Here is a 70,192-nt window from a genome sequence, read left to right as displayed (position 1 = left end):
ATACCTAACAGAAATCATACTAATATTCAGAATTGGATACCTTTTCTCTTAATTTAATTTCAATAATATTAGTGGTAAACGACCTCTTGGGGATTTTAAAATCAAGAGAGTTTTTGATCAGTATCCTCCAGGGTTTCCCCGGCAGCTGTGGTGCAGTTGCGGGGCAGCGGCCACTAGGTGTCGCACGGAGACCGCTGATGTGCGGCCGCAGTGTGTACAGTGAACACCAGGTGGCTGGGAGCCTGGGATTAGCAGGCTTTGGGGGCCGGCAGTGGCGCTGTGTAGCTAAAGCAGCTTTACTGTATGCGCACTTCTGGTTGTGCTCGGGCCCACACAGACACTGATCAACAGCTGAGAGCAGCCAGCCACGATGCGCTGCAACTGTTTCAGCATAGTTTCCCTTTCCTGCCACTCAGCAGCACAGTGATCCGCTGCAGTGTGAACAGGACCATTTGTTGGCCAATAGAGGGGATGTGTGTGTGTGTGTGTAAACAGTCACCATTTTAACTGCCTCTCTCAATCTGCTGTAACTCCTCACACACAGCCACATTCTGCATGTTACAGACAAAAAAAAAAAAAAAACACAGTGGGGGAAATGATAATGAGCAGTGACAGCAGCTTGCAGCTGTCACATGTTTGGTAACTGTATATGTTTGCCTGCAGTTAGTAATCCATGCTGCTCTCCTGTGTTTCAGGAACAACAGCACATGTAGACAACACACGCATGATATGACCCAAGGCTGAGGTTAGAGGAAATGTCACCATGGCTATATCAACACCATCACCCACTGGACTCAGCCTGAAACAGGGGGCGGTAAAGGGGAGGCAGGGGGGGAGGTGGGACAAGAATCAGCAGTGAGCAAACAGGAGGAATGAGGAATGATCATGGATATAGCAGGAAGCTATGACACCTTCAAGGACTTCACTGGGCTTTTTTTTATCAGAGCAGTGCAGAGGTCAGCTGCTGCCCCCGTGTCTGCCTGTGCTCACTGTTCTGGCTCATTTTGATACCAAGGATCATCCAGTAGGCCAAGGCTGACATCTGTGCACAGACGGGACCAGATATGCAGCAGAGAAGAAGGAGAAGAAGAAAGACACATCAGCACAGATCAGAGACACGTCTGTGCCGCTTGGCTCATTCCTGTGAGTGCTGTGTATGCTCAGGCTGAGGGTTGGTAACCCCCAAATGAATAAGCTCTCTCTCCCCTGGGTGGGGAAACTGTGTTGTTGAGACCATCATCATGTACAATACGCGTGTGTCTCTTTTAGGTTTGGGCTGCGGTGGTACACATCAGCCATATTCTTATGTCACTGGGTTTTTCAAAGCACATAATCCTTCTTATATAAATGGTCCTGTTTTTTTATTTTATTTATTTATTTATTTTCACCCTGAATGAGACCTAGAGAGTACGTGAGAGATGAAGCAGCTGTATCTAAATAAAACAGGAAGAGTCAGTGATGCATGTTGGCATGCAGGGCTGACGACAACGCCACAACTTTCAGTGTGCCTCCACCAAGCCAGGGAGACTCAACACACCACCACAGCCTATTTGCATACAACCACAGTCAGGCTAAGGAACACAGGATACATAAACAGTTGTGGTGATGAGTCATATTTCATAGGAACAGCTTATCAAGGCCTGGGTAGTTCAATGCTTTCCTGCTCTATTTAATTTTCCCCGGGCACCACAACGTCAAACCAATTTTGCTCCACTGAGTAGACAGCGATGCAAGTTAACACACGTCTCGTCTCCATCAGAATTAACCACTCCACAGTCTCAGACATTGATGCGCACAAAAGTCCACTCATGTTTATTTCCAAGCAGGATTAGACTGTTGAGGTGTTTCATTTCCTACCATGTTTTAATTGCTACCATTGTTTCCACAGAGCTGTTGACCCAACATCTTCAACAGCAGCTATATTTATTTACTAGTGCATTAATGTTCATTTCACAAATTAACTCTGCTCTTACTAATAAGCCATTTAATTGTGGAGAAAAGAAAACCTGCAGGATGCTCGTTAATGTTTAAGACACCCAATACAAAACCGATTTATTAAAAAAAAATGTTTATTGACATCAGAAGCAATTTAAATTTCAACGATAAACAAGGCTTTTTTTTATTTTTGCTATTACAGTGGTACATAAAGATCAGTAAAACAACTGTGATACGTCAATTTTGATAATGTCATTGAAAATAAAAACACACAGGAAAAGGAAAATAAAAGAAGAAACACTCAGCTCTAACTCGTTTTCAGAACAGTTTTTTATGTGCTGTGCACCTCTAGCTAGGGTAAATACTGTAAGCCCACCCCTTTACACTGTACCAGGCAGGATAGTGGTCTAGGAACTACCACTAGAAAAATAAGACTGGCAGAAAGATACAGACACGATACTTGTGTAGTGTTAACTATACAAAAAGGAGAAAAAAACTGTACAGCATAAAAACAACTGATATACACAGCCTTTTTTGTTGGTTTTTTTTACCCCTTGAATACTAATGTATTTTCTTTCAGTAAGTGAAGTGTGTCCAAGGGGGTTAAATGCTTTATAAACAAGAAAATGACCACTATATATGTCGCTCGCAATCTACTCGTCATCATCATCATCGTCGTCTTCCTCCTCCTCCTCATCATCGTCATCGTCGTCGTCGTCATCGTCGTCCTTCTTCTCTACCTTGGGCGGGGCTTTCGCTGGTGCTCCGCCGCCTGTTTTGCCCTTAGCGCGATACGCTGCGACGTCCTGTCACAGAGGGGAGACGAGGTATGAAGCCAGTCTCCAATCATGCACTGGGGTCATTGGGAATAAAAGCTCAGACAGCAGTGAGCTGTGTTTGAATAGATCATCTCTTTACCTTCTCATACTTCTCCTTGAGTTTAGCGGCCTTCTTCTCAAAGGGCTGCTTGTCCTCTGAAGCGGTGCTGTTCCACATCTCGCCCAGCTTCTTGGCGACGTCACCAATGGTTAGTCCAGGGCTCTCGCCTTTCACCTTAGGGCGGAACTCGGAGCAGAAGATGAAGAAAGCAGATCTGGGGGGGGGGGGGGGGGGGGGGTACAAGAAAAAAAAGTTTGTCGTTTGCACAACATAATGCTGTATCTTAACATGAGTCTTTGTTTTGCAGATATTTTTCAGTTCTAAGTGGGTTTAAAAGTCATTGAGAGTCAACTTGCAATACTTACGGAGGTCTCTTGGGGGCATTAGGGTCCTTGAACTTCTTCTTCTTTCCCTTGGCTGGGATGTAGTTCATCATCTCCCTCTCGTAACGCGCCTTGTCCTGCTTGGCCAGGTCCTCAAATTTGCCCTTCTCCTTAGCAGACATGGTCTGAAAACAGAGAGGGAACTTCTTAATTCCTCAATCAATAGGAGGTGGCATATTGTTTATTGTCAGGAATTAAATTCCAGACTATACAAGTTTGTAAAACCATAATCATCGTCCATCCACCCATCATCTCTTACCCTCCATCGCTCAGAGCACTTCTTGGAGAACTCGGCAAAGTTCACCGAAGCTTCAGGGTGCTTCTTCTTGTGCTCCTCCCGACAGGTCTGGACAAAATAAGCGTAGGAGGACATCTTCCCCCTCGGCTTGGTCGGATCTTTCCCCATCCTTACGGTAGTATCTGAAAACACATGTTTCAAATTAGTTGTGCAACTGCATAAATATTGTATAATCATATTAACTGTATTCTTAGGGTCATTAATTTGCTATGCAATTGTGCTAAAATCAAAATCCTAAATGTTTTGTTAATCTAATAACGAAAATTGATTTCTGAAAAAAAAAATTTTTTAAATATATTTTATTTATTATAATTAATTATCTTTTTATTCTAAATTTAAATCATTCAAATCAAACAAAGCAGTTGAGTTGTGTTTACGTTCAATCCTCTGACCCGCCCATACTCACACCTACACAACCAGCCCGTCTTTTATTTCTCTCCATTGATCACTACTATTGATAGCACTACTTAGGTGACCCGCCCTCGCTGCTGTCAAACCGCACTAAGCCGGGGACCGCTAACGCAGTCCGCTAAAATAGAGACCGGCCAGTACAGACCGACCTGATCCGATCAAAAATACTTTTATTTATTGACGCAATCTGTGCTGGTGGCCTTCGGAATAAAAGTCAGTGATCCGTGGTCCGGCTCCCATTATGCTGCTTTGTAAATGACTTCACCGCGGATTCAAGGAGGATAAATCACACTAACATCTATAAATATATAATTCTTTGCAGCGACACACTTTTCCGGTCACTTTCGCATGTAAGTGCAAAAAGTTGTCCAAGTTCAGCAGCATAACATAAGCCACAGCCCTGTGTGGAGCTATAGTAGCGGACTTGGCTTTAAAAAGAACATGGCTCGTGTTTTTGGAAGAAAAAAATTAAATATATATTTATATATAAAATCATCAAACCTAATCTGCAATAAGAACATGCCTCTGGGAACCCCCCGTTTTATTATTGTGCATGTTTTCATCAAAGAAACAACTTTGACACAAAAAAGACACAATTACACATAAAGACGTATTTATTGAAAATATGTCACTAAAAACTGCAATCAGACATGATTTAACACTCCTCTCATATCACTCTTCCTTTTGCGTTAATCTGGAAAAAAATCCGTGCGATTTGAAAATATGTTAAAACTGATAATTTTTTCCTTTACATTCGCCCATTAAATGCTACTGTAACTCCCAAGTAAGCTGCGTCGACCGAAGTAGTAATGGCGCATAGGCTCTCGTTGAGGAAAAGGAGGTCAACAACGACGGCAATATTTCTTCTTCCATTTTGTGAGAATGCCTTCTTCATGAAAGAAAGTCCCCCTCAAATGTCTCCTCACGCCTCCCAGTTCGCTTTGCAACACGACAAATATGTTTAGAAAGCCGGCGATCTTGACAAAATATTTCCCCGATTGATTCCTATTGCACTAGCCGCCTTGTATAGTAATACATTGGGTCTGTGCTGTGTCTATGAGCGGGCTGTGCTACTGCCTTGGTTTCTATGAGCTCCTAATGGCCGCTCGTCTTCATCCACTAACATGGAGAATATGGCTCCTTCTCTTTGTGTCAGCGCACAGCCATTGCACTGCATGCAATAGAGGGCAGAGCGACCGCGGCGACCACTTCACTTCAAGCCCCGATTTAAACCCTTTACAAGTGTCGGAAAAATCCCACAAGGGCGTCGTTGGAACCACGGAAGGTTGAACTTTATTTTGCCGTCGTTACATGTTATAGTTACGGGTTTGTTTCTCGAGAAAACACGGTTAGAAAAAGTTGAAGTGAACTGCGCCTCTGTCACTGGCTTCCCATTCGCCTCGCTGCCTTGTTTCCTATGCGAATACAGTCAGCCATTACAGTAAAGCGCAGATCGTGAGGTAATTTTTTCACCGTCTTGTCGGTTGAATTGTGCCAAACAAACACACGTCCTAGTATATTTTGAAACAGTCTTTCTTTTTCTCGCTTTTCCAGAAATTTTTAATGTTACTCCCACCACCCGCACGCTCCCTGGTCTTCACATGACAGGCGTTCAGCTTCGCAGTGCACTGCAATGCCAATGGCTAGCTAACGGTGAGTCTTCTACCATTGTCGCTAACCGTGTTGTCCGCCAGACATTCCAGAATTTTTTCGCGATAACGACCGTTCGATTCGACTCCATTTTGTACCAACGACAGGACAGTAACTTACAAAATTATTCGTCTTTGACAAAATCGACAATTGTCGTCGAATTTCGTCAAGGTTAATATTCATTTCTCCCTTTTTTACTGAGCGTCTGTTCCACACTCCCAGGCAAAGTAATGTAACGTTACCTGCTTTGCGCCGGCTATTTCTTTTTTTTCTTGTTGTTGTTTTTTTTATCTATGGTTCCCCGCAATAAAATTCTTAGCAAGCGACAAAATGTATCTCAGTCGACCGTGGCAAACACACAAGTAGGATATTTTTGAGTGTTACCGTCGTTCTCAGCCTGACGGACACTTGGATGTTCGTGTGTGTGGTATACTTACCTAGGGACTATCGCTGGATCTCAATGCTCTGCAATGGCTGTGTATGAGGGAACACAGGCGATACGCAATGTCTTCAGTCTTCAGCTCTCTAACATTACTCTCGGCGGGGCTGCCACGCCATTGGCCAGCGCCTAGTCTGGCGGCGCTGCGATTGGTCCGAGGCTTTTCATTGTCCTAATAGAAGACGAGGTCCGATTGGCTGTCTTTTGTGAAACGTCACCGAAGTTTTCCGAGGCGCGTGGATACGAAAACATTTCAGTGCAGCATGCTGGAGCTGGTAGTAGTGTAGTGTGTTTGCCATAGTATTGAATTCACTACGTTGAGCACAGTGTACAGTAGGCAAGTTAAATGAATGAGACGACGCTTGTAGCCAGCGAGCGAAGCAGCTGTAAAATAACGTGCGATTGCGTTGCACGGGCCGTCCTCTCCCCTCCATCAAACACCTTGACAGTGGATTCTCTGCAATACACGTGAGCTTATTTGCAAATTATACCTGTTAAAATGCATAAGGAAAACATCGCGAATTCAAGTGCGCAAGGTATCAGAAGCGGCTGCTGGTTCCTTATCGCGTTTGATGTGGCATTTTAAAGGATCTGGCTCTGACTTTGAGAGGAAACAGGATGACAATTCAGCTAATGGTGTGACTTTTGATTGCTGTGTTTGTCTTTGATTTTAATTTCAATGCACTATTGAGAAAACGGAATCACGCATGGATATGGCACAGTGTTTATTTTAATTCTCTTGGACAAGTGGGCATAATAATCGTGTGTAGCAGGTACTCATTATGTGCCATAGCTGTGTTTACTTTTACTGCTGCAGACCCTATTAAGATCAGCAGAGACTATGCTATCACAAATGCATTAGATATGCGCACTAGACCTCTAGATATGTTCTTATTTTTATTCTCTCAGCACAATATGCTTATTTATTTATTTATATATTAATTGCCTATGTTCTATAGGCTTCATTTAGCTGATTGAATAATGATGGTGTGCCTCAGCCCAATTAAATCACAGACTTAGGGAGAGGAAAGGGCCACTCATTTAAAGCCAGTGTTACTAGATAAAGCAGTTTATGGTCAGAAAGAAGGCTATACAGGAAATTAAATTATTTATTAATGATGTGACAGTCTGAGGTGTTGCTATTGGTTATGGGTCTGTTGTTTTGCAATAATGTATTCAGACTTGCTAATTGCAGGTCCCATGGATCATTGCAGATGGCTTTTTATTCCCATCCCCAGACCCATTGTTGTGTTGTATGATATACTTTAAGAGACAGCACTGAAGAATCCATTAATTTTAATGCAACCAACTTTTGTCAGCCGTGTAATATAAACAGACCAGGGAAAGATATGCTCTTTCAGATGAATAGCAATACTGCTAATTATATGTTGTTCCACTGTATCTTTCTATCTGATAATTTAACACTGATTGATTGATACAACTTATCATATAAGGTTTTTCTAATTTTTGCACCCCTGCCTTTTAATTATGTGTCTGCTAGTAATCCAACAACAGTCAAACCCCACATTTAATTCAGCTGTTATTGAGTTGAATAATTTATCTTACTAGCTGTGTCAAAACGTGTCAGGAGGTCATATGATTGTGTCTGTCTGATCAATAACAGATATTGAAACATCTGGTCATGTAGGCATAAATTGTGCTGTGCACATTCATGCTATTCAAAGAACCCTAATGAGTTTCATGACCCTGTGACCTCGCTCTAGCGCCACCATCAGGTAAAGGTTAGAATTTATTCAATGAGTGTGTGTGTGTGTGTGTGTGTGTGCCTCCTGTTAGATTATATGCCTTTGTGTTATGTCCTGATTTGTAACTCACAGACATAAAACTTGTTATGTGGTGTGTATATGAGTAAAATGGAGTATAACTAAGTGTTACACCTGTTTCTAATAATAAATATTTTTATCCTTATGGAACTATTGTGCATAAAAATATGTTTCTGTTTTGATTCCTATCTCCAGTAGGTAAAATTTTGAGTTTTGTGACCTAGTCACCTGAGCTCTAGCGCCACCATTAGGAAAGACTTTTAGGGAAATGAGTGTCCTTTGTAGAAAATAGGCGTGACTGCTAAAATTTCAGGAAAATGATTTCAGACTGTGAAATGGGCCTTTCTCAGGATGACTTTCTTATTTTGCCCAAAGCATAGGTAATGTAATTATCTGTCATTAAAGGCTGGTCTGTGTGTTTAAATGTAGTAGTCAGGGTGTGGGTGCTAAAATAAGATAAATATAATAGAAAATGTCCATTTTCATTATGATTTTACAAAATGCAGTCACACACCCTCTGAAGATAATCTTGTAATCATATGTGCATAAGAAACAGTTAATTATTTCTATATACATTTGATAAGAAAATTAATATCTACAGTAATTAAAATGCCTCTGCTTAACAGCTTATAAAGAAACAAAGGAAAATGGCTGACACATAGTTTGTTCTTATCCTTGAATTAAGAATGGGAAGGGTGAACTGATTCCAAATGCCAATCACAAGCCAGACTCAGGCCACATGTCTGCCTGTGATGCTGCCTGTCTGTGTCTCATTTTGCACCAGGAGATGCCACGGCAGAAAGCTATAGCCTGCTCATGAGGCTTGGAGGCGGCCGGTTTATGCATTCTAATGAGCGCTCCCTGGGAAAAATATGCAAATTCATTTTGTCATCAAGAGGAAAATAGAGGACAGGAAAGCAGCAGATACAGGAGGGGCTTAAGGGAGGAGGGCACATGCAAGAGGCGGGATTGGGTGGAGGGAGATAATGTGTGTGTGCATGTTAGTGAATGTGTATGTGTGTGGGTAGGGGGATACAAGAGCAGGAGGTGTCAGAGCTGGGCTGTATTATAGAACCAGAGTGAGGGACATATGTAACCCCCATCCCTCCTCCCCAAACAACTCCACCCCTTTAATCATCCCAAAGCCACATATAGCAGTTGTACAAAAACAAATTAATAAATAATGTAAGGCTGCTATAGTCAGCTTTATAACAGACTGGATGAAGTAACAATTTCCAAAATGTAAAATAGAGGTTGGCCTAGGAGAAAATTAAATGGATAGTTGGATACATTTTTGTTTTTTTGTTTTGTTTTGTTTTTTAATGTCAGGTCTACCTTTTCTGATTTTAAGCCACCAATTTACATTCAAGCTATCATAGGGAATAGTAACTTGCAATAGGCAAAGCTGTTATTAAAGTGAAGTAAATTATCTAAAAAAGTTCCATATGAATCACTTCTACTATTAAAAATAATAATGTTAATAAAGTTGAAAATTAAGTAGGCTAATCTTGAAAATTGAACTTGTAGTCGATCCTGTGATTTTATTTTATTTTATTAGATTACTTTGAGCTGTTTATAGGCATATTTTACACTTTCAAAAAGATGCCACACAAAGTTACGTTCTCCTAGAATTATTTAAATACAGTATATTTCTGTCAAGTGATAATATTAATACCGCGAATAAATATTCAACATACACATACAGGCACGGATTGGTGCTGGTTTTACGGGCATTGCCATAAAAGCCTACCGCACAGCACTAACATGGAACAAAACTGGAGCTCAGCCTTGTGCAGTTCACCTGAACGACCGAGTGGGGTTCAGCGGAACCTTTGTCAGTCGGGGCGGGGGAAGACAAAGGCCGCTGCACCGCCGGCGGGTAACGGAAAGAGAACGTCGGCGGTACGAACGGACTTAACGATGCACATGGACTCACTCCGCAGCCCGGGACTAACATAACGTACACAGCAGCTCCATGTGGATGGATTTCACCGACCAGCTCTGCAGAAACACTGATAATATAACTTCAGCATCGGTACGTACAATATTTATTCACCAAAACAGTGAAAACGAGTCCGCAGCGGCTCTAGGCTATTGTGTTAGCATGCTAACGGCTAGGTGCCGGGGACTGGCAGTTTGGCGCATGTAGGCTTGTTAATAGATGTAGTTACACTCAAAATAAAACACTACTGCCTTAATACATTAACTGAATCCTGGAATATAAGCTTCATGCATTTCATTACTCATTTTTTGGTCTCAATAGGAATCAGCGTTGTGTGTGTGGTCGCCTCATTGTGTATTCATGAGTTGCCTTTAGCAACCATTGTCACAATAAAGTGTGATACGAATCCATTATGATTTTACTATCATAGGGACTTTTCAGTGCTGTTTCTATAAGTCATAGTTTCAGGGTTACCAAATAAACTCAGTTGATGACGATATTCTAAAAAATAAATAAGAAACCCTTCAATATGAAAATGGCACGTGGCTGATGAAAAACCAAGGTACCCTCTTAAATGAATGCAAACATCCGGTACAGGTAATATTGTCATTGCTGACTGGGAATAACATGCTCCCACGTGTTGCTGTGTTTTTCCTCAGCTCCTGCCGAGGTGCGCCAGGTTGCAGTGACATGGTGATATTTTTTGAATGGCACCTCACAGCTGTGGACCAGAAGAGAAGCGGTGGTTTGCCAATGACTGGTGAAGACACTAGTTTGGAGGCTTTGGCCTCACCACTGGCGGGGTATTTGGGAAAAGTCAGTAGAGCTCATGCTTTCCTCTCAACTCTTGTCACCTGCGCAAAGCTGAATTATAATTGAGAAATACTGTGAAAGTGCAGTATCAACCAAATTGACCAAAACAAACATGGAAATCTTTGATGGTAAAAGGCGAAAGTATCTGGGTAGACCAAAAATATTTGGAGACTCAAATCTTGTCATATTTCACATCAGAAAATGTTGAATTATCTGTTTTCCCTCAAATATTTTTTTTTCAAAGAAAATGGTGCTTAACCAGCCTTATTTGTTTATACCTAATATGTATTTTACATCTAATGCTCTAAAATTCCAATTCACATGTGCTGCGGTCTCACCGGTATGGATGAGTAGACATCTGAGGCCCCAGTTAAACGCATCGAAACATTTAATCTGACGGTTATGTTTTTACATTTGTATGCATCATTTCCATAAGGTAAATCAAGGTAAACCTTACTAATTTACTCATTTATGTGTACAAGTGAAGATGTGAAAATGAAATGAAAATGGGAGATGCAAGAGATGCCAAGAGTGAACTTGTTTAAAAAAAAAAAGTATGCAAGCTAAAATTGAACATGTAAGAAGTAATTTTATGTTTATGTGATTTTGGTTTTTAAAGGTTCAGGAAAGAGCAGCTTCACTGGAGCAATGTCCTTGGTGTACTTCAAAGGGCTTAACTTATGCTCTGCGCTCTTACCGCATCAACCTCCAGGAGTCAATTACCCTCTGCACAAACCCACAGGTAAGTCAAAATACTGCTGACAAACACACACACACTCAGCTGAACAGACATATTTCATGTCTTTTTTTTTTGCTAGTTGCCGTACTAATCCTCACATATCCATTTCCACACAGTGCCTCTTCCCTCTGGTCAGCCGGCCCTTGGAGGATGTTTTGGCTTGCTTGGTTCCTGCGGAGACCACGGTTGGGAACAAAAGAAAAATTTTGCTGCCGTTGGAAAAGGAGGAGCTGGATCATGCACCCAAACGTCTGCGATCAAGTGAACTTTGCAGACTTGGCACACAGAGTGTGACTGACACACCACTCATCAGCCAGACCCAGCTCTGTGCTGTAAACACTGTCGGCACAGGCCAACATGCAGCACCCAAGATAGATGCTGAAAAGACAAATGGAAACAGCGGGGATTCTGATTGTCCAGTGAAGGAGACAAAAGGATCTGACTTGCTTCCAGATGTTGATGTTGTCCTGGAGGAGGAACCAGACAGTGCTGCTGGAATAGAAGGTTCTGCTCCTCCTACATGCTCTGCCTCTCCTGGACAGAGCTCATCAGAAGCCTCGTTGACCACTGTTGGGGATGAGCCTGCACTATCTCCTTGCGCCGATGCAGTCGCTGCATCAGAGGCGGAGCTGAAGTGTCCTCCTGAGGTGCTGAACAGACAGCGCAATCTGGCCCCCAATCAGTCCAGCTTGACTAACACGGACATTTATTCAAATCAAATCAATACTCCTACGTGTCAGCTCAATGAGGAAACAGCGAGGGTGGAGCAGCAATCACCGACTGCAGACATCACCACATGTGAAGACTTAGTAGGCATTAAGTCAGAAAGTGAGGATATGTCGTCTTCCTCTGCCTTTACGGAGTCAGAGGGGCTCGTGTCTGTTCCGAGTCAGCTCTTCTGGAAGAACAGAGATAACCTGTGTTGGCTGGACTCGCTGCTCGCCGCTTTGGTAAAGTGTAAGAGCTTAAGAAGGAGTAAACCCACAGATGAGCCTCAGCGGTCATCTGTCTGGCAGCTGATGAGAAGATATGAAGACATCTGTGCTGCCGTACAAGCCCATCAGCAGACCGACAGAGGTACGTTGGTGATTTTCTTTCCATTTTGCTGGTATAGTTCTAGTTTCTAAAACCACATGAAACTTTAACTACTAATTTGACTTTAAGTGCCGAGCTGCCTACCTTTCTCACTCGCTGTTCCTCCAGTGGGATCTGGCCTTGCACTTATGTTTTTGTTTTGAGTTGCCAAGGTTTTTAAAAGGTGTCTCTGGATTTTCTTCTTCCATTTCATTTTCAATATAAAGCTGAACAGAGCTTTGTTTGTGCTGCTCAGAACATTGAATGAATAAAGCACATGAAAAGTATTGTATTTAGGGGCTGTCCTAAGCCATTATTTTTCTCCCGATTAATCTATCGACTTATTTCTTCGATTAATCAATTAGTCTAACGAATGATTTTTATACTAATCTAGCGGTTATTTTTTGTTTGGTGATTATTACTGGTAATTAAAAAAAACACTGTGGTACGCCATATCCATTTTCAGGGATGCAAACAGCGCGCCGAAAAGCGAAACTCGCTTTTTTCATGACCAATTAGGTGACTTGTGTGAATCGTTCAGATCCGAAGAGTTTTTGTTTTGAGGGGGGGGTCTCAGCGTCTCGGCTCGGGTCAGTAAAATGTTTTTCTAACAGGCTGACAGTGACAATCACGTGAGGCGAACTCATTCATGGTCTCTGATTATACTGATAACAGCCTACCTCCAATGTAGACGCGCGACATGCACGGTTCCCTACGTTGCTGTGTCAGGCAGGTGTTTCCACGGAGCTCTGCCCCGTTTCAGAGGTGAAGGAAGCCCTGAGTGGAAAGACGTCGCCTCCGCGATGTAGAATGTATTCAATTCAAAAAGTGAAACTAACACATTATATAGGCCTATATGTCCATTACACACTGAACGGGATGTTAAATCCCATGTCTTTATTTCTTCAGTTTATTTTAATAGTAATAATTATGACTAACATTCAGTGAAGACCTAAACATCTGTATCTCCAAAATTGAAATATTGCAAAGGATTTTATTTTTTTAAAGCATTTTTAATATAGAAATGTTGGCCTTCTGAAAACTGTCCATCTATATGCGCTCAATACTTGGTTGGGGTTGCACTACTGGAAATTGACCGCCAGACAATTCCTCTCTTTTTTGGTCCTGACCCGTTTGCATCCCTGCATTTTGCAAAGGCTGCAGATACGGATATAATCACATTTTCTTTTCATTCATGATCCTCACACACATTGGGCTGACATATTTTGCAGCAAAAAGTTACACAGGAGGACTGACAGTATGTGCAGCAGCCCCCATGAAGGAAGGTCAGACAATAAATGTAGCCTACACGGACATAGATGTGAATCACCTGTAACCACGGCGCTGAAAGAAAAAAAAAAAAAGAGGACGAGGACGTCGCTGCTCTCCAGCCTGTTCACCTGCAGCTCTCCTGCAGCTCCACAGAGGAGCTGTCAGAGGAGCTCTGCTGCTCCTTCATCCTGGTGTTTGGCTGCACTTTGTATAAAAACAGTTCTACATTGGACGATCTAACCTTCATATGAGCGCGATCAGCTGAGACAGCTCTGTCGGAGCGCACGTGTATTTAACGGCAAAAAAAAAAAAATTGGAGCGATAATTTTTTTTTTTTTTTTTTGCCATGCGCCTCAAGCATCTTAATCTTATCGGTTAACGGTTAATAATCGGTTAACGAGCGTCGGTTATCGGTCAGAAAAAAAATTCAAAATGTGCATCCCTAGTTGCCCCCCATGTTTCACCAGTGTTAAAAAAAAAATCAAAAACAAAAAACAGCCAATACTGTTGCACATGCGCAATTAGATAAAACATTTACTTGCACTGGGCAGTCTGGAGCTCCTTGTGTCGTCAACTCATGGGGGCGTGTCAACACGTACAGACTTTCACTCATGCCTTCAGTCATATTTTGCAGCAAAATGTTACACTGGAGGACTGACAGTATGTGCAAGTTATGCAGCGCAGTCCCCGTGACGGACATCTGCCTGTAAGCACGGTGACACTTAAAAAAAAAAAAAAGGATGTCGCTCCACTCTCTCTCCAGCCGATTCACCTGCAGCTGACTGAGCTGTCAGAGTAGCTCTGCTGTTCCTCTCTTTGTAGCCTGGTGTTTGGCTGCACTTTGTATACAAAGAGTTCAACATGTGAAGATCTAACCTCCATCTGAGCACTGTCAGCAGATGTGGAGCTGCACAGCTGGAGCAGCGGTGTGTTTTTAAAAAAGCACACACATTGTTGATCGTCTTCTCAATTGAGGCTCACGTTGCTGATCGGCACAAGTCTAGCCACACATTCAGTAGAGCATTATAATCTTATCAGTTAACGGTTATTGATTGGTCAACGTGTCTCCACTTCTGTTTGTTAACATAACGTCTACTGTGCGTGTTTGCATAATCAACGTTATGTTGTACGTGTTGACGTATTTATGTAATCGATTAGGTCGATTAATCGGAACAGCCCTAATTGTATTGTAACGGTGGCAGATGATTAAAAGGTACATACGTCTTAAGACTTGCGCAGATAGAACTAAATATTTGCTTGATCACAGAAAGTGAAGAAAAGTGAAGAAATCAAGGATAAGTTGTTTTTATTGAATAGCTGCAGATAGTTTCTGCGATTGTGCTCAACGGACCCCCTAAGTTTGATTATGTTTATGTTTGCATGAAATGAAAACGGCTCAAAATGTCATAACTCCAGAGCATTGTAAATGACCAGATCTAATTGTCAAAAAACTATATACAGGGGTGCAAACCCGTCACCTTTCGGCGAAATTCGCTGTTTTGGAACCCAAATGGGTCATTTGCGTGATTCGTGTAAATCCGCAATAAAAAAAAATTGAGAGGGGGGGGGTCGAGGCGAAGCGAGGCGAAGCGAGGCGAAGCGAGGCGAAGCGAGGCGAAGCAATGCACCTGTGTCTTTAAGACGCGTGCACCTTATCTGGATGAAAACAAGTGCAGCGCAGCGCTCCTCTTCTGTCCAGCAATACACACCTGAAGCTTCACTTTTCATAAGGCCTTGTCCACACGAGCCCGGGTATTCACGGTTTCAAAAATACCCGGGCTCGTGTGGACAAACGCGACTGCCACAGTTGTTAGATTTAAGGCAGAAGTAAGCGATCCGGTGGTTTTGGCTAACTTCTTGTCAGCCGATGGAGTTAGCAGTCCCCGCCCTCGTCCCTACGTCACCACATTCACGCGCATCCCATGGCTGCACACACAGAGAGGACCGCCCCTTTATGCCGTTCTCTCTCCTCATTGGATAAAGGTTGTAGGATACAAGGAAAGTTTTCTCCTCGGCTTACAGCAGAGCAGAGTGACTGACAGACCCGTGTTTCAGACCAAACACTCTATGTAAGTGATTGCTGTCGGAAGATATAACTATTTAAGACTTATATTAACACAAATATTCCGCTTACTTCTGCTTTAATCAATGAGACCACCATTAATCCCTCTGTTAAGGGTTTAACCAGCCAGCGGTAAACCCAGGGCTATGTCGCACTGTACAGCCCAGCTACATCAAGCCTGTGCTAAGAAACAATCTGCCCTGTAGCATGGGTGCTATGGGTAAACAAGCAGAAGCAGAGCAGTGTATCAGCTGGTCACTTGTGGAAACGTTTGTGAGCATGGCGAGTGAAAGAGTCGGAGCTAGAAGATGCGCCAGCAGCGTTGTGTAGTGCTGTATGGGGCCGCGTGTGTTATGATTGCGATCGCGACCAATTTAACGATTAGCGCGTTTAGCATTTATTAGCTCCAGCGCGACCTGAGCAGCTGCAGGAGGAGGAGGAGGTTGACTGACTGTGGCAGGACACCTCTGTTTCACTTTATGTTGCTGGTAAATAATGTGGTTGTAAAAGTAGGCTAGTAGGCTAAAGTTAAATTATTTTGTATGCACTAATTAAAGGGGCAGACATTTTAGCTTTTATATTTTATAAGATATCATTTTTGTAAGAACCACAATTAATAAATATCGGTTGTATATTTCAGTGAATATCTAATTGTTCTTAGCATTTGTTAGCTAACTTTCTTTGCCCAATAAATTAAAACATGTTGGAACTATCAATGTCTCACCTACTTTTAACCTCAGACTGTCACAATGATGTATCAGATGTCAGACTGCCTCATTCTTTCAGTTTTAACCTGAATATACAAGACATGATTGATTTTCCCAACGATCAAAGTATATGAAACCGAACCGAAAACCATGACCACAAAACCTGAACATCTTTTTAAATACATATTGCCGCTATGTTTTATGTAGCCTATGGCATTTTTAAGCTTCATGTGTGTTATTGGACAGAAAGAGCAGCGCTGCCTCGGAGCATAGCCTACGTACAGAAAACACATTTACATCAATAAATAAATGTTTCACAATTAACCTATCAGTCTGTATTAAATTTTAGTTAGTTAATTTAGTTTGAAGGCAAGGTTTGCAAGGTTCATCTGATGGACATCAAGGGACATATTCTCCAAGTTTTGCACAGCTTTTGCTCATGCTAAACATGCATAGGCTGAAGGCCCCCTTCACATGTTTCAAAGCCAAACACAGAGACAGATTGTGCAGGTTTAACAGGAGCAAAAGCTGTGCAAACCTGAGTAAATCTGGACCCTAGTCTCATGCTAAAATTGACTGTAAATTCAACTTTAAAGTTGTTGTTTTTTTTTAATTTCCCGGGGGAGCATGCCCCCAGACCCCCCTAGGGGGTCGGTATCTTGTCACCTTTTTTACCCCTGCTGAGTTTGCACCCCTGTATATAGGTTAGGGATGCACATTTTGAATTTTTTTTCTGACCGATAACCGAAGCTCGTTAACCGATTATTAACCGTTAACCGATAAGATTAAGATGCTTGCAGCGCACGACAAAAAATAAAAAGGTATCGCTCCAATTTTTATTTTTTTTTATTTTTTGGCTGTTAAATACACATGTGTGCTGCGACAGAGCAGCGCCACATCCACTCTGCTCTGTCTCAGCTGATCGCGCTCATGGAGGTTAGATCGTCCAATGTAGAACTGTTTTTATACAAAGTGCAGCCAAACACCAGGCTGAAGGAACAGCAGAGCTCCTCTGACAGCTCCTCTGTGGAGCTGCAGGTGAACAGGCTGGAGAGCAGCGACGTCCTCGTGTACTTTTTTTTTTTTTTTTTTTTTCTCAGCGCCGTAGTTGCAGGTGATTCACATCTATGTCCGTGTAGGCTACATTTATTGTCTGACCTTCCTTCATGGGGGCTGCTGCACATACTGTCAGTCCTCCTGTGTAACTTTTTGCTGCGAAATATGACTGAAGGCACATGAACTCTGCACGTGTCGACAAGCCCCCATTACCCCTTTCCCACTGGCCAAAAAACCCGTTTAAACCCGCTAACAATCGGCTTTTGGTGGCAGTGGGAAAGGCGCACTGAGCCGCGTCGACGCGGGTCAAACGACTCGGCAAGCGACGCGGGTTAAAATCGCCTTTAATCGGCTCGGCTCTGCTCGGCTTGCAGTGGGAACGCCAGACCCGCGTCAACCCGCTAATTTATGTGACGACGTTGAGCGTTACGTGACGGCACGTCATCGCGCCGGTCGTGTCTCATATCACGTACCAAAACAAAGCTCTGCTCCGCTCTGCTCTCATCCGAGACTGGGATCAAAAGATCAAAGAACACTGACCAAAAACGATTGAAAAAAAAGAAAAGAAACGACAGTGTGTTTAACTGACGTGTTGTGCCGCGGACAAACCGTCATATGGCCGCGACAGACTCGCTGTCCTCCGCGGTCCTGGTGCTCCGCAGGTCGGCCAGACCGCGGATGAGAGCGAGGCAACGTGGTTGCTCTGTCTGATCCCCCCCCGCGGGGGGTCAGACTCGGCTTATTTTGGTCAATGGGAAAGGGGCCAAATGCCGACCCGCGTTTAAAAAACCTGCGTCGACCTGCTAATTTTTGTGGGAAAACGGCTCATGAGTTGATGACATAAGGACCTAATAATAATTTTAAAAAATAACCGATAGCATTAATCGGTCAAAGTTCTTGTTATCGGTTAACGGTTAAACGGTTAATCATGTGCATCCCTAATATAGGTGAATATCTTCTTTGTTTTTCTAATATATGTCTTAAGGTTTAGTGACTCATCTGTCATTGCTTCTTTCTAGATGGCGTGGTGATGGTGCCAAACCATGTGCTGAAAAAGGCCAATGCAGACCTACAGGCTCTGAGGATGTCGGCCTTCAAACTATTGCAACCCAAACTGCAATGCACACTGGGTAAGATCACTCACTGGGGACCCATCGTGCAGCAGCCACACTAAAATCAGTTCAGTATGAGAAATCTCATACATCTCAAGACTTACTGAAACGTGTACATTATAGTAGCAGGTTTCCACATTGATTAGCCTGCAGAGGCCGTGCATGTTTCAGTGCTGCTAAGGATTCAGTGTTGTGACCATATCCAAATGTCGGTAGCAGACGATGATGGTGCTGCTCGGCAATGAATTCAAAATCAATTTAGGAATCCATCCCGTGTGGATTATGTGTCATAGGGAGGTATATTTGTAGTGTGCACTTGTTCTGTTCAAGACGTATTTTCAACGTGATGAGAAAGGCTAGAGGAGGAATCTGGTTGAGTTGTTGAACGCTACACGATCACTATTGTTTTCTCACCCATCTCTCAGCCTGGTATAGAAGAGAGTGCCTAAAGAGCCATCATTTCACAGTTGCTATTTTCCTCCTACATCACACTACACCGACTGAACAACAAAAATGGTAATATTGGAATCAGCCTTTGGCCCATTGAAGTTCATCTTTTCAGTCAGTTTCATGAATTTATACCTCCCCCTCAGGGTGGGAGAAGCAAGAACAGCCTGTCCCAGACAGCGGGAGAAAAGTTGATTGATATAAAGAAGTTACTAAATATAAAGACAGAATATTTATTTGGTTGAAGTCACTAGCGCTGAGAGGAAATCGGCGTCAGATCTGCAACAACACGCAAGCTTATATGAGCAAGAGAGGGATGTCTGAGTGAATGCTATTCAAACTTTACAACACAATGCTTCCCTGGCCCCTCAAGCCCTCTCTTCATGAATATTAGATTTCATATACCCTAATGCTGCTCTTTTTGCCAAAGAAATTACAGTGACAAAAACAAACACATAAAGAAGTGGTCTGACTTGTTCTGGCAAGTTTCCACTGTAAAATGCCATCACATGGCTTATACAGAGTGTGAGAGGCTCCCGTGTGAGAACGTCGAACATCTAAAGCACCCAATTACCTGAGCTGCTTTTGTGGTGTTTTTCCTTCATGCTTTATATATTTGGCAGCTCACGTGCAAACCACAAAGCTTCACTGACTCACGGAGCCCTGTTTAGTATCCAAGAGTTAATCTTGACTTTTCAAAGTAACCATTCTCACCTGATGAAACCCAAAGGTGGCAGGTCTGGACCTGCTAGACCCGGGTTTGCTCAGCTTGTTACAGTCAGATCTTTATGTTGTATGAAAGTGGGAGAACTTGCTTTGATGTTGTTACTTTGTCATTCTGAAAGTGAGTGCACCGAGAGCCGGGTAGCATGTTGCTGCTGGAGAAGCAGGTCGGCAAAGCTCATTGGTTTATTCTTATCACATGACATGTGAGTCGCTTCAAGCGCGTCTACATTGAAAGTGATGGTTTTGGGGCGCGCAATAAAAGCTACATCTGAACTGCCCTGTACAACACAAGGTACGACGGGAGTCATGAATATAATAAACAAAGATCAGACCACAAGTACGCTTTGATTCTTCTATGCTATGATTGGTCAGTGCATTTGTAGGCAAGTTAAAATGATATCACCGCCTGCTGGTCTCGCATGCAATGTACAGTGTTTTTTTTTTTTTTTGCATTTACATGTGGACAGATTTTTTTTAAACGTGCTGGTGTGGATGTGATTTTTTTTTTTTTTAAGCTAGGGTTGGAGATCCTATTCTGGAGCATTTTTTTAATAAAATTGTTTGAAATCCTCTTCACACTCCAATTGCAACCTATTAATTAAATGCTTTTTCACAAAAATGAAAAAAGTCAGTCACCTGTGGGACGGACAGTCCTGTAAAAACAGCATCCAATCTTCAGGAATGCAACGTTAAAGTCGATTGGATTGTGATGTGTCAATCAAGCTGCCATCTCTGTCCCTCTCTCCCTCCTCTGCTCGTACCGCTCTTTGTGCACTAATCACGTGCACGATCAGAGTTTTCAACAAGTTACAGTGCAGAAAAGACAACGGCAGTGATGCAATGTACCACACTGAAGTCTGGTATTTGGTGATGTAGCTCCAAGCTTTATGCTGGGTGGTTTATTATGATGTCAGGTGTTTTCTTTCATGTGAATCAGCCACAAGAAAAAGCTGGTTGACAGTTAGTGATGCTGTGCAGTGTGCAGTGCCACAGTATTGCTCACATTGGGATTACATAGGGTCGCGAGAGCGACACCTTCGCGGCTTCACCTTGATGTGAACCCAACGCTGAACAAGTGCTGCGTGTTACTGAGCTCTGGAGGCTTCAGAGAGAGGTCTGAGGAAAGGGGCTGGGACTTTTGACTTGTGTATTTTCAAAATGTGGCCTGTTAGAACCGTTGTTCAGGATCCTTTAAACTCTGTTTGCAAAGGTTCAGCGGTACGTGTGGACTAGGCCTTAGATCCTGTCTAACCAGTGCTGATGCTCTGTCTGCTGCATGTCGTCCTCAGGTAAGAGGGAAACTCCGGTGTTTGCCATACCCCTTCTGCTCAAGATGGACTCTTGGGTGGAGCCTCTCTTCCAGTCCACCTTTCACTGGGACTTCAAGTGCAGCGAATGCAAAACAGTTTCCAAAGAAAGGTAGGTGATCACCACATCAGAAATTAGAATGATTCTCTATGGGGTTTTTTTGTTTTGTTTTATTCCTCCTTTATGATACTGGTCTAAACTGTATGAATCCTGAATCTACTTCATGCTGTACTTTACAGGACTGTGAAAACTCTTCCAACCTTCACCAATATTCTGCCTGATTGGCGCCCACTCAACGCAGTTCATTCAGCCCCATGCAATGTGTGCTGCAAGAAGAACCAGAGGAGGACTATGGTGCCGGAGAGGTGAGAGCTACGTTTTACATATTTATTTATTTAATGTCTGTCTATATACACAACTGTATAGCTGGTAAAGTAGGAAGTCTGTGTTGTAATGGCATCAATTAAATTAGTTTTTAATCAGCACCATTGACCAAATAATTATACTCACAATATTATTATGATGTTTGGCATCTTTGGGTAAATTACACTTGCATTTAATAATTTTTGCAATGACAAGAAATTAAACCAACCATAACAGCAAAGAAAGATTAAAATGAGTCTTTGTTCAAACTATTTTTCATTTGGTAAACGTAAAGAGCAGACGATACAAACGGACCAATAGTTGGACAACAGGGCTGGATGTATCCTGCTTTGGGGTTTTTGAGGCAGCCAGTGACAGAGGAAACATTGCACAGATAGAAAATGTGGGGAAAGTGACTTCCAATAAACAACAACAAACCCTGGATGCAAATATGAAGCAGTCAGCCGGGAAAGCGAAAACTGGGAAGAGGCTGGCTCCTCCAGCAGGACTGTGAACCAAAGCAAACCTGAAAATCCACCATGGACTTCTTGAAGAAACACAGGCTGAAGCTGTTGGAACGGCTCATGACCTGAGCATGATTAAAAATCCATGAGTAGATCCTGAACGTGTGTGTGCACAAAACAGCCTATAAATATCTAAGACGTTAAAGTGATCTGCAGGAAGAGTGGGTGAAACCTCCTAACAATAGAACAATAGAGAGCTGGCTGCAGAAAGTTTGTAACATGTGATATCTGCCAAAGTGTGTGGGTGGGGCTGGGGCTGGGGGTGGGGGGTCACTCAGCATCAGTGGGGTGGCCAGACGTTTGCACAGGCCACAGATAATATTTAGTTATAGGAAACACAACATTAACATTTGCATGAAATGTATAGATGTTTGTGATCTTTTTTGCTTCTTTTCACATCACATCAACAAAAATGTCAAATTGTTGCCCAAACTTTAGCCTGCAGCTGTTCTCTTTAGACATGATTAGCCTACACTGTGGCCGTTGAAGCACATGTTGATTACAAGCTGTTATTGATTACTGCCAACAAAGGGTGTCATTTTAACACAGAGTATCAGCCATTAAATAATGAATGACTCTATAGCTGCAGAAGATCTTGCTCGTGTCCGTCCATTGTCTCCAGATTATCCACACCAGACTCAGTTGTATTGTTTGAACAAAACAAAACATTTATTTCCAAGTCCCATCGTTAATGTGCAGATCAGCAGGGCCCACCATGCATCACAGTGCAACAAAGACACAATAAAGAAACCTCCATGGCTCCAGAGTGACACCACACACTAACTAATTAACTTAAATTGTTGCTGTTTGGTGAATGTAGTCACTAATTATTAATGAGTCAGAGAGTCATTGCAATTTAATTATTTTCTAATCTGTTGAAAAATAATAGATTAATCAATGTGAATATTGACAAGTAAGTGTTACATGCAGTTATCTTATAAATTATATATTCTACTAATTTCAATTCAGTTTTCAATTTACATTTTTATTTATAAAGTGCATTTCATGCACAAAGCAAACTTGATGTGCTTTACAATAGTTAGAACAATTATAATATAATGCAATAATAGTGCAAACAACAAAGAAGTGCAGAGCTTTTAAAATAAAAACAAAACTAAACTAAGAACATATTACATGTGCATTAGCTGCAGGTTTAATTAGAGAAACTCTGACCTGGTCTTCACCTGTGCATCTGTTTAACCAGAGTTCACTTTGTGTTCTGTTTAGCGTGCCTCCAGTGTTTGTGCTACACTTTGTCGAGGGGCTTCCTGACAGTGACGTCAGACTCTTCACCTTCAGCTTCCAAGGGAAACGCTATTCGGTCACCACGGTGATACAATACAACCATCGACTAAAGCACTTTGTCACCTGGCTCTGTAATCCTGATGGTAAGTATTCTGAAAGTTTTGGATTTCATCTGATCTTCTGTCACCAACATGTGAACAGTATCTAAATACCAATACTACTGACTCTGCTGAAATGTAGGTCAGGTAATGGGCTTACAGTGGGAGCCTGGTTTGCATGCAACAGCAATTCTAAATATGTTTAATGAATGACTCTGCCATATTTAGTCCTCAGAGGATGTCATCTATTACAGATTGTCTCCACGGATAACTCAAGTCAAGTGACACTGAACTTTCTCTGAGCTGCTTTTGCTCTTGGTGTGAAACCACAGACACTAAAGCTCATAGTTAAGTCACATGAAGCTTCATATTTTTATTTCTCCGAGTTGTAGTTTGCCAACAGCACATTCTGCTGGACAGTTAATGTAATGTTGAACTCTAGGAGGGTCCAGCTGTGTAGGGCTTGTTTTCTTTCATTAATATAGAAATGATTTATGCGTCCGATTACTCCGTCTGTATTGGACCCACATGATTAACCTGCACTTTGTACGTATCAGTGTTTCCCTGTATGTGTCATGTCAAAAATCTCCTGAGAAAGGGATGATTGGTCTCAGTGAAATTACGTCTTGCTTAATTGACAGATTATTAACATGTTCTTTGGTCAGAAAATGTTGCCATTGTCAAGAGGCTCAGGATGTAGTCATAACCAGGGGTGGGCACCAAAGCCTGTGTAAATGGGCTGCAGGACTATATTTATGCAAGACTTGAGTAATAATATCAGTATTGAGTTCATAGGCTCTACTTTTATCAGTTCTGCTCTCTGTCTTTGGGAAATTGAGAAAATGGATAAACTTAAGCCTGGCTTTCTCAGTTGAGCTTGGCTTTGTTTATCAACCCCTCGTGTGTTGTGTTGTCGTTGTTGCTATTTACATGATCTAATGTAGGGGGTAGCAGCACACAGCAGTAGAAACATAAATGCTAAACCTACTGTTCCATGTTGTGCACTTGTTCCTCACAGGTTCGTGGCTGGAGTATGACGACTTGAAACATCCAAACTGTGCGACCCATCAGAAACTCCCGGTCCCTGCTCAGGAGATGCACATCGTCTTCTGGGAAGCGGAGGAGGATGAGGAGCCTCGTGTGTGTTCTCCCACCAGCACGTTCTCCGACTCCGCCCCGTCCATAAACAAATCCAACCAGAGTCTCTGCGGCAGAGACTCGGCAGCAGACGAACCGTCGGATCTCTCTCCGGATCAGTCTCTCCTCGTGTCTCACAACGACACCGACATCGTCTGCGCGCTCTCCGTACCCGAGGAAACGACCCTCACGGCCGGCTTCGACACATCCATCGGCTCCACCACGCTGCTCGACGCCTTCGAGGGGCTCAGCCACAACGACATCGTCACACTCACGCTGGTGGAGATAAAACCGGATTCGGAACCGGAGCCTGTGATTGACAACAAACAAACTCAGGATTCGATTGTTCCCGGTGAATCTGAGATACCAGATAGCTCCTCCACCATGTTCAGCAGCGAGGTGGGTCACGGCCCCGATACCGAGCCCCCAGCTGCCCCCATCGAGCCTGAATCTGGAGACGACTTGTCTAGTGATCCATCATTCGTGCCCAGTGCCAGGAGAGGACGAGGGAAAGGGAGGGGGAGGGGGAGAGGAGCAGGGAGAGGAAGTGGAGCTGCTCGAGGCAAAACTGTTGGTGGAACCCGAGGTAAAAGATCAGCCTCGTCAAAAGCGGCTCCAGAAACTCCACCACCCGAGTCCTCCGTCACATCTGAAGTCACCAACACCAGCCCAGTGGCTGCTGCTCCTCCACCCGTTGAGACCACAGAGAAAGTCAGCACCTCCCCCGACCCCCCCAGTCAGAGCAGCGCCCGCCCGGCGCCGACGCTGGACCAGAACGCCCGCTGGTCCTTCCTGCTCAGCAAACACCCGCTGACCCAGATTCACAAGTCCATCGCAAAACCCGCTGCCACCCACACGCCGCCGCCCGCCCCGGTCACACGGGCCAAACCCGTCCGCTCCACCCACTCCACTCCCAACCCGGTGAGGAAGCAGCAACCCCCCGCAGCGCCGATCCCCACGCCACAGCTCAGGATGGAGGGGAGCAACGGCCTCCCCATGAAAGAGGCGGAAATGTACCACGCGTTCGGCTCCAAGATCTCAACCGCACCGAGCCCTCTCCCGTCGCCCATCGCCCCTCACCACCAAAGATCCCCGACAAACACAGCGGTGGTGTCTACGCTCTGCTCTCAGAAGGTGAAGGGGATCACCGAGATCTCCTCCTTCAAGAAACAGAGCAGCCACTCCAAAGCTCTGTCCGGCCTCAGTGAGACCGAAGCCCTCAGGTTGAAGCTGATAAAGAAACTGAAAGCAAAGAAGAAGAAGCTCGCCAAGCTGAATCAGCTGTTGGGCCAGCAGGGGGGGGGCAGCCTCCGACCGGACAGCACCGCCCTGGGCTCCCCCAACACGGTCACCTCCAGCACCTACGGCGGCTCCACCTGCGACGACTTCCTCTCAGACCTGCTCTCGCCGGCGACAACGGCCAGCAACCTGTCGCCCGACAGCACCGGCTTCCTGGAGATGCTCGCCAGCGCACAGGACGGAGCGCAGCAGCCGGAGGGCGGGGTCAATCCCCTCGGCACGGAGTCACAGGCGAGCGGGACGCACACGGAAAACTTCCTGGAGGAGTTCCTCTCGCAGGCTTCGGCTCAGAGGCCGACGGAGATGGAGACGGAGGCGCTCAGTGCACTTGAATTTTTCATTTAAGCCGCAGGGGGGCCGGGTGTTGTCTGCAGGCTGCAAGCACAGATAACATTAAGTTACTGTTGGGAGGAAATTATGCAACATTTAACAATCAAACAAACCTCATATGTCAGTAGGGATGAGTTCTGATGGCAGGTTTCACTCAGGGTCTGGATCCAGTTTGGTTAAATAGAAACGTTTAAGATGCCTTATTCCTTCAAGAAGTGTGTTATTTAAGCCAGCATCTTTATCCTCTCATTGACACTAAAGCTTACACGTGTTAACTGGAGTAAACAGAACTGGCTTTTCACAGTTAGACGAGTGTAGAATTTTATATTTGTTATGAAATGATTTGTTTAAATATTGATCATGTTCAAGGACTTGTGCTGTTTTTTGAAATAGATAAGTGGTGCGCCATCCACTGACTCACCTGTTATCAGTCTGTATTTAATTGATATACACTGACTGAAGTAGAATTGATAGAATTGACTATTTCTTCTCTTGAGCTTCTACAGCTCTGCAGCTGAGTGAAATAAAAACTGCATTTTTAACAGATGTGACCACTCCACATTAAACTACCTGAATAGATCCTTTAGGGATTTGGAACTGGATTCAGATTTTGAAAACATGCTATTGAACTTCATCCCTATCGATCAGTCAGACACGTCAGTTTGTCAATGAGCTATGATGTTTGCAGGTTCAAGTAGTAGTTCCTTAGTGTATTTATGTTGTTGTTAATTTAGATAACTTCATGAAGTTTGTATGTATGCCAACAATGTTGGCGAGTGTATGATCACTTTAGGATAAAATATGTAAATGACATCTTTAAAGGTTTGGCACTTTGTTGTTTATATATACTGTATGTATGTGGCTCATATGTTCACAGCAGAAGCTGTTGGTTTCGTCTGTTGACAAAGTACTTGAAGATTTTCTTAAAAGATATCATTTAATAAATGATTTAGATGACTGTTTGCAAATTGTGAGAATTATTCTTTTGAAGCTCACCTTAAAGCAGAAGTAAGCGATCCGGTCGTTTTGACTAACTTCCTGTCAGCCGATGGAGTTAACAGCCCTCGTCCCTACGTCACCACATTCACGCGCATCCCTTGGCTGCACACAGAGTCAGAGACAGAGAGTCGACTAATCGCCATAAGTTTTTTTACTGTGCCGCCAAGTGTAATTGTATTTTATATATTTAACCTTTATGTATCCAGGAAAAAGATCAGATATATTTACAACAGAATAACAATTACTGTAATTGCAATCGCCAACACAATTCTAGCAGAGAAACACCAAAGCTTCAAAACAATGAAATAAAATATCAAAGCTGTACTACACACAGCTAGGTGTCACAGGTGCAGCTGGTGACTAAAAACTCTGGTAGTTTTTTATAAAATCAGACAAATGGGATGAGAGATGAGCCCATCCTCAACCTGACCTGCAGGTCATTCCAGGACCACGACCCAGAGCAGGACGGGGTCTGTCCGCACAAGAGGAACCTTAAACCACTGGTTCTGAGACTGTGTGTGTTAGAGAACTTGGAGCAGATGTAAAGAGGCATCTTAAAATAACCTTTTTATATTGAAATATACCAAAGCTGCAACCTGCAAATATCTACTAGAGAAAATCCAGATAGTGTGTGTAAAGTGTAACAGTGAGCCTGCTGGAGCAGCACGGTAAAAAGGGTCCAATTTAGCTAAGGTGGTGGGGCCGGCATATCTATTGATAGTGTCACTGTGGTCCAACTGTGATAAGAATAGGCCAGTGACTAAACGCTCACAGGAGGCAGTGGAAAAGCATGTTTTTAATCTGAACAAAAAATAACACTCTATCTGAGCTTTTTTTTAAATCAGATATGAGATTATGTTTGATATTAAACGGTGAGTTATCATCATAGTTTGTTACACGATCAAACTATTTTTTAGCTCAAAAGCAAAACATATTTAATGTTAAATTACAAGCTGTGACTGTAAGTAAAACCTCTTTTTTTTAAACTGCAAAATTCAGAATTCAGTATTATTTAGGTAGAACCTGATAATTTGTCTTAATTATAGTCAATCTTTATCTTCCTTATCATAATCAGTGCTGTTATAGAGAATTCATAATACATAATATATTTAAAAAATTCCAGACATTTTTCTCTGTTAACTCCACCCAATATAAAAAAAACCAAGGTCTTTCTCTGCTTACTGAAAATAAAGAAAGATCATTTTTGTGGTCACTAAATCTTCCTCTGGTGGTGTAGCAGAGTGCACTAACATTTTCAAAGCACATTCACAGATTTAATATCTGACAAAATAAAAAAATTTAAGAAAACAAATGAGAAACAAATAATTATTATAAAAAACAAATAGGCCTAATTGTAACATATTACTTAATATTAGATAGCCTACTTGATGTTGATATTTCTTATATTAGCCGTTTTTATTATTCTACTCAATAGGTTACTTAGAATTGGTGCCTTTAGAAACTGGTGTAATTGTCGTAAACATGAAACTTGTCCGACGTGAAAATTGTGTCGATATCCTGCTCATTCTGTGCCAATACTCATTCATTACAAGACATCAGCTGACAAAAGAAGCCGTTCCCATACCGGGAGTCGAACCCGGGCCGCCTGGGTGAAAACCAGGAATCCTAACCGCTAGACCATATGGGACACGATATCCGCGTGTTACCCAACTGCAAACAAAACAAGCACACAACCTGCGTGACGTGTTTGATTTCTCTTGCTTCGGGTCACCTCGCGCCACCACAGCTGGATGAGTGTGACCCGAGGTGAGACGGTCGCCTGCGGCTGCGGGGGGTTCAGGCTGTGGTGTCAAACCCCCCCAAAATGATGCGTTCACTGACATAAACAAACAGCAACAAAAAAACGACAGTGACAAATAGTCTGAAGCTGGAGCCACTGAACAATGAGTGAAAATAATGACTGTCGTTTATTGTGAAGGTAAATATGAGCCCAATTATTTTTTTAAGGGGCTTAATCTGGGCATGGTTGTTTATTTTCTAAGGGTTTTACACTTAGCCTACATCTAAAGGTATTACAAAAATATAATTTGTAGTTAATTTGATGAATGATTGATTTGCAGCTTTGCAGTTAATCAAAAAAAAGTGTAGGCCTATTGTGTGAAAGGATAATTTACAATTTAAAAAAAAATATCCTAAATTTACCAGTAACTTTTACAATTAGGCTAGTGGTTGATTAAATATGTGTAGGCAAAGAATGTAAAACTGCATTAACTCCAGACCCTGCACAACATCTGGCCCATTTAGTCAACGTTTTGTTAATAAAATTTGGAAGTTTATTCATGGTTTATAAGTGAATTGTGTCACAACCTGAGGAGGGGCGTGGTGGCATGATGGCGTCGATGCGATGGAATTAATTTCATCAAATGAAGAGGTGCAGCTCTCTCTGTGCATAAATCTGTTGGATTAATTTGTGGAGCGACGGTCTCTGGGGAGGAAAGGCAGGGCTCAGTGCATTACCTTGTCAAAGCACATGCAGGTGCTGTTTGACTGTAGGTGAGTCAGTCACTGACACAGCCTCCATATAATAAAGCTCTGTCTTTTACTGTAATGACGTATTTTCACAGCACTCTGTTGGTGGAGTGAGTACATGCACCACTGTAACTGTGCCTTAGTATATTTCTATTATATATAGTATGTTTTGTTACAGGTAATACTATTACTCTAGATATTTCAGAGGCAAATTCTCCATCACATGTATTTGATTACCATTTTTAGTCAACTGGTTATTGTTATTGCCTGTATTGCATTAATGTTAAGGTGTTAAGGTGTTTTTTCATGCACTGATCAATTTTGAGATTTTGGACTATTTTTCTTCTTTAACATATTCTTTCATAAAAGTCAAAAGAAATGGTAGAAAATCCACAAGGTTTACTTCATTTTGTCTTCTTTCGTGAGTAGATTTCTCCCAAATTCACCAAAAGTTAACCTGAATACTTCACATAAAGGTCAATTTTGCTCATATAACTTCTCCCCATGCAAATTAAACGACACAGTAGGCTAGTCTACATGATTAATTTAAGTTTCCACTGAAATGCACATATTGGGTTAGAGTACATCACAGTGTATTGACTCTGTTAGATTAATTCAAAGACAAATATTGTACAGCCCAGCTCATATGATGAGTTAGAATAATCTCGCTTCTCATTTGTACTATTTGTTTCTGCAGCTTGTAAAATGATATTGTACCTCTGCAGTGAATATTTTGAGTCCTGATTTAGCTGAGGTAAATAACTTTGCAAATCATCAAACTGTGTGAGTGAGTCCGACACAAACACACACAGAGGAAGTAACAGACCTGCCTGCAGCGCTCTGTTTTGAACCACAGGGTCATTTACATAAAGGGGAAGCCACAAACAACAGTGTGTGTGATGAGGGATGGAGGTGAGACAGGGACTGTGTGACACCACAGGGGGACAGACCATCAGGTTTATGATCAGCTGCTGACTTGTCAGTGTTCATTCACTGTCCGCCTCCCTCAGCCTCAACATCCACCTGCACCTCCAGCCTTGACCATGGACTCTCACGAAGTGGTGAAGAACATCTACCTCCTGGTCATCGTCACCCTCCTCAGCGTCCTTCAGAATGGTGAGAACAAGAGGGATTTCTGCCACAAATAACAGTTGTTGTTTTTTTCAAACTTTAAACTTTTTTTTAAGACAGACACCATAGTTTTCAGCTGGTTTCTCTCTGTTTCTTCAGCATTCTTTGCCCAGAAGGTAGAGAGGGAATGCAAGAGTCAGAAGTCCCACACGTCTTGTTTTGAGCGAGTGTCTTGTGCCAAGTAAGTGCCCTTTCTTCCATCAGCAGCCAGTGACACAGTCGGCTACTTTGTCTGTTACTTTACTTCCTACTACAAACTTTCCATTTGGTTTCACACTCGCCCATTGTTACTTTGGCCATGAGGCATGCAGGCCTCATTTGCCTGAGCACTCCCAGCCATGTTGGGAAATGGGGGACTGCGAAAGAGCTCATTTGAATGTCGGATGGGAAAGCAACAAAAGCCATTAGGAAAAAATATTTTCTCTTAGTTTCTCAGGAATGTGAGTCATCATCATCTGTTCAATTGACAGCTCGTACATTTGCAGTCTGTGGCCGAGAAATTATATCTTTAGATTTACCAGACCACCGCTGCAATTCCTCGTTAATGAGGGTCACAGATAAATGAGACCCAATTAATCCATTGATTTGTAAGTTGTTCAGTTAAAAATGTTTTGGATTTTCTACTTTTAAGGTCAGAGATGGATTATTTCTGGATGTTAGGAACATTTATCACTTGTTTTTGGCATTTTAACGATCAATTAGAAAAATCGTCCATCAATTCATCAATAGGGTTAGGGTTTGGGTTTAGGGGTTAGGGATTTTGGGTGCTCCAATGGACATTTATCCCTTGTTTTTGGAAATACAAAGACACAAACAACCTGTCAATCAGAAAAGTATTCAGTAACTTCATTTATATGATCAGTGTTAAGAATCAGGGTTAGGGTTAAAGATGCACTGTCACATTTTCCAGATTGCAATGGATATTGAACACTTGCATTTGGCATAAAAAAGATACATTATTAACTTGTCAATCAGAAAATGAATCAATCAATTCACTAGGATTGAAAATTATGCAGCACTATAAGCGATAACACTTAACGCTAAAGCCAGAAATGGAAATTCAAACTCTAATCCAGTCCAACTGAATTCTAAAAGCTGTAACAGATACAACAGTTCAGTCCATGTTTGAGAGACACTTCCTGTTTTAACGCGGAAATGTCTCTGCCACTCCCCGTCTTCTACCTGATGTTGGGATTTCCCCCCCCCCAAAAAAGATGTGATGCAAATATTTAATGACACTTTCAAACTGCCCAGATTCCTTCAGCCAGCTTGTAAAGTGTGGTGTGTTTTGGCCTGATGCTCCTGACATGTGAGATTGGAAAAGGTTTGTGGGCCATGGCTCTGCGCAACACGCTGTCCTGATTATTGCAATTTATTGCACCAGCCGGTTTCAGAGAGCAGCCTCAGTTTTTCCTGGCCGTCCACTTCAGCTTTGCTCCTACATCGCTCACAAAGCCAAAGGATCGTTTTCTCTCTCTCTGTTTTTTCAAAGCCACTTCTGCTCTGCAGCTTCAAAACATTTCCCAACACTCGTAGAAAAGTCTCTGTGTATGGCCTGCTGCTGTCAGGAACAGATCGCCGATTGCCCCACACATTTGTCGTTGCATGTACTTCCTGGAAATTGCAGTGTTAATCACAGATCTTGTTTGTCTTTCTTCTAGTCGTAACTGCATGGATGCTTACCCCACGTTCCTGGCAGTCATGTGGTGTGCCGGTGTGTGTCTCAATCAAGGTAATCATTAGTCAGTTGCCGTAAAGGAGACAGTCACACTTTTGTATTGTGAAAAAAACACACCCAGCTAAAGTCAATGGAGCTGTGGAAGGTCAAGTTGGAGTCAGTAGTTTTTGCTCACATTTTGTATAGTGTTTGACCTACATTCATAATAAAATTAACAACATTTACTTGATTTGATTATGACACATTTCATTCAAAAACTAGAGGAGTTGATGTGTTGTCTTCACTGGCTGCAGGTCCTGATGCAGGATGATCAGTCTTCTTAGGCCTCTTAACTCAAAAACTATTTCCTCACCATTTCTTCACGGCCCTCTCTCTTTACAAATGGTAGCTGCTGAAACAGGAAGGGGTTTTTACCAAACCGTAGCTGTTGCAGGTCTCAGATGGCAGGACAAGCAACCTGATATAAATATCCAGGTTAAAAGGAGAAATGATGTCCAGTGCTCTCTATTCTCTTTATGTGCAAACACACAGTTAGTCCAGAATGCTTTTTGAGTAACTGACTGAAAACAGCAAAATGCAAAATGCAAAATGCAATGCAAAAATAAAAAATGTTCTTCTGATATAAATATCACATTTATTTTATGGATTTTAACCCTTTATGTTCAATATATCAGCAGAAACCTTTTAAGCCATGTTGCCACATGTGTCATCCACTTTTTGTTGACATAAGGCTTATCTACTTGCACAGGTATTCATACCACCCGGTGCCTGAGAGCTCCATGTGTCTCTGTGCAAATTCATTTTTCATTTCTTTATTTTCCTCTTGTTTAAACAGTACCAAACATTAAAAACACCATATAGACAAACAGAATAGACATACAAAACAAAAAACAATCCAGTACGAGGAGGGACAGAAAGAAGCAAAGCTTCAAAGCTGTCAACCATGGGTGCAGATCCCGGGGGGGATGGGGGGGACATCCCCCCAATATGATTCCCTGTGCAGGACTTTTTGAATGGTATGGCCAGCCTCTACGAAGTATGGTGGCATGGTAAGAGTTGTCCCCCCCCCCCCCCCCCCCCCCCAATCCTTACATCAGATCTGCACCCCTGGTGTCTCCGTAGTAAAAACCAAACTAGACAAAATTTCAAGAAGAAATTAATTTTTAGATCTTGTCCAGCTCATTTCTCTTGTACAGGTCCATAAAAAGCTGTTTATAGCTGCGCTTGAAAATAATTATGTTCTCACTCACTTTTCAGTCTTTAGTGTCTGCAGTAGGAATTCCCAGCATGAATAATGCATAAATGTGCATGCTGTAGCCTGTAGAGTTTTACCTAATTATTTTCTGTTGTCTGCTCAAAGCTCCTGCTGCCTTCGCTGGGATCATCTACCTCCTGGTCAGACAGAAGTACTTTGTGGGATACCTGGGACAAACCTCTCAAAGGTCAGTGAACACAATCGATACGGTGTGTTTGCATGTTGTGAAGAGGTACGGTATGTGTGTAACTTGTTTTATCTCTGTGTAGCACCCCGGGCTACCTGTTTGGGAAACGCATCATCTCCTTCCTGTTCCTCATGTGCGTCGTTGGCATCTTCAACTACCTGCTGCTGCATTTCTACGGCAGCGACTACAAAGAATACGTGCAAACCATCACCGGTGCTGCATCCGCTCTTCTCCTCATCCCATAAAACAGCATGTGTCACCATAGAGGCAACGTCACCCAACCCACATTTATGCTTTATCTGATAAGAACTGTTGAATTAAAACGCAGTCTCCTTTTTTGTTTGTAAAAAGAAAAAGGCATTTATTGTATTTGAATTTAATAAAAAATTCAAAAAAAAAAAAAAGGTACAAAAGTTTTCATGCAATTGATTTTTGGACACAGATTTGACCCCTCGAAACCTTCATACAGCCATAGTACATGAGGTAATTGCATCGTCAGTTACAAAAACATGTTAAACAGTCAAGTTACACATATAATTTGCCTGAATAATCTTAATGCCATCCAGAATTTCCTCATCAGTCGCGGTCAGTTCAGTTTCCATCCAGTGGACTGAAGAAATACAGGACCCAACAGCACTTATAAGTCCCCAGAGGTAGGCTGGTGCTTCACCTGGCAGGCTGCTGTTAAAACCACACATCTGCTTTTTTCTTTTTGCAGCATTTTCTTGAGGAAACAGACCAAACATCCACCAAAGACATGGCAGATGAACTTGACTTTTACTGTCTCTTTATCCACTGCTGGCTCAGGTCAGTCTCAGCTTTAACAGAAAGAGACACAAGCAGGTCAGACAAGACAAATGTAGAAAATGTGGGTTATTATTAATATATAATAATAAAAGTATGAGACAAGTACCTGGAAGTTTCTTTTGCTTAAGCCGAACCAGAATGGGAAATCAAACAGGGCATCGGAGTAGTATTTGAGGGTGAAGGAGGCGTCTCTCCACACAGGTGTGACTTTCATGAGGTCATCAGTTAGGATGCGGAGGTTTTCAGCCGCCCAGCTGTCCAGGGCTTCAGCCAAGTCAATCTGACGCAAGAGAAAGACACATTTCAACACTTAAATCTGGAAAACGTCAGAGGAACACAAATATCCCCAGAGTGCAACGTCCTGCTTACATCCACCCTGTAGCTCTCCCCGGCGACTGAGGAGATGGTCCAGTCCAGGCCTCTCTCCATCTGCCACCTGATGAGAGGATCGTTGCCGTCGATGGACACCACGCACTGCTGCAGCACTGGAACAGAGATGCGGGTCATTCATGAGGAGCAGCAGGAAAAACGTTTGCAGAAAAACATGTTGCCCTCAGTACTGTGCTGTCATTGTAATTCCTCCACCCCACCCATTGTAAGCATCCAGAGTCAGACAGCCACCATGAGTCACACATGCCACTAAAAACTGCATGAGCTAGCTACTCTGCAGCCTACACATCGGTTTTAAAAAAAAGCAACAAAGAACAGCAATGGTGCATTTAAGGACTTTTTTTTTTTTTTTTTTACTTTCTTTTTTTCTTTACTTCATAAACAGATGGCTTGAGTTACCTCTGGTTTCTCCGGCTGCTCTCTTGTTGCTCTCTGAGAAGTTTTCCTGGCAGGCAGACATAAGCAGATAGATCCTCTTGGACAGCAGGCTCTTCCTCGTGCTGGTGTACTCCCACAGATTGTGCATTTTAACTTTCCTGTCGTTGGGAACAATAAAAACAGCTCCATGTGAGTTTGTCTGTAGGCTACACATAATAGAGCTATGTGTTTATGGATAAAGCTGCGTTCAAGTGTTTTTTTTTTTTTTCTTGACCTCTCACCTTCCCAGCGAGTTCTCGAAAACTATTTTCCCTCTGCAGGAGTGCCAGTCATCGATGAGCACCAGGCTGGTCTCCGGGTCGCTGCGGACCCGGTACCCGGAGCCGAGGGGCTTCACGGAGAAACCCGCCGGAGGATCCCTCAGAAACTCCCCGAGCTCCGTCACCTCCACCCGGCTGTGGGACACTGTGTTCGGCGTCATGCTGTCACTCTTCTCTCCTTTGCTTTCCAGCTGCTGCGGCTGCTGATATTTGCTCGAGTCCAGCCCGCAGCTTTAATAAGTCCCAGCCACCGTCGAGTTTGACGTGTTTACAACACCGCACTTCCGGTCTGCGTTCTACAAAATAAAACTCCTACAAGGAACACGACACAGCTGAAGTTATAGCAAAGTCCTTCTAGGCTCATATTATAACGTCTCTGGTTATAGTCAATTATGTTGTTAATGATTGAAAAACAATAAGCAGCTTATTAAGCAGCAAAGGCACCGAACATTAGTAAATAAAACAACAGCTGTCATAATTTATGTCTGATTTCCAATTTTGCCACTAATAGTTCATCTTTTAGTCAGTAGGCTAAAAGTCATAAACAGAAAATGCTGTTTGTAGCTAAATATTGTTCTAAATGCTAACACTTTCTATATTTTTACTATTGATATTTTCTAAATACTTTGGTGTGAACAAACCTAAGGCTCTGTTAATTAGGCTATACTTTTGACCATTCATAATTAATTGAATAATTGAGAAATTAAAAGTAACCTTCACTGGCCATGCTTTGCTTCAGTGTTTCAAAAATGTATTAATTACAAAAGTGAATGTAAAACTCAACATCCAACAACACATTAATGGTAATGTCTCAGATGTCTCCCATTTATTCATGCAAGTAACAAGCATTGTGCTTTTATTTTTAAAGCAGATGTATTAACTTCCTTTTGCATTGCACGTGACACAGCTCCTTCACAGCACTCATACAAATGTTACCACTGATCATAAATGTAAAGGCCATGGGAGCCTGTATACATGTAGCCTATGCAAATATGACATACATAGCCCACTTAAGTGATGTGTGTATTGTCTGGTGCTTTACAGGAAGCTATTCGTAGGCAGCACTTGGCCTTGTGCTCGGAAAAAACATCACTCCTCAACCCAGAAGGAAAAGTACAGCACCTAATTTGAAACTTAAGTGAATTGTGAGTCACCTTTGACTGTGTGCGGTGCAGTGAAAACATTTATATACTGTGTATTTGTGTTTCACATCAGGAACATGTCTAATCATTCATTGCTTTAGTTCAAACAAAATGTTTGCTCAGACCTTTTTTTCCCCAACTCAATCTGACAACATTGTACTATTTATACTCGGCACATTACACAGGTTCATAAATCACCTATTGAACCTAAATGATTTTCCGTCAATAGCTGTTTGACAATGTGGTACTCACTTGTGTTACAATAAACCACAATAGCCTATGCCTCTGTAAATATACACCTACTTGAGAGTGCAGCTTTCCCATCTGGATTTATTTCTGCACAGTTCATTTTATTTGCACAAAAATGTGAACACTCACTGCGGCTTCACAGAAGAACCAGACTGAACCAGCCAAGAAGTCCATGTTTAGCCACTGTGGTCTGGAGACTATTGACTCATTTGTTCTGGCTGTTTCCATCAGTGTGCACGGCCTGTAAGAGTAAAACTTTGTTTTCAACCTCTAATCTGGAAAGCTTTCTTTTCACTTTTACTGTTGGACTTCAGATTTTAACTTGAACTTTGATTTTCTACCCGTCCCATCTGCTGCTGTTTAAAGGAAAGGTGGATACACTTCAGTCCAGTTCATCATCAAAACTCTACTTCTCCTCCAGCAGGCTCCTGTCCTGTTGGCTGTTTGTTTTAATCATTATATCTGGGGTGTTTGGGTTCAAAAGACATTTTTTAAAGTTTCCATTGGCGTTCCTTTCAAATATTTGTGTTGCTATTGTAGGCTATAGCCTACCGTACTTGTTCTTTGTAGGAACTGTTCTGTATTAAAGTAAGGCATTGACCTTACCGTGCAAAATGTTTTGCGTATTATGATTTCATGCAATACAAATAAAATTAAATTGAATTGAATTGAACTACATTCTCAAATATCTTTACCCATGTCCCATTTAATTACAGTAAACCCCAAGCTCCTGTTTGTTTTACTTTGTACTGTTATGTGCCAATTAGTCAATATCACTATAAGGTGCCTTCGAGACTTCCCCATTTCCAAAAAAAAAGCTGAGATTTTCCATGTAACTTCATATTAATTGTATTAAGTAGATGTTATGCTATTAGAAATGCATGATGGTCAAGCTCCCACACTTTTTAGAAATAAACTGAAAGCAAACAAAGTATATGCAAACAGCGAAATATGTCCACCCTGTCATGGACATATTCAAAGTAGAATAAATACATTGTAATTACATAGTGATTATAAAATATACATTTTTAGAAAGCTTTTTAGTCCATTTCTCAACACTATACTTTAGTTAATGGGAAAAGTATTTGGATATTAATGAAATTATGGCAAACGCTTCGTTTCTCTATAAAATCTGCGAGAATTGCACTTTCTTTTCTAAATAAAATCTAACAACAAAGATATCTGGTCAAACTTTCAAACAATTCTATTTGGCCCTCTTTTGTTTATAACAGAATCACACAAAAGGTTTCAATAACTTGTAAAAATAATGTGTTTATTTTAATAAAACATGAAAATGACGGGGTGGACAATGACAGGGTGGACATTGGGCATGACAGGGTGGACACTCATAAATGCAATAAATCTAAAAGAAATGATGTTAAAAAAAATGTCAGAGGTCTTTTTCCCATATAGGGGGAAACCAGTTGAACAATTGAATCTTCTTATATTTCTCAGTTTTAGTTTTCTCTTTTGCGAGGTGTTTTTTCAGTTTCCTCTTCGAACTCCTTCGAATGCTTTCCCCTTGACGCCTTTGCCTGAAACACAATTTGTAATAATATCACCAAAAAAGTCCATATTGTCCACTCTTACTATGTACAGTACAGCATGCACTGTTATAAAATGTATAGTAGTGTGTAACATTATCAGCATAAGGCCAAAATTATGCACATGTCCTTCCTGTCATGAACCATGTCCACCCTGTCATGGGAGGTTTACAGTACTGTACTGACAGGGTGGACAATGACAGGGTGGACATTTTAAGCTAATTTTAGCATTAAATGAGCACATGGTGGACCTTCAGTTAGCAAGGTTGCTAACTGTTGTTCAGTTAGCAACATGATTCAGTTAGCAAAACTGTGTACTTTTTAACAAATATGTTTCAAATTTTTGAAAGGTATTTATATTAATTGATATTTCACTATGACAGAGTGGACATGTTAAGCTTGACAACATCCAACTGCACACATAATACGAGAACAAATACGAAATATATGTGTAAATACTTACTTTGCAACTAGCCACTGTGTCAGGCTCCATTGAAGAAAGACAAAATGATGGTAGTAATGTCACTGAAAACATCATAGGGTTGCTTAAAGGGGCAGTTACCCCAAAATGACAGGGTGGACAGCGATTTCAGGGACACACACAAAATGTTCAATATAATTATGAAAATAGAATATACATGATCAAACTTACAGTTTTTCTCAAATAGGCTGTTGTGGACAATAAAACCATGTAAAAAAAGTTTTAATTTAGTATCATTTAAGCACTTATTACACACGCTGTAGTTAGCAGAGCACTGTGTGGGACATGCCAAAATCACGTACATCCAATGCAAGAAAACGGTATAAAATAAAGGGAACATATTTTAAGTGAATTATAATTATACCAATATGTGAGTAAATGTTTGGCCATTTATAATAAGACCTCAGAGTTTCATTATTCTGCTATATTTTCATGATGACTGAGTGATTCTGATGAGGACACCAAAGGCACTCCATAGTGATATTGACTCAGGTGATGGTTGTTTTGTTTATGAATGAGTATGGGTGGATTAACTTGAAAGGTGAGGTGAGGTGACTATGTATTTTTTGGTTCATAGCTACAAAAAGCCATCCAGAGTTTAGTTCACATTGCAACCAAGGTTTAATCACATCTGAGCTGTTTGAGGCTCTTGTGAAGAAGAGAAATGGAAAGAAAATGTGGGTTTCCGGCTGTACAATGTTTCAGCATAATGATTCTGCCTTGTTTTCCCCTCTCCTCCACCGAGGCCCCACCAGGCCTGGGAGTGTGCAGGTCAAATCTCTGGTGACAGCATCAGGAGAGTGATGAACATGGGGACTGCTGCATGGCGTTTGGTTTGTTCTGACTCATCGTCGTCTTAGTTTGTCCTGTGTCCTTGTTGTTTGCCATTTTCTATTTTTAGCAGTGTCTTTGTGTGGGTATTTTGGAGGTCACTGGCGGAACCTTGTGCCCCCTTAGGACCAATAAAAGATGGGGAATAACAAAAAGGGAGAAAAAAAGAAAAGAAAAGAAAACGGTCCACTTGAACCCCCCACAGCAGGCCTCGGTGGGGTGAGTGTCCGCTGGAGGTCGCTGCAGCTCCACACTGCCGCCCACCGTCCACACTCCTGTACAGTAGCCAAAGACTCCTGCCAGTGCAGGAATGTAGGGACCGGTTTCCCTCAAACACGGTGATTTTAAAAGGAAAAGCAGCGTCCACGGGAGTCATGTCACACCGTGACGTGCTGAGCGGATGTAGGCTGGTGGCCGTGCTCCTCCTGTGGCTCGGTAAGTGGCCTCGCTGACCCGCCGACAGCCACACAGCGTACAGGGTTAGCTAGCCCGCTAGCATCAAGCTGGATACACGGAGAAAGAGAGACCGGAAACTACTCCGACTCGGTCTTCAAAGTAAAGTTGTATCAATTTAAAATAACAATACACAATCTACTTTTCAGTTTGCAAATGTATTAGTAGATATTTCTGACGTAAAGTTTACACATATCAGTTATTCAGTGTGTCAATGCGATATTTTTCTCGCTAGAAAAATATTCGAATATTTTATTTTGAAATTTTTAATAGCAAATGGTTGTTTTAGTCTGAGAAACTTGACCCATAAACAAAATCAGGCCAGAGCAGGTGATCTCGTGGGGTTTTGTAAATAGAAGACAGCTAAAAGTAGTACATTATTGCACTTTAGGGGAATTGAATATCCTGCTGTCAAAATTTGTTTTATTTTATTTTTTTCTTGGAAACATGCCACCTGGGAAAGTGTTCACAGACAGAAGCCTTCACAGAGTGAAGTTGATTGTGAATTAAGAAGCAGTCTTTACATCCCAGCTTTAAATGGGAATTGAGCCCCATGGCCAGTTTTCTGCTTTCTGTTCACTTGTAATTTAATATTTGCCATATGACATATTCAGGCCAGTTGCAGAAAGAAAGCAACCTTTGAAGTCAAACAGCATTTTATTCTGGACACCGTGGCATCTGTTCTGCACAGGGTCAAACAGTGCTGAGAAATATACAAGATTACAAAATAAAAAAGTATCATTTATTTAAATTGACTGATCAACTGATAAGATAAAGTAACCACATCTATCTGCACTAGTAGTTGCATCCATTTTGATGATACTGTGACAACATCTTTCCTGCTGCCCTCAGGTCCCTCTGCTGAACACGGACCTTCGTGTCTTGCTCATGTAAGTGCCACTGTCAGATTCTTGTTGTGATTATGCTTCATCATGCAGCTCAGCAGTGTGTGTCAGACTTAACAAGAATCACTGACCCCCGCAGGCTGCAGAGCACCAGGAGCACGCCGCACACAGCTCTGGTGGTGAGTGAGCCATTTCATTACAGTTGGTCACAGAAAGGAAAGCACATCAGTGTTGTAGTGCATATTAACTTCTTCATTCTCCAGGCCACCACTTTGTAGGCTCTTTGAAGTTGTGTGTGTCATGAAAAGCTCAACCCAGACACCACCATCTTTGAGGTTATACATTACAATAAATAGTTCTAATATGAGCGGGAGAAGTTAAAGGACAAGCTCAACATTTGGGGAAATATGTGTATGCTTAGTAGGAGGCCACAGCTACCAGTCAGTTATCATAAGGTTTTTAATTCCGGAAAATAAATGATTATTATGTTTGTATTATTATATTGACCAAATTATCAAACTATTCCCCTCAACAAGTTGAGACCCTGTGCTGAGAGAAAACTAAGAGTCGACAATGGCAGTTAATATGTATGACTTTTACTATAATTACCATACAAAAATGTGATTTTAGATCCTTGAACCTGTCTCTGTGCCATCCCTCTGCTTTCCTCAGGACTGGAGGAGGTGGTGCTGGTGATCCAGGGTCAGAGAAACTCCTACCACCGCCGTCAAAGTGTTGAGAGGAGGGCAGAGATCCTGCAGCAGGCGGCTCAGCTTGGACAGGTAACACCTGGCTTAGTGGGAAGAACTGTGGGAGCTCAGAGGAGTTATAGGTTTAAATCTAACCCCGGTCTTCTTCTTCATGTGTATGAGCCTCTGGTCTACCCTGAGGATGTAACACTGCTCCGAGGGCGTGAACATACAGTGGCAGAAAAAACCTTTATGTTTCTGTAATCCCATGTTTAAAGCTTTCACATTTATAGTATGTGTTTGAATTCATTCATTACTGTGGTATTACACTGGCACCAATAGGTGTCCTCCTTGCCATGCAGCTCCCCTACATGAGATGACAGAAAACCAAGCTCTGTGTCCTCACCCAGTAGTTATTTAATAATATTCGGCTGCAGGGCAGCTGTGGAAATTAATGTGTTCTAGACATCAATGAAATGCAACAACAAACATATGTGGACAAAACAGACTAAAGGAGAAACACAGAAGTGTTGATTTAAAAAAATAAAGAGTACTGCACTCGTCTTTGATCCTTCCTCTTACCTCATTTTTTAATCCACAAAACCCTCCTGGATAGGAAAAGTGGCAGGAGGAAGTCAGCAGGGGCTCCACATGAGGAACCATTTCAACCACATCATATTAAAAAGCAAAAAAGTCGGAGGCTGTTGTGAAGAAGAGAAGTTATTTGAAATCTTAATTTCCCTAGACAAATGAAAGTTTAATTTTCATGCCCTCACCTCTGTGGGTCTGTGTCGTCCTCCTTCAGTGCAGTCACAGCGCTGCCTGTAAACAGCTGGAAAATCTTTAATCACATGTGCTTTGTTTGTGAACCCATCGGTGTAGGATTCACCGAGCGACACCGGTGGGAGCGGTGATTGAATCTGACGTGTCTGTGATTGTTTTGTTTTGAAGCCATGTGCTGCCATGTCGTTGTCTGTGGTGGTGGTGCTGAGTCAGGATGTTTATGCACCAGTGTCTCCCTGAGAGACAGAAAGAAAATGCAGTTAGTGAGAACGCAGAGAAACATCAGCTCAGATCAGCTCCACGGTCATACAAAATACACAAAAGAATGAGCGAGCTGACCCACAACAGCCTCTACTTTGTCATTCACGGCTTATTCTGTGGCTGCTCCTGCACAGCAGCCGTGAACAGCCATTATACACTCAGGAGGGAATATGTCATAGAAGATGAAAAGAAGAATGAAAGTAGAAGAGGCTCAAACCGTCCAAACAGAATTCACAATTTCATGTTGCAGCCTTATGCTGAAAGTAAAGATTACATTTCCCCTCATCAGTCTACTCTCAGTTCTCCTTAATGACAAGGCCAGTACTGAATTTAAAGGAATAGTTCACCTAAAAATGAAGTTCAGTCATTATTGATTCACCTCATGCTGATGAATACTCCGGGGTAGTTTTTTATTCCTCAAAGTGCATCTGGAGACCCGGGAGGCTGGTTCGTAGTCCCTACGAAATCTTTATATGAGAGTCAATGGCGTCTCACACAAAAAGGTCCATAAAACTACACAAAACCTTGTAATATTCCTCCATACTGCTCATCCGCTGCAATCCAAGTGTCCTGAAGGAATATAGTCCAGAGTTGACTCGAAGGTGTTGTTTTATGGACCTTTTTGTGTCGGGCACTATTGACTCTCACATAAAGATTTCATTGGACTACGAAACCCCCCCCCCTCCCGGGTCTACAGATGCACTTTGAGGAATAATAACTACTCCGGAGTATTCATCAGCATGAGGGTGTGAGTCAATAATGACTGAATTTCATTTTTTGGTGAACTATATTGCGTGATTAATCGTGCAGCCTTCGAGTTCCTTCAGTGGATTGGACGCGATGTGGAAAGGCTTGTTGTGTTTTTGAGGTCTGACTATTGAACAAAAATAAAACCATGAAGTCCCTACGGAGCTCAGAGATGATGTCTGATGGCCCAGCTCCGGTGAGGGGCGTTTCTGCTGCAGTCAAGGTTCAGTACAGGGCAGCGACCTCCATTATTTTATAACAGAAGAGGTGTGAAACAATCAGGACCAAACCAGATGGAGCAGGCAGGGGAGAGGAGGTGATGAAGAACCTTGTGTTCGGTCTGACTCAGCTCCATTAGATCCTGCGTGGAGATGGAGAAACTTCTAGCAGGTGTTTCCTGAGAACAGAAAAGTGAAAATACTTTTATGTTACACAATACATAAAGTTTTTTAATTAGTCAGAACATCTTGAACCTGCGACTCCAATCTAGTTTGATTTACTTCTTAATCTACAGCTTTTCTTTATGTCATTTACTGAACAACCTGAACCTATGAATTTTATCAGAGCTTAAAACACAATATAACAGGAGAAAAGAAACCAAAAAAGAAGATTTATAACGATGAGTCATCAAACATATCAAGAGAAACATGATTGCGAGAATACTTGTGCTGTAGCTGAACCAGGAAGTCATTTTTTCTTTTGTGGATAGAGATGTTGAGAGGCTTTTTGAAATTATAATGCTGCAATTTTTCATAAGTAACACTTTGGGGTGAATCCACATACGCAATCATCTGTGTGTGTGTGTGTGTGTGTGTGTGTGTGTGTGTGTGTTGGTGCTGACAGGCTGTGATGAGAGTGTGTAGTCCAGGCGAGTGTGTGAGCTCCGTCTAAGCTTTGATGTTTGTCACAGCCACATAGACCTTGATTGTGGCGCGCTGTGTGGAGCGAGGGCAGGTTGTGCGTCATGCGTTTTTTGTGACTGACGCACAACCAGGTGTCGAGAGAGTGGTTAAAGGTGGCAAAACAGTCTGACACGCTGACAGCTCCGAGTACGACGTCTAAAAAGAGTTTGGTCATCCCATAATGATGTCATCATGACAGGAGCTGTAGATGGATACACAGCTCTTCCTCGATTAATGTTCAAATCGAAGGTTATTAGTTCAGCGTCACAACTGTCCCCGTCCGCGATTGGCCGTAAGTTTGGGGCTTTCTGCCTCATCATCCAACCTCATTACAGAGTCGTTTCATTCTGCCGCAGCTGTTTTCAGTTCACATCTCACCACAACTCCTAGAGCTGAAAAAGAAGCAGGATGTGTGTTTACTTTACACAGGGACTTTCATCCTGAGGTTCAGATGTTTTTGCTGTGTGCGACAAAACAAAACACTCCTCAACGTTAGCAGCTCCGCTTCAGGTGAGGTGATGTCAGTCCGTCAGTCCAGACTGAAATATCTCAGAACTTCTCAGATGGGCTGCAGAGTCTTTTTGTGCTGCCCAGAGAGTAAAGCATACTTATTATTTTGCTTGTGGTTTTAAAGATAACAGGAAGAACTGCTGCAAAGAGCCAAGTCAGAAGTTGCAAAAACAGAAGACTGAGACATCTTTATGACTCCTCCTAAAACCATGATGGATGCGTCGCCGTAAAGAGGAGCTCTTAAGTGAAAACACGATCTTTACCGAGGTCAGTTTCAAACAAAATACACTCCAGACTTCAGACAAATAAAAATCAAATTCATAGAAGATCGTCTGGATCTGCCCCAAAATGGTTCTGTTCCTGGCCTGTGATCAGTCTCTCTAGTGTGAAAACTGTTTGCCTACAAGGAGAAGAGGCATTTTATTTAGCATACATTTGCCCCAAGGCTCCCTCTCATTCATACGTTATTTTACACGAGTTGTAAATTCTCTGCTTTGGTTCATAGACTCATTTGATATGTGAAATGTTTAGTAAACCAAAACTGGAGCACGGAGGAGAGTGTGCTGCTGCCAGAGAGGCCCCACCAGAGAAAACATATCATTAGAGGGATCAAGTTCGTTGACAGGTGCAGAGTCATGTAGATGCATGGGAAAAGAGAGCAAACAGATATGTCAGTTTCAGCTTTTTGTTGTTGTCTGCACCTGTACCTGTGGCACCTGCAAAAAAACCCTGTGTGTTTAGAGATTAGATCTCACAGGAAGATCTTAAAGGGATAGTTAACATTTTAACAAATTCACCTATTGCTGCTTAACGAACACAATGGAGGTGAATGGTACAGGTCCCCTGTCCCTCAAAACTCATCAAATACACAATTCAACAACTCCAAAACACTCTGGTTGTGACCTGCACATTCATCACGCTATGAAATAATAATAATAATGTTACGAGTTGTTTTCAAGGCAAATGCAGCCAGAACTACATTCCAGACACGGCTGCTGGGCGGAGAGATATCAAAAGTGCAAGTAGTTCTGAGTATTTGCTTAATGTGTCATAATGTTATGATTATCTCATAGCGTGGTGAATGTGCAGCTCACAACTTCTCAACGCGAGTGTTTTGGAGTTGTTGGATTGTGTATTTGATGAGTTTTGAGGGACAGGGGACCTGTACCATTCACCTCCGTTGTGTTCACTGAGCATGAACCTACCCCTATGGCTATAGCCTATAGGGATTATGGCAATAGGCAAATTTGCCAAAATGTTGAACTATGCCTTTAAAGGCTGCAACAACTGCTGATGAGCTCAGAGTTTCCAGAAACACACTCTTCATCATGACTGATGCCATATAGCACAGTCATTTCAGAACCTGTACTTTTATCTTGGCAATATACATATATATTTATACATATGTCATGTTTTATGAGATAGATTGCTGTGCATTACTGTCAGGCTGGCTCATAAGACCTAATGTAGCCTGTATAGTAATGTAATGATCTGTCAAGTCAACACAATGCTGCTGTATCAAACGCCTCATTTACACCTCTGCCGCCTTGAACAGCATCCTCATCCTCATTACCATAAATGCCTTTTGCCACTTCAGTTACTTGAGACAAACTTTAGATGTGACTTGATATATTTCCGAGATAAGAAAGAAGTCGACACAGAATTTTTTTTCAAACCTATTTTCAGGCTTTATTAATCTTTCAAACTGCGTCTGTACTGGTGCTATACATAGCTGCATGGAAGTTCTTCTGCATGAGTCACTTGATGAGGACGGAGGCCTGAGACAGGAGCTGCTGAGCGTCTCTCTATCTCCTGTTTTGCCCTCGTTTTGACTGTGTAATTGCCCAAACCATGATGGAAACCACACACAGCAAAACAACACACACAGCGCACACAGCAGGGAGCGCTGATGTTGGTGCCGAATCCGATCACTGTCTTGGCACCAACACCAGCCTGCTCATGTGGCACTCTGTCAGTGCAGCATCTATCATTTCCTACAGGCTGTCATAAGAACATGTTTCCAGATGAGAAACCTGCTCATCACTTCCACCCTGGTGTTATGTTTTCTTTCATTACATTTACCCAAGTGCTGATTCTTGTACCGTGCTGGAATATTTCCATTTTGTGTTAGTTTAGATTTCTTCTCCCAGCAGAGTGAGACATTCTACTCTATTATTCATTCAATTAAATATATGTGACAGCAGATTATGACTGTACATTTAAAAACATTTGATTAGCTTTTAAAATGCTCTTTTGAAGTTTATAGAAAAGTCAGTAACATACATTTGCATGCATACTTTTTCTTCTAAATTTGGAGTGGTTAAAACTTCTACTCATGTATTTATACATAGGAACTTATGTGATGATAGATGTGTACTTTCAGTGCATTCTGCTGATAATACTGTATTTCTGCAGTTTTGCTGCACTTTGACTTGAATGGAGGACTTATCCATGTAAAGGAGTGTTTTTCATTGTTCTGCTAAAGTAAAAATTTGATTTCTCTTGTAATCAGACATCAAATTATAACACGAGACATTAGTTCTAAAATTGTAATTTCTTAAAATTATTATTATGATCTTAATAATAGATATTGTATAAAAAAAAAGAAAGAAAAAAGCTCTTGGATACATCTATAAAATACAAACATGACGTCTCATTGATTCATGTACATCATCATAGTATCCTTCAGCTGCCTGACAAACAGTTTCTGTTTATCCTTCTAATGGCTCCTCATCCCTTTTTCCTGGGTTGCACTTGGGTGAAACAAGCACAAGAAATAAGAAATTATAAAATAACAAAGACATTGGCATCAGAAAGTATGAAGCTGATCTTGGAGCTGTGAACACTGTCTCAGCCTTTAATTCCACAGTCTGGGTCACGTACTGTCATTTGACTTTTTCCACTGCACTGGCCAGAGGATCCGTTGTGTTTCTATTATCCTACCCACCAAGTCATCTCTCTGTATGAATCATGGTCACTGAACAAGACAAGAATAAATGTAGTTTTGTTTGAGCAGTTAAAGCTTCTATAACTCTGCTGTGTGGGTTTTATCTTCCCTACAGTCACAGTGTCACTGTAGTTGTAGCTTCTCCATGGAGCATCCCTCATCATGCCCTCTAGTGGTAAATATTAGCATTAACATTATCATGACGGTAAAAAGACCTTTGTTGTTTTAACTTGTCATGTGTTGAGCATCTTTACGTACAGTACAGCAAAGTGTCACAGTTCAAAGAGCTGTTTCTCTGTGTGATTTTTACTAATGAAGCACATTTAACAAACCAGATATTCATGAATTCACGATAACAGCATTTATAAAGAAACACGTTCACATTTGTGACTGCAGAGATTTTAGATCTGGCATTGATTTGTTTTCTTCTGCTCACAATCTGCCGGTTTGACCTGAGCTCTCACTGTTGTTTACTTCCCTTTACTTTCATCCCCTTCCCACGCTCATTATAAATTAAATGCGCTAATTGTTGTGTTTCATCCAGGGAGTTCCAGTCGTTCTTCTTCTCCATGAGCTGTCAGCGTACCTCGGAGACTGGAGCGTCCTCCCCGCTCTTCCACAGTGAGTGACAAACACACATGGAGAAGATTTTACAAATCTAATTAAACATAATTCAATAAAATTTAACTCTAAGGATAGTTTTTAATGATTCCTGTGCGGAAGTGAAGGCATAAACCCTCACAGCTTCTCATGAATTTTTCCAGTCTCTCCGCCACTTATGGCCGATCAGCGTCCTGGTTCTTCTTCATGGAGGAGGAGACCAGAGTCAGGCTGTCTGCTCTGCTGCAGCTCCTCCACAGATATGAAGCCCGGGAGGTGAGTCGTGCAAACTGATTCCTAACAAAATATATGCAGTCGTTTGGACAAATTATAGATTCTGATGAGATATTCAGATGAGCGTCTTTACAATACCACGACACTAAGCACTTTACTTGTGTTTCTAACCCTAACCCTTTTTTTTGTGTGTGTGTCTGTTTGTCGACCCTTGACTGCTGTGTCCTTTAGTCTGTGAAATGTTATGCCTTTTAAGCTACTTTAAAGGGATACTTCACCCAAAATCGACAATTCACCAATTGTCTACTCACCATCATGTCAAGGAAGGGTTTGGAGAACCTTCAGAGTCATCAAAACGCTTTAGGAGTTCCAGTGGGGGTCCGGCTGGCAACGGATTTTCATATAATGGCGGCGGACAGAGTTCACTTTTGAATCGTCCAGAACACACACTATGAAACATCCAGATACCTCCATACTGCTCGTCTGTACTGACCCAAGTGTCCTGAAGCCAGTCGTTGTAAACCATTGGATGTATGATGTAAACACAAATTAATATCTCGCAGCAAATCTTGCGCATGCTCACAAACATCAACAGAGCCACTGGGAGCTACTGCTACAACAAGGATAAAAACAGAGATCAAATTATTTTTTTCTGGACAACTTTTTCATGTGGCGGCTTCAGGACACTTGGGTCAGTACAGACGAGCAGTATGGAGGTATCTGGATGTTTCATAGTGTGTGTTTTGGACGATTCAAAAGTGAACTCTATCCGCCGCCATTATATGTAAATCTGTTGCCAGCCCTGGAACTCCTTGTGGTTTGTGCAAACATTTGGGCTTCCTACTGAGTCAGAACTTAGATGTCACAGTTTTCAGACACTTTGTTTGCCACTTCCTGCAGACCACCTGACAGTCTGAGGTATTTTTAGGCTGTTTGATGTTTCTTGAAGATCTACCTGCAGATTTTCAATCATGCTCCAGTCAGGGGGGCCACGAGCTTCAGAGTGTTTCTCTTTAAGCAGTTCACGGTGGATTTAGCTTTGGGTCACAATCGCGGTCCTGCTGCAGGATCTTTTTAGTTTCACTTCCTCTACTGACTGCGTGACATCTGTATCTGTCTGTACCCCTCTTTTGCTTTACAGTTGGCAGCACACAAAGCAGCCAGATGTTTGCTTTGCATATTTCAGTCTTTGAGTTTTGTGATGAGGTGGCAATGCATCATCATAGATCCTGTTTGTGTATTAATGCTGCACCACGGCTCCTGTGTCAGTTAAACCTCCCTGCAGCCACCTCCAGTCATGTGGAGGTTCAGCAGACACAGTTTATCCCAGGGTTTTCTCAGTCGGGAAGACCTCGTCTTGACTCAGTTTCTTAATGACATTTGAGACTGAAAAAGTCAAGCTGGGAGCACTTTGATGTCTTTTTTTATAGCCTCCTCTAGGGATCAATTAAGCCTTCATTTACTCTCAGAGTCATTCTGAGTGATGTGACTGTTGTTACCACTAGGTTTGACTTATCATCAGCTGACGAGTAATGATGAATCTTCAGCTACCTCTCTTTAATGGCTTGTTTCTTTATTTACCTCTTTTCTACAAAATGAGAAATTTTGACTTTTGCACACAACTCTATAAATCTCTTCCTGCTGAATGATGATGATTGCCTTAATGGTGGATTAGTTCACCACATGTGCAATATTAAACAAGCAATGAAAGGAAAATAACCCAGCATGTTTCTCTCTGTATCACCCTCTTACCCTCTTTGAAACCCACAGGAATGGTTTTTGGGAAAGTGTATCCATGACAACGAGGCCTCCATCATCCACCATTACGCCTTCTCTGAAGACCCCAGTTCCTTTGGTTACCCTGACCCTGCAGCAGGCTGGGCTCTTAGTGCCCCGCTGCTCCACAGGTGTGTGTGTGTCCTTGTATGTGTATGTGTGTGTGTTTGTGTGTATTTTTGGAGACAATTAGACACTACTATATGAATGACATGAATAAAAATAAGTTGTAAATGCAGCAGTAAGAGACTGAGCAGAAAACATGTCACAGTGACATTTTTGTTTGGTTGTTTTTATATCTGTTGCTGCTGTGACACTGTGAATTTCCCCCTCGCGGGATCAATAAAGTTTTATTCTATTCTATTCTTGTAATTAAAATCCAAACAGGGGGTCCATCAATTTTATTTAAGTCCCTAAAAAGTCTGAGGAGCAAGTTTGTATTTTCAGAAGTAACTTCAAATCTAGTGAACATGGACTCAAGGATGTAATCTGAAAGCAGGAGTCAGAGGAGTTACTGAACCAAACCAATGCCTCAGGACTTCCAATACTTTATCTCATTGTTGTACACCCCCATATACAACAGATTCCATCCTGCTACTTGTCGTCCCTCACCATCTCTCTCTCTCTCCTGTGTGTTTCAGACTGGCTCTGCGGCTCCAACACCAGCACCTGAAGTCAGATTTTACCATCGATTTAAAACACGAGGTACTTTGAAACAGTTTCCAAGAGTTTTATGAATCTGTGTGTCGACTCCTGCCACTCACGTATTTACTGTAACATTACTGCTAAGCCTCTGGATCAAGTGTATCACGTTGTGCCTCAGGTTACTGCTGTAAAGAGCACGACAGTCATCAGTGTCACCCTGCAGGCTGCCTGCTGGTCATGTAATGATGATGGACAGCTCTCCCCAGTGGCCGACTAGTGCTTTGTTGAAAAAGCTCTCAGACTGAACCCCCTGTAGCTCTGTGTTACGACAGCTCTTATTATGCTACTAATGCAAGAGCTCTACTACAGAACTGGTTGAAGTGTTTTTGTGTATTTGTGCGCTGGGGGGAACAATCGATTAAGTGACAGTCACACGCTGCTTTGAAGCAGTGGGTATTTCTTAAAGCAGAAGTAAGCGGAATGTTTGTGTTAATATAAGTCTTAAATAGTTATATCTTCCGACAGCAATCACTTATATAGAGTGTTTGGTCCGAACCACGGGTCTGTCAGTCACTCTGCTCTGCTGTAAGCCGAGGAGAAAACCTTCCTTGTATCCTACAACCTTTATCCAATGAGGAGAGAGAACGGCATAAAGGGGCGGTCCTCTCTGTGTGTGCAGCCAAGGGATGTGTATGCATGTGGTGACGTAGGGACGAGGGCGGGGACTGCTAACTCCATCGGCTGACAAGAAGTTAGCCAAAACGCCCGGATCGCTTACTTCTGCTTTAAGGAAAAGCTTTGCAGCACAGGATGTTGTTTTTGTGTTTTATGTGTTTTTATCAGGTTCTTTGGAACAGGTTGAAATGGGACAAAGTCATTCCCATTGTATATTTTTTAATTTCTCTAATCCTAATATTTTATAAAATTCAAGCTGAGGAAAAGCTGTGTTTTATGTCACCCCTGAGGCGTTATTATTTCATGATATTACAACGAAGTCATTGCAGTGCATAATATGAGTCTTACACTTTAAGCAGGGCGTCCTCTTTGAAAGTCTAAGATGAGTAACGGTATAATGCAAATTAATTCACTGACCAAGACTGAGCACTGAAAAGGTTCAGCGCTGACATCAAATCAAATTGATTTACTGTTTGAGGACCCAGAATGAGATGTTGCACATATCCAACACTGAGTTGAGATCCACTGGTTTATTTGCTTCATCTGTTTTTAGTCAGAAATGCTTTTACTTTCATCTGCAATGCATTAGTGTTACGGCCTCAAAGCAAAAGGAAACTTCACTGTCACTCAATACAAACTACATTCATCTGTCTCTTGTTTTTCTAGCTTGCTTTGTACATTTGGGAAGAAGGAAATGGTCCAAAGCTGACAGCAGTGCCAGAGTTTTGCACGGAGCCAAAACACAACTGTGCGACCACTTTCACAACATACCTACCTAACTGTGTACGTACATTTTCATTATTATTAACATTTATAAGCATGCATTTGTGCTCATGGTAATGGCTGTATGTAGATAAAAGTGTGTGTTATGGTTGTTTTCTGTGGCTTTATTGTCTCCTCCTACTGGCTGATGGTTCAGTTCCACAGTGTGAAGTGTTACTGTAACGGCTAAATGCTCATTAGTTGTGCAGCAGGTAAACACAGCAGACAGTCGCTCTGTTTCATGCAGTTAGGAGTTTCACTGTCGGTGATTTACAAAAACTCAAAATCAAGGTCGTCTTGTCACAGTTGTTTTTACATTCCATCACCTTCAGTCACATTCATAACTTCAGCTGTCCCGCTCAGTTAAATGTCAAACACGGATGCACATGGGGCCACGAGGATGAGAGAGCTGAGTCACTGTGAAGGCCGAACAGAGACTGAGTACATGTTTAACCGAGCTGAGTGGTGACGGATCACTGCAGTTTTCGGGCTGAAGGGAAAATAAGGAAGTGGATAAATAGGAGGATTTATGAATGAATATCACAGGGAAAGTCTTGTTTTCTGTCCACTGAAAAACCGTGAAAACATCCATCATAATTTGTCTTCATTAATTGTAGCTACAATTAAATGGTTAATTAAGTTTAACTTGGTTTGATAACGAAATGTTAATCATTTTGGTATAAAATGGATTGTAACCTTGGTACTCAGAGAGTTGAGAGCAGCTGTGTCGGCCTGCAGCTATTTAACTTTAATTTTATTGACATTGCCTGACATTGCCTTGTTAATTGATGGTTTGTGAAAGAGATTATTAAGATTATTCCTCTTTCTGCTCATTTTCAATCAAGATTTGACAGTTTTGGAAGAGTTTTAATCATTTTCTTGTTCAATATATAAACATATATATAATTCATAAACAAATAAAAGAAATTGTTAAAAGCAACCAGTTTATTCACACTCCTGATAAACTTCAGACCTTGACGATCTCTGGATCCCCTGCAGAAATGCTCAGTAGTCATAAATATCCTGAATGGCTGATTTATGGACCTGAACTCTACAGCTTAGGAAGTTAACTAGTTATGGAGTCAGTTAACAAATGGAAATGGAACACTGTATTTCATTTTTTATCATCATGTGAGTATGAAAATCTGAATAGCAATTAATTAAAATTTGATATATGCCATAATAGAGTAGCTGCAGAGGAGTCCATATTTTTTACTGTTGACTCTGTTTATATATTAAAAATAATTTCTGTGTCTGGTATGTTTTATTGCTGTGGAGTAAAGCTGGAGACTGGCGCAGCAAAGGTCCAAACTAACAAGCCAAGGAACAAAGAGTCACACACAAAGAAATATAAAAAAAATCTGGTTCTTATTAACACAGAGGAATGAAAGTCATCCATCATGCTCAGCTGTGTGGTGTTTCCACTGAATATCCTGCTGTCGTAGCAGACCAAAAGTGACAGCTATAAAGAACTAATAAGCTGCTGATTACTGTCGGTCATTCTCTGGAATACGAAGCGACACCTGAGATGAATTCAGTGCAGAGGGAAGTATTGATATGTCTGGCCAGAGGATTGAAGTGGCACACTAACACCGTGCTGTGAACAGTTTCTCTTTTCCTGCACCCACATGATAATACTGTCAGAACTGAGTGTACCTGATTCCCCATCCTGACTCAATTTTAACTCCATTACTCTCTGTATGCTGCACCTCACACTGTTTGTGTGTGTGCACCTGTAAACTTTTATTTTTTTTTTATTTTTTACCATCTTATTACTTTCATTGATCATATTTTTGATTATTGGACAATTGTTTTGTTTATTTCTATTTTTAGGGACATCCAGTCTCAAAGAACGACGTATTTGTTGCTGTGAAAACCTGTCAGAAATTCCACTCAGACCGAGGTGCGTGTTTGATATTTCCTATCGGTTTAAACACAGTTTTATTCATTAGAAATGTAACTTCTTTCTGCATCGTTTGAAGGATTAATATCATTTACTTAAGTAAAAAGACAAGCAAATAATGCAAAAACACCTGAAGATACAGTCAAGTGTTTAAGTCTCTCTGTCCCACAACACATTCATCTTTCATTTGAATTTTTGGCATTATATTCATTATTTACAATGTATATATTTATATTGACAGCCTTAATTATTGTTCTGTTTTTATGTCCAGTCAGAGAGGCAACATATGTTTCTGTCAAATATATGTTGTGGAGAATGTACACAAATACTTTATTATCATCCTGCCTTCAAAGAGTGAATATTAGATATAATATTATCAGATTATATCCATCTTTCAGGTACCGCAAAGTGAAATAGAACGTTTTTGACGAATTAGGCGCTTAGTCCAAATGTGAAGTCAGCTGCTGACTTCCTGTTTGAGTGTTAGGGTCTGTTCAAGCTGCTGCTGATGTTCCTTCTAGCTTCTGGAACAAACTCTTTGGCTTCGTATGCATCTATTCTCACAGAATAAGTGAAAATTAAATGCAAATGTAGTTGCAAAAAAATTCTACCGAGGCCTGTTAATTATCCCTGCTGTTTTGTTTACTTGCTTAACAGTCTGGTCACTCAGCCCCCGTTAACCTGTCGGGTGAAAACTACTAGTTTAAATTCACAGCCTCATCTGGACTGTCTGCTGAAATTACAGCAGTGTGTGTAATTATCCAAAACACCGACGGCTGTTTTTAAGGTCAGTGAGTTATAGACTGACTGCCTCACAGCTATAAACAAAATACTAACATAGCTACTAAAAAATAATTATTTTTTCTATCACTTTAATTTTACTTGATTAGAATGTAATAATTATCTTAGGTGTTCTCTATTAGATCAATTAATTCTGTTGTGGAATAAATAAATAAATAAATTCAGGTTTGGTTTCACATTAAGATGGATGCGATCATGTTATTATGACTGTCAGCTATTAGTTTGTGATTTTAATGTAGATCATATAGTTAACTGCTGCTCAGAGACAGTGTAATTGTTTTCTCCCTGTAGGCACAGGCAGTTGACATTTTCCTTTATTTAATAACACTCCTCTATTCAGTTTGGGACGTACGTGGGTGCATTTTTAATTATGTTTTTAATCATCGCTCCTCGTTTTGCTCCTCACAGTACCGGTGGTGAAGGCGACCTGGGAGAAAGACGCCGGGTATCTGGAGTACTACAGTGATGTCAGCGATGCCTCCATACCTACAATCAATCTGGGAGTTCCCAACACCGAGAGAGGTGAGCTGATGATCACTGCTGGGCGTATGATAGAGAGCATATATGTATGTATACATTGTCAACACATTATTTCCAGAATACACCTTTACATCTCTGGTGTAGAAACTCAATTGACCCTAGTTTAGCCAGTGACCAAGACACTGAGTGATTTAGGATTTCTCCTGAACTCAAACGAGGTCAATACACATTGTTCCATAGAGCCGGAGATATGACTGATCATGGTTTACATAGAAAAACACTAGCTGGACACAGTATTGAGAAGATCTCAGAATATAATTATCTTGACATGTAATAGGACCAAAAAATGACCTTTAAACTCCACATCAACTCACTCATTAGTAAGTTACAATATAAAAATTGGATATTTGTACAGAAACATAAGCAACATTACCGACTCTAGCAGGCAACAGATTATTGAGGCGGTCATTATGTTCATCCTAGAATACAGCAACATCATCTTTACACACGTCTCTGTCTCTGCTTCAAACCACTAGACTCAGTTTATCGCTTCACACTGAGATTTATTACAGGCGGCAGCTACTCTGCTACTCATCATTACATCCTGTTTGAAAAGGTCAAGGAGACATTGTATCAGACTGATGCAACAGACAAACAAACACAAAATTCTTAAGGTTGGTGCCAACTTTGATATTTAGGATTAAAAAAAAAAATCGGATAATGTGGCAGAGCTGATATTCATGATTTTAACAGAAACAAATAACAAAGACTATATAAACAATAGTTTGATTTATGATGAAATTCCTTGGAAAACAGATATAAATCATATCAGCCTCATTTCATTTAGTACTAGGGTCAGAAATATCAACCAATGGGACCAATGTGAAATCTATCTATCTATCTATCTATCTATCTATCTATCTATCTATCTATCTATCTATCTATCTATCTATCTATCTATCTATCTATCTATCTATCTATCTATCTATCTATCTATCTATCTATCTATCTATCTATCTATCTATCTATCTATCTATCTATCTATCTATCTATCTATCTATCTATCTATCTATCTATCTATCTGAGCTTCCTGGTTGTCAGAGGTCGACCGATCAGAAACTTGTGATTTTGTCCCTGTTTATTATTTTATGACGTGAATGAACTATTTACACTTTGACTGAGAACATGTTAGCATCATGACATCAGCAGCGTCACTCTGTCTGTCACAGTCAACAGCAAGGCCGTACAAACACCACATCGTTTGCAGGTCGGTGACGGTCAAGTGGACAGTGCGGTTCAAGTGGTCGGTCAGTCACCACACCGTCAGCTCTCCCTTCGCTGGGAGATCATTTTTAAATGGAAACACTGTTCAGCACTGAGGCGTAACGCTGCCGACTCACACACGCTGACCTCCTGTCCTCTGAGCGCAGCACAGATGGATGAATGGATGTATGGGCTGATCTCTACCTGTTAGCAGAGCGCAGCAATCACAAAGCCAGAGAGAGAGGTGGCTAGGTGACAGGAGAAGCTGGACATATACCTGTGGTAGGTGTGTTCTCGCCTGAGAAGCCTCTGATTGCAGCACAGATTTACTCCTGTCACTCCCTCTCATGTACTTTGGAGTCCTTTCACACAGCAGGGAACGGTGTCAATGACACCTCCATCTCTTTCATTTTCTATTTCCCTCTCTGCTCTCGTTCATAGGGCTGATGGAAGATTTCCGCTGCCTGTCCTGTTCTCCGTCCTCTACCTTGTTGTTCAATCTCTCTGAATTTCCCAGCACTGTTTGATGTCTTCCTAACCCGTGCTGCTGTTCATTTTCTCACTTTTTCCTATTAGTGAAGTCCCCTTCTCATTTCCTGTTTCCATCCTACTGAAGCACCACATTAATCTTGTGCTCGGGAGAATAAAAGCAAAAACAATGTTCCTGTTCCTCCTTTTATTCTAGACAAAAGAATTTGCCTTCGGGGAAAATAAAGTAATTCTTATTCTTAGTCTTTTTCAAAACCCACACTTTGTTGGAATTAAACAAGTTGCACCTGGCTAAAACGAACCGAGCCTTACACATCTCCTCCCTTCATGACACTATAACATCCTGTTTTTGTTCAACTCTTCCAGGCAGGTGTTGTTTCTGCTTTAGGGTCACTGTGGAGGCTGCAGTTTGTGCTGCTGTTGAATTATATGGTATTAAAGGACAGGTGTTTCTGTCCGTGACTACGCTTTGAATAACTCTTCCCTTTTCATTCATCCCCCACAATATTTCTGTTCTTTTCTTCCTCTCCACCCCCTCCTCTTGATGTCTTTATATTTTCAAACCGTCTTTTGTGTGTAAACAGCTCTTCACCGGCCTTTTATGACTCAAGGACTTGTATTGTGTGGAAACTTTTTCAGTATGACCACAAATTAACTTTGTGTCAAACACAAACACGCACACAAGTGATATCCTCACTAATAAGATTTAGTTTAAAATTCAGCACAGGAGGAAGCAGAAACCTTTGGAAATGATGTTGTGGGATTCACTCCCTGATGTTTTTCACTCTCATCTACCAGTGATAAATGAAATCCTAATGTTGTTTTCTGTGCCAGCAGCTGTTGTGCAGTTAAGTTCTGACAGTTGTCATTACAACTGCCATTACTGGTCCTTATTCATAGTGTTTCATACAACTAAACAATAGCTGCACAGTAAACAATCTGCTTCTAGTTTACACTCACACATGACCGCCCAGTGAAGGTCATGTGATATCTGGATCAGGTGTGTTGGTATGAATGATACGGAGATGTTTTCATTTTTTGAAATGTTGTTTTGCTATGCACACACACATTTTCTTCCCCTAATTTGATGTTTTTGTTTCTCTGGCATTTGATTTGATTTGATTTTTTATTTGGTGCAAGGAGGGAACGAAGCCCAAATGGGCTTGTACAAGAGTTCCACCTCTTTCAATAAATACAAACAATACAGATTTCTAAGGCTAACAAAAAATCTTTGAAAAAGAAGATAAAGTGCATAATCAATGTTATATAGGCAAAAATGAGGAGATAGAAAACAAAGTAATCAATAACAAGTGTAGAGAGTGAAAATAAAGTATAAAATATTCAAATGTACAGTATATGTCTGGAGAAAGCGGGAAGTGACTGTATGTAGTGATGATTCACAAACCTCCGGCACCAGAATCAGTGACCTCTGCTTCATCTTGTCGTCTTTTACCTTGTATCCCCGCAGGGCATTGTGGGAAAACATTTGCCATCTTGAGCCGGTTCCTGAGTGACGCTGTGCCGACGGCTGATTGGCTCCTCATTGTGGACGATGATACACTCATCAGGTACCTGGACCAGGCAGGAGAGGTTTTCTTTCACACATTTCTCCTCGAGGATAAATAGAATAATTGGAAGCTTTAACAAAAGTATTCTGTCACAGCGCACTTTTGATTGATGATGCAGCTGAATTTCCCCTGTGTTATATCTCCTTTAATGATGTGAGTTATTTAAAGACAGCGCACACGCCCACAGAGGTGTTTCTGCTTGCAGACTAATTACAGCTGTGTTCAGGCTCATGGAGCTGTTAGGGTGATTATGCAGCGGTGGCACCAAAGAGAAATCCGCTCATCCAGGTGAAATAGATTGGGCGGGAAACTTGATGAAAGTGACTAGTACTCACAGGGGATGTGCTGTACCGAGCTCCCACAGCTTCTCTCTCTATCTCTCTGTTTACACTTCCACTGGCACTTTGTTCATCATTTCATTAGAAATTATTTCAGCATTAAAAAAATGATTGAAGTGGGGAAGTTTATATTCAAAAGTGTCTGTACTGCTGACTGCTGTCTCAACACTGCTGCTCTTTTATGCACACATCTAGGGATGTCACGATAACTTGTTTTCGCAATTAACCGCGATATTAAATGCCACAATGAATGAATCGTCATGAGTCCTGAATACCGTCACTTTCCAAAAAAGATTATGTCGGAACCATATAGGCAAATACGCACCAAAGTAAAGGTAAATGCACAGATACTGGTTTAAATTATGTTAATTTTCCGAATCTAACATTGAATTGGTAGGAATTTAAATGTTAGCGTTTCATTTGTAATAAAAAAACAAACAAACTATTAATAGATTTCAATTAATGACTTGAATATTAACTTCTGTTAATTAATTAATGTATAATAATTGTGATAATTGTAATACCGTGATTATTTCTCTGACAATAATCCACCAAGAACATTTATAATCATGACATCACTACACACATCATAGTGAATGGTAAACTGCTCTCCATCCCAACCACTGTCAGAACTGTTTGCTGTTGCCCACATTAACGTTGACACTGAAACTTACACAGAAGATTTGCACTGATTAATTGAAACCATCATAAATTGAACTGATTTCTTCAGAACTATTCAGACTGACTGACAGGAGGGTCAGAGAGAGTTCATCGTATACACACACCCACACACTCCTGAGAAAAGCTGTACTCTGCCTGCGAGTGTGGACTGTGCAGAGCTTAACAGTTCACCGTGTTGCATATAAACTCTTAAAAATTCAGTGAACTCCTGTAATATCTAACATAAAGCAGCTAGGACTTTGTTTTGTATGTCTCCATGTCTCCCTGTCCATCTGCAGTTTACCCAGGCTGCGGCGACTGCTGCGATGTTATGACCCCAAGGAAGCAGTGAGCCTCGGAGAGAGATACGGCTACAACCTGGTTCAGAACGGCTACAGCTACACCACTGGAGGAGGAGGGTGAGGCTTCATGGTGTCATTTAATATTTTTAATGTTGAATAGATGTTCAGACAATTAATTGGACTTAAAAATACATTTTTGAGGAAGCTTAGTTCAAAGAGAAATGGATGAGATGGACAATATTTATGACTGAACAACGACAAAAGAAAAAAACTTGATTGAGTAAAAGAAAATGGAATATGGACAGCTTGCTTTGAAAGTGACTCCCATGTGTTTTTTATTTGTTTTTGTATTGTATTAATTGAGTTGTTGCACCTTTTGTAAAGGAAAAATTCTCAATAAAAATTAAAGTGAAAAAAAAAAGAAAATCGAAATTGAACAGCTCTTCTTGACACGTTTAAATGGTGAGAATACAATAAATAAAACATGTCCTTGGTTTGAAAGTAGAAAAAAAACAAGCAGTTGGAATCAAAAATCAAGCAAAATTACTTCTTCAAAATCCAAAACAATAAAAGCTTTTACAGTCACTCTATTAGTAGTTACGTATATAAGTAAACAAAAGCAGATATGACCTCAGGTCAGTTAACCACACTCTGGTAAATAAATCCTGTATCAGATACATTTTTTCTCAATGTCTTATTGAAAACTCTTTGTTTTGTGTGCATGTGTGTTTAGGATGGTGCTGAGTAGGGTGGCGGTGTCGAAGCTGGTGTCCAGTGGCTGTCGGTGCTACAGTGATGATGCTCCTGATGACATGGTGCTGGGCAGGTGCCTCACTTCCCTGGGCGTCCCCATCACACACAGCCCACTGTTTCACCAGGTACAGAGCAACACACCAGCACTTAAATGTTCAGATATTCTCATTAAGAAGTGGATTCATGACCATGTTCACTTCAAAAGTCCTTTAATTTTTCATGAAAGTGACTTCTTGACTTTGGACAAAACATAAACAAAAAATAACACTTTTTTGATTCGGCACACTTCCAGGTCACTGATTATGTGGCCTGGAGAGAATCTGTCAGTCAAGGCACAGCTGTTCCACTGAGGATGAAGAAATGTGGAGTTCATCCAGAGGCAGATGTAGCTCAACATATAATTTAGCATGTGAAGGATAAAGTTCCCAATAAATGACTGAATAATTACACAGTCTTCTGGAAATATTCAGCGATTATAAACTCAACACAGCTTCTCACTCTTGTCCTAATAACCTCATCTCTAATTTCTTCATAAGTACCAAATTACACAGGTCTCTTGAGATAGCTCCTTTATTTATTTTTGTTATTAAACTTTTAATTTGAAGAAAAAACAGCTGATACATGTTGCTCTACATTTTGTCTTATCATCAAAGCATACGTATAAAGAAAGAAAAACAGATTAAAAAAGAAAAGATAAGAAAGAGAGAGAAGAAAAAAAATCACATTGTTACAAAAGCACCTACACTCTCTATCACAGTGCTATCACTTTAACCTGCATTTTTCCTATAAGTTGCTAGATAGTTTGTCCAGATTGTCCAGTAACTTTCAAACTTGTCTTGTTCAAGTTTAAGAATGAACGTTAGCTTCTCCATTATGAAAATAACCTTAACCACTTTGAATAAATTCTCAACTGTAGGAGAGTATTTTTCTAACCATTTCCTTGTGAGTGCTTTCTTACTCGCTAATAGTAAGATATTATACATATATTTGTTTTCAGGTCCCTTCACAGTGTCCGGCCTTAGCCCCAGACATAAGATCTCAAACCCTGATGGGATCACTATTTTCATGATTTTCTCCATGTTCAATTTAATTTCTTCCCAATATTTTTGAAATGACCGGGCAGTTCCAAAACACATGAAAATGTGTTGCCTTGCTCTCGCCACAGGATCTCCAGCAAGATGACAACTATTATTAAAGTAGAAAATTATAGACCCTTAAAGCAAAGTGCCACTAAAGTCAATGACAGAGGGAAAGACTCGTGTAATTATTGGAAAATGAAAAGAGCTCTTCTCAACAATCAGTTTGTGACGCTGATCACATCTTAAGGATCTTCACTTCAGCCTGTGTATTGGGAGTAGTATATCAGTATAGCGGCTTAATACAATGGATTTACTGCACCAATACCTTTCTAGAACCAATACATTTGAGATGAGTCAAAAACCTTTGTAACATAGAGGACCACTCTGGCAGGCCTCTTTACAGATAATATTGATCTCCTTTTTCCATGAAGCTAACTCAGGGCAGAAGGATATCTGAAACAGACAAATGGAAATGGATTCAACTCTCTGTCTGAGCGACATCAGTAAGACAAAGGCAGGGGTCAGGAAATGACCTGAAGTGACCGAGAGTTTATAGTACGATAAGATCAAAAGGAAAAACTACACTAATCACAAAAGTCATCAGGGGAAAAAGTTGATCTAGCTCGAGCTCAGAGACTAGAATTGAAAGTGAGGTTTTCAGTGATCTACGTAAGGCTGTGGGTGGTTTTCCACTGAAGCAGAATGAATGCCAGTGACTCCCACTCACCCTAGCGGCTATCAGTCACTCCTTTCTGCCTTTTCATCCAACGTCAGTGCTGCCAAAAGGGTGTTTTATAACGACAACATCGGCAGCACAGACACGACAGAGACTATTGTCACACTTCAAAACTTTACTCACTCACCCTCCTACGACGTGTCTATCCCATGTTAAAGACACATCCTCCCTCTCAATCACGTCCACCTCTCTCACTGAGTATGTGTCAAAACATGTGACTGGCTCTGACCTTATTCCTCGCCCCAGCAGGCAGGTGTAATAAATGCTTCACTGGCTTTGGCAACATTTCCAGATGCATTCAGGTTGGCTCTGGTAGTTCTGCTCAAGAGCAGAACTGTCCACTGCTCTAACGTCTTCTGCTTTTCTTTAAAGGGATAGTTCAACATTTTGGCAAATTGGCCATCTGCAATTGAACATCGGCGCCCCTCAGGGTTGCGTACTATCACCTCTTCTGTACTCTGTATACACACATTTTTGTCGGTCACATTCTAGTTCTGTTTTGTTTCCAGGCAAATGCAGAGACTGCTTGCAGAAAAACCTGCCCCTGACAGGAACGGGCATCAGCTGTTTTGCATGAATTTACCTCGTAAACAACTCTGTCTCATAATGTTCTGTTATTATCTCATAGCGTGGTGAATGTGCAGGTCACAACTTGTCCACCAGAGCGTTTTGGAGTTGTTGGATTGTGTATTTGATGAGTTTGATGAGGGAAACCAAGAAATCCCATGAGCCTCCGTAGCGTAGCTCTGAGCAGCTCACGGCTCTGCTCCGCCGTTCTAAAAATAGCTTGCACCAACAAATAAAGGTAACGAACCTACTGCTATGACTATAGGGATTATGGCAATGGGCCAATTTACCAACATGTATTGAAAGCCTCCTGCTGGGGCCTCTGCACACATCGCCAGGGGGCTGGATAGTGGGAACCTGTCACCTAACTCATCCATGGCCCAGTCTGCCCTCAGTCTTCATTTCCAGACAAATATCACTCGAACATTTTACTGGTTGCCTGAACTTCGTTAAGTTGTTGCATGAACTGTTGAAGGATTTATTAGTGCACTTGAAAGACAGCTAAGTATCTGATGGACTGATGAGTACAGGCAGGATCACAGTTATAACAAGTTTGTTTGGCAGGATGAACGATCTTATTCTTTCTGTCTTTGCTTCTCCTGCTCTCCCCTAAATCATTCGTCACGTCATTTGCTGAGGGAGGACGTGCGAACCAAGGCCGCTAAGAAACCGCTCCCAAGTGTTGATGGGAGTCAGATTTAAGACACCGACCTTTATTCATTATCAGATAATGCTCTGCATGACACTCTCCGCATGATATCCTTTTCTAAATGTAGGTGATAAGAGAAAGACTGTTCCCTGGGCTATGGAGGCTGTAACAACAGATTATTGAATTGAGCTACCCTGAGGCAACAGTCAAATTGTCTGCAGCTGAGGGAATCCCCCTGAATAAGTGAAACATGATTCATTAAGCACGTTGATGGGCAAACACACACACACAGACAAAGCCCTTGTTTTTGATATTTCAGGCCCGACCGGATGACTACTCCGAGGCACTGATCTCCTTGCAGCAGGCCATCTCCTTCCACAAACACTGGAACATAGACCCCATTGCTGTCTACAGACACTGGCTGCAGGACCCACAGCCACGAGATGAACTCTAGACACATTATGCAGAATGCATAACTAATTGTAGTTGACAAACTTTGAATCTTTATTTGCACAACAGGGAAAATCCCAAGGTCAGTAAACACTATGATGGCTAAAATATCCAAAGAGAGCTGGCAAACATGCCCTGAAACATAATTCTTACAAAACTTAATATCTGCATTAATCAATTTTTTTTAACGACCATGTAATAGGCTGCAGATTCTGCAGATTATCTCCAAAGTGTGACTCTCCACAGACTTTTGAGACTCATAATTGAGCCCATCATCTTGGTTTAAAAGCCAGGCAGAGTGGATGCTAATGTTTCTTTGCTTCTGCTGGGATGTGTATGAGCTTGTTTTGAAAATATGTGACAACATAATTAATTCTGCTTTAATTAAACCGTACATTTACAAAAACTGTTAGTGCAATTAGATGCTAAAAATCCTAACCTCTAATAAAGATGTGTTGACTTCAAATTTCTATGTGGTAAGTTGGCAACCCTCCTGTTGACATTGGTGTTTAAAACTGTATCTAAAAGTTCAGCTGCTTCTTTTGTGAAGGTGAAGGTATTGAGTGTCACTGCTGTCACTTTATTCCCAAACAAAATTTTAACAATGTGATGTACCAAGATGTTTAATTTATTTAAGAAAGATTATGTTGATGATCATGATGATGATCATATTGTTAAAGTGAGGAGAGTGGAAAATGTGAATGATCAGTGTTGTGTATTGATAAGACATTCCCAGTGTTTATTTTGAGTTCCTTTTGAGTGGAAACTTCTGCAAGTCATGTTCATGTATTTCCCAAAAATGTCAAACTGACTGTTTACATTCTTTGTTTTCTTTCTTTCTTCCTTTTTTTTTGTTATTTGTGAAACAAAATTCTGCTTTTAGGTGGCACTAGGTGCTATATGTTTACCACATGAAATACTACTCTGTGAATTAGTTTGTAATGACATTTTTAAAACTGTTTATTCATTTATTTTTGATCTGTGAATGGCGAAACTGTGTGCATGTCTTGTGCATCTGATCTTTTTAGTCAGCATAAAAAATGCCACTTGAAAGCTGTTTTTGACAATAAAGCTTTTATATGTGTTTTTGTCTGTTTTATGTTAAGGAAACACAAAATTATGTCTTTTCTCTCCATTTTCTAGCAGGAAAATGTGTTAATATTATTTAACATACGTGTTGACCACAAAATACAAAAATATGCTCAATTTGATGTGTTTAATGTCACGATGCAACGAACAACAATTATAAGACACAGTTTATGATTATATTATAATCGGTGTCCGACTGTCCGCTTATCAAAAGAGATCGTGCCATCTAGTCTAATCTGTTTTCTTTTCTTCTTCTTTTTTTTTGGCAATTAGGCCTACTTATTTTTCAGTTTTTTTTTTTTTTATACAGTCTATGGTTTTACCTTTAATAGCAGTCAAACATGTATTCAATGTGTATATTAAATATTATGACAGTTGGGTAACATTTCTGAAAGGTATTTATGTGTATATATCTATGGTATTTATCAACCAAAAAAAAAAAAACTACTACGGTGTTTTATTTTACCGTTTTGCGGGCTTCCGGCTTCCGGACGACCCTTGGTAACCACGGTAACTGCGTAATGTCACAATGCTATGAACTTTGGGTAATTTCCTCCGTGAACGCAACAGGTGGTGAGCTCGAGAAGCTTGATTAACATACATGGCTGGTGGACAGTGTTCAGGTGAATGCACCTTACATACGTCTCTCTAACAACAAAATACTTTACGCGGCATAAAAACTGAAGTCGCATAAAATGCGTCAGATGAAGAAAAGGATGAGGCCAGAGAGGACTGGAGTCCAAATATCCATGAAGTTTGAACCGTTTTCAGCGGCTCCATCAGTGTCCTAGCTACAGTTTCTCTCCAGCCCTGCACTGAAAAGCTCCAGCTTCACTCAGACTGTCTTCTCTTTCACGCGTAAGTAACTTGATTTACAAATATTACATGTCTGTTTTCATTTTTACTAGTATGAACATTAGCTAACTCGGAGTAACATATTGCTATGGCTTGCTGGCTACCTAACCACCACGTTGTGGGGCATTTCACGGTCATGTTTGTTTGGGCTAATCGTTGAAACTGAGACGCTGTCGGCTCTTTCAGATGATTTATGCATTTATTCTAGAGCCAGTGTGGGCGAAAGCTGGGTGGAGGAAGGGAGATGACAACAAGCAGAGAGCCACCTGGCGGTCGGACCCAACGCCCGCCCTGTTTTAATGGCGCGCAGCCCAGGTGAGCCACCGCACCTGTCTCTCAATCTACTGATCCCAGCCGCGTCTGTTTTCATTCGCTAAGAAGGCCTATGGTAGCCTGACAAGCCAGACAATATCATTAAAATGTATACACCTACGGAGCAAATATATTTGCTGCCGCTAGGGTGTGTCTAGATTTCTAGGCTATTGATAGCTTTCATGTGACGTCACGGCCCGTATGGAACGCCCCCCTGGCGGTCAAAACAATCCACTTCCCCGCTGTCCGCGGCTTAGGACAAGGCAGAAAAACACACACTGCTCCCTGCTGCTTCAAAAATACCGGTGTTATGGCCCAACTGGTGTCTGATTTAACTGGTTACCGAACCGAACAACAGCTGTGCTGCACTTCCGTCCGCAGATTTGTCACAAATTCACAAATAAAGCCGCAGTTCACATGTTACTGCAGCCATATGCTTCTGCTTCTGTGAGTGAACCTGTTCCGCCAATCTACAGACATCAGCGCCACACTACTCTCACTCTGCACAACACTGCACAGTATGACAAAGCCTGTCATGTTAAAGTTACGAACTAATGGAAAACACTCTGAAAATACGCTAAACAACACCGGTCATCGTCCTCGCCGCGCCGCGGTCGGTCCCGACCCTCGTTACCGTGTCGCTGCCGCCGCGGGCGGTGCTGTTGCCGGTGTCCGGTGGCGGGCGGTCCCGCCGGGTTACCATCGCCGCCGCCGCCGCCGCCGCCGGTCCTGCTGCTATCGGACCGCCGTCATCGTTGCCGTCGGTAGCGGTGCGTAGCAAAGCTCCGGGGGGAGGGGGGGCAGCTGGTCACCGTGCAGCCCAGCTAAGGGCTCTGGTTTGTGGGTGAGAGGAGCAGGGAGCCTGGGCTCAGTGGGCTGGAGCTCAGCTGTGGAGCTCAGCGGAGCTGCGGTACCAGGACGGTGTTCCCGTACAGGAAAGTTACAGGTACATTTCTACCACTTCAATGAGTTCAGTACGGAAGCGCATTGCATTCACTTGATAAAATAAAATTTAGACACCTTATCTCGTAATTACGAGATCTTTTCTCGTAATTGCGAGATCCTGATGTCGTAATTACGAGATCTTTTCTCGTAATTATGAGATCCTGATGTCGTAATTACGAGATCTTTTCTCGTAATTATGAGATCCTGATCTCGTAATTATGAGATAAAGAAAAAGGAATGTCTGTAACTCCGCTCTTGTCTCAATCAGAGTTGACCGTCCGTGGTAGTACAGTGGATAGGGCAGTTACCTCTCACACGGGAGACTGAGGATCGAGTCCCGTGGTGGGGCTTATTATTTGCATGATGTTTTTTAATTCGGAATGAATTATTCTGAATTAAATAGTTTGGAATCAAAATATTCTCCTTCGAGTTTACATGGAAATAATAATTCAGAATTGGGGTTAACATGGAAAACACATTAAATCGCCTTTATTTAATTCTGCTTAACGTCTGGGGGTCGGGAAGCGTTCTGATTGGACAGGGGGTACACGTGTTACGTATTTACGTCTACCGGAAGAAAACAAACTCCATTCTCAGTGTGTGAAGTGAACTGAGCTGCAGCCGCGAGCCGCTCCGCTGCTCCTGAACTTAGAAGCAGAAAGTTTCTCCTCCTAACTGCCAGGATGGCCTTCCCTGGGTGGGGAAGGCGAAGCTCACTGATCGCCTCCCCCGCCTGGCCGCCCCCAGCGGCGGCGGCGGCGGCGGCGGGCTCACTCACCCTCACTGCCAGGATCGCCTTCCCCGGGTGTGAGCCCGGCCGCCGCCGCTGCTCCGGCGGTGATCCTGGCAGTGAGCTTCGCCTTCCCCTCCGGAGCAGCAGCAGCAGCAGCAGCAGCAGCAGCGGCGGCCGGGCACCGGGGTCTGTGAAGCAGGTTCATGAAGCCTGGTTGTCCCGACATGACTCACTCACGTTATGTTGTGTGTGTTGTAGCCTACTTTTCGGCTACAAGACACACAACATAACGTTACAGTGTTGTGAGTTGAGTCATGTCGGGACAACCAGGCTTCATGAACCCGCTCCACAGACCCCGGTGCCCGGCCGCCACTAGAGCAGCGGCGGCGGCGGCGGCGGCCAGGCACCGGGGTCTTTTATACAGTCTGGCGTGTATGAACGGCACAATCGGTTAACGTGGGCCGGTGTGTCCCCCGCCAGCTAATAATGTAGGCTACAGTGACCTAATACTATACAAAACAAGAACGATATGCCCCACCAAGGATTCGATCCTCAGTCTCCCGTATAGTTAGCAATTGCTCTAACCACTGCACCACCGTAGCATTCATTTATTGAGACAACAAGAGCGGATTTATAGACATTTCCTTTTTCTTTATCTCATAATTACGAGATCTTTTCTCGTAATTACGACATCAGGATCTCATAATTACGAGATCAGGATCTCGTAATTACGAGAAAAGATCTCGTAATTACGAGATAAGGTGTCTAAATTTTATTTTATCAAGTGAATGCAATGCGCTTCCGTAGTTCAGAAACATTATTTTAAGATAAAAAATAAACTACAAAATGGGGCTTTTAATCAGAAACCAGTTGAGCCATAACACCGGAGGTATTGGTTGCAAGCGGTGGAGGATGATGACTCTCCACCAGGTAATAAACATCGCCCAACTGGAGCTTCGGCAGGGAACTGGTCATTTTAAACAGCTCGTATACAGCAGCTGGTGTTGAATATGGGTCACAAGTGCCCAAAACTTCAAAGTTGTTTTTATATCTTTCTTTCTCGGCCGCTGACAGATGATTTAAGTCATTACTCGGTTGTTTGTCCATAGAAAGTCCATTGCGGGGCCACTTTGGAATGTTGCTTTTTGACCGCCAGGTCCCTGGGACGTGACGTCAGTGAAAGCTATCAATAGGCCTATGGTGCAAACCTATAAAGAATAGGTCTGAGCGTTCGCTCCGCAAATGCTACACAAGCTATCCAGAAAAAAGTGAAACACTAGTTAGTAAGTTGAGTTCATAATAAATTTGCTAAAAATATTGAAAATAAATTATTATTGTGGAATTAGATGTAAGAAGTTGAAATAAAATGTGGTTCTCTGGTGAAAGAAGTGAAATGTGTGAGGTCTGCCTGTTAGGGGGTTTGCTGCATAAATAAGTTGTCGAAGTCCTTTTATGGGTCACTCTAGGGAGTTAACT

General features: G+C 41.8%; 5 protein-coding genes across 7 annotated transcripts; 3 read left to right on the top strand and 2 right to left on the bottom strand.

The window, feature by feature from the left end:
- Positions 1-2,052: 2,052 nt before the first annotated feature.
- Positions 2,053-6,119, bottom strand: hmgb1a (high mobility group box 1a). Its single transcript, XM_083986706.1, has 5 exons — positions 5,994-6,119; positions 3,457-3,617; positions 3,180-3,322; positions 2,854-3,028; positions 2,053-2,741 (listed from the first exon to the last, which is right to left on the bottom strand). Exons 2-5 carry the CDS (start codon positions 3,601-3,603, stop codon positions 2,589-2,591), a joined length of 618 nt encoding a protein of 205 aa, XP_083842832.1. The 5' UTR covers positions 3,604-3,617; positions 5,994-6,119; the 3' UTR covers positions 2,053-2,588.
- A 3,541-nt stretch (positions 6,120-9,660) lies between these two features.
- uspl1 (ubiquitin specific peptidase like 1) lies at positions 9,661-26,959 on the top strand. Its single transcript, XM_083987475.1, has 9 exons — positions 9,661-9,814; positions 10,381-10,537; positions 11,154-11,276; positions 11,390-12,350; positions 18,464-18,574; positions 21,019-21,148; positions 21,277-21,402; positions 23,152-23,312; positions 24,286-26,959. Exons 2-9 carry the CDS (start codon positions 10,412-10,414, stop codon positions 26,046-26,048), a joined length of 3,501 nt encoding a protein of 1,166 aa, XP_083843601.1. The 5' UTR covers positions 9,661-9,814; positions 10,381-10,411; the 3' UTR covers positions 26,049-26,959.
- A 1,869-nt stretch (positions 26,960-28,828) lies between these two features.
- alox5ap (arachidonate 5-lipoxygenase-activating protein) lies at positions 28,829-34,121 on the top strand. 2 transcript variants are annotated; one of them, XM_083986631.1, is made up of 6 exons: positions 28,829-28,971; positions 30,533-30,638; positions 30,753-30,834; positions 32,315-32,385; positions 33,692-33,773; positions 33,856-34,121. In XM_083986631.1, exons 2-6 carry the CDS (start codon positions 30,566-30,568, stop codon positions 34,016-34,018), a joined length of 471 nt encoding a protein of 156 aa, XP_083842757.1. In that variant the 5' UTR covers positions 28,829-28,971; positions 30,533-30,565; the 3' UTR covers positions 34,019-34,121. The 2 variants fall into 2 exon arrangements, with proteins under 2 accessions (XP_083842757.1, XP_083842756.1); XM_083986630.1 differs by lacking the exon at positions 28,829-28,971 and having other exon boundaries at positions 30,441-30,638.
- Positions 34,122-34,130: 9 nt separating this feature from the next.
- Positions 34,131-35,865, bottom strand: medag (mesenteric estrogen dependent adipogenesis). Its single transcript, XM_083986629.1, has 5 exons — positions 35,630-35,865; positions 35,370-35,506; positions 34,950-35,065; positions 34,687-34,860; positions 34,131-34,591 (listed from the first exon to the last, which is right to left on the bottom strand). Exons 1-5 carry the CDS (start codon positions 35,827-35,829, stop codon positions 34,577-34,579), a joined length of 642 nt encoding a protein of 213 aa, XP_083842755.1. The 5' UTR covers positions 35,830-35,865; the 3' UTR covers positions 34,131-34,576.
- Positions 35,866-37,297: 1,432 nt separating this feature from the next.
- b3glctb (beta 3-glucosyltransferase b) lies at positions 37,298-65,844 on the top strand. 2 transcript variants are annotated; one of them, XM_083987433.1, is made up of 16 exons: positions 37,298-37,430; positions 39,830-40,350; positions 41,221-41,258; positions 41,353-41,392; positions 41,886-41,995; positions 48,597-48,673; positions 48,817-48,928; positions 50,657-50,793; positions 51,304-51,367; positions 52,649-52,765; positions 54,578-54,647; positions 55,857-55,970; positions 59,149-59,248; positions 60,546-60,665; positions 61,282-61,426; positions 64,652-65,844. In XM_083987433.1, the coding sequence occupies exons 2-16, from the start codon at positions 40,290-40,292 to the stop codon at positions 64,784-64,786; spliced, it is 1,440 nt and encodes a 479-aa protein (XP_083843559.1). In that variant the 5' UTR covers positions 37,298-37,430; positions 39,830-40,289; the 3' UTR covers positions 64,787-65,844. The 2 variants fall into 2 exon arrangements, with proteins under 2 accessions (XP_083843559.1, XP_083843558.1); XM_083987432.1 differs by lacking the exon at positions 37,298-37,430 and having other exon boundaries at positions 39,772-40,350.
- Positions 65,845-70,192: the final 4,348 nt, after the last annotated feature.

Source organism: Trachurus trachurus (genome assembly GCF_905171665.1).
Source record: "Trachurus trachurus genome assembly, chromosome: 14".
In the NCBI taxonomy this organism is placed as follows: domain Eukaryota; kingdom Metazoa; phylum Chordata; class Actinopteri; order Carangiformes; family Carangidae; genus Trachurus; species Trachurus trachurus.
The sequence above is the reverse complement of the archived record's forward strand: the minus strand, read 5'-3'. Positions and strand labels throughout refer to the sequence as shown.

What these genes read in the sequence shown, in the direction of transcription:
- uspl1 (XM_083987475.1), top strand. Translation starts at nt 10,412, where the DNA reads ATGGTGATATTTTTTGAATGGCACCTCACAGCTGTGGACCAGAAGAGA. An exon ending in TGGCGGGGTATTTGGGAAAA is followed by an intron (nt 10,538 to 11,153) that starts GTCAGTAGAGCT and finishes TGGTTTTTAAAG; the next exon opens with GTTCAGGAAAGAGCAGCTTC. An exon ending in CAAACTGCAATGCACACTGG is followed by an intron (nt 18,575 to 21,018) that starts GTAAGATCACTC and finishes TGTCGTCCTCAG; the next exon opens with GTAAGAGGGAAACTCCGGTG.
- b3glctb (XM_083987433.1), top strand. Translation starts at nt 40,290, where the DNA reads ATGTCACACCGTGACGTGCTGAGCGGATGTAGGCTGGTGGCCGTGCTC. An exon ending in CGTGCTCCTCCTGTGGCTCG is followed by an intron (nt 40,351 to 41,220) that starts GTAAGTGGCCTC and finishes TGCTGCCCTCAG; the next exon opens with GTCCCTCTGCTGAACACGGA. An exon ending in GAAATTCCACTCAGACCGAG is followed by an intron (nt 54,648 to 55,856) that starts GTGCGTGTTTGA and finishes TGCTCCTCACAG; the next exon opens with TACCGGTGGTGAAGGCGACC.
- hmgb1a (XM_083986706.1), bottom strand. Translation starts at nt 3,603, where the DNA reads ATGGGGAAAGATCCGACCAAGCCGAGGGGGAAGATGTCCTCCTACGCT. An exon ending in AATGCCCCCAAGAGACCTCC is followed by an intron (nt 3,029 to 3,179) that starts GTAAGTATTGCA and finishes CCCCCCCCCCAG; the next exon opens with ATCTGCTTTCTTCATCTTCT. An exon ending in TCAAGGAGAAGTATGAGAAG is followed by an intron (nt 2,742 to 2,853) that starts GTAAAGAGATGA and finishes CCTCTGTGACAG; the next exon opens with GACGTCGCAGCGTATCGCGC.
- alox5ap (XM_083986631.1), top strand. Translation starts at nt 30,566, where the DNA reads ATGGACTCTCACGAAGTGGTGAAGAACATCTACCTCCTGGTCATCGTC. An exon ending in CCTCAGCGTCCTTCAGAATG is followed by an intron (nt 30,639 to 30,752) that starts GTGAGAACAAGA and finishes CTGTTTCTTCAG; the next exon opens with CATTCTTTGCCCAGAAGGTA. An exon ending in CGGTGTGTGTCTCAATCAAG is followed by an intron (nt 32,386 to 33,691) that starts GTAATCATTAGT and finishes GTCTGCTCAAAG; the next exon opens with CTCCTGCTGCCTTCGCTGGG.
- medag (XM_083986629.1), bottom strand. Translation starts at nt 35,829, where the DNA reads ATGACGCCGAACACAGTGTCCCACAGCCGGGTGGAGGTGACGGAGCTC. An exon ending in TTCGAGAACTCGCTGGGAAG is followed by an intron (nt 35,507 to 35,629) that starts GTGAGAGGTCAA and finishes TCCCAACGACAG; the next exon opens with GAAAGTTAAAATGCACAATC. An exon ending in AGCAGCCGGAGAAACCAGAG is followed by an intron (nt 35,066 to 35,369) that starts GTAACTCAAGCC and finishes TCTCTGTTCCAG; the next exon opens with TGCTGCAGCAGTGCGTGGTG.